The sequence below is a fragment of the Hyperolius riggenbachi genome, chromosome 10 (assembly GCF_040937935.1).
Source record: "Hyperolius riggenbachi isolate aHypRig1 chromosome 10, aHypRig1.pri, whole genome shotgun sequence".
Lineage (NCBI taxonomy): Eukaryota > Metazoa > Chordata > Amphibia > Anura > Hyperoliidae > Hyperolius > Hyperolius riggenbachi.
In genome coordinates, this window is record NC_090655.1 from 32486038 (window position 1) to 32558126 (window position 72089).

Below are 72089 nucleotides of genomic sequence, written 5' to 3' on the forward strand. Positions count from 1 at the left end.
TAGGAAACCAGGAGAGTTGAAAATCATAGCAAGGTGAGAGTAGGGGCACATGCCCCTAATCAGGTCGGCGCCCAGAGGCTAGGGCCTCTTCAGCCTATGCCTCGGCCCAGCCTTGAGCACGTAGCTTGGGCAGCACTCCTTTAAAGGGAACTAGAGAGGAAGGACAGTAAAAAAATAGGAAAAGCTTTTATACATACCTGGGGCTTCCTCCAGCCCCATAAGTCTGGATCGCTCCCACGCCGCCATCCTCCGCTTCCTCTATCGCCGGTACCGGGTCCCGTCACTTCCGGCGGACGCGACCAATTTTTCGCATGCACAGGGGCTCCCTCCATACCCTTACGCATGCGGTTGCGTAGTAGGGCGCCGCACTCGTAAGGATAAGGAGAGAGCACCAGTGATGCGGAAAATTGGCAGCGTGCTTACGCCGACAAGCCAAAAGTATGGGACCCAGTACCGGTGGATACAGGCAGCGGAGGACGGAGGTGTGGGAGCGATCCAGGCTTATGGGGCTGGAGGTAGTGCTGGGCGTAATGGAAAAAACTACGCTTACGGATCATTACGCGTAATTTTACGCTTTCACGCATTACGGAATTACGCTTACGGCGTAGACATTTATCTACGGTTCATGTCTGTAATTACGCATGGCCCTTACGCAAGTACGCGTAAGAATATCGTAATGCAGGTTGTTACGTTATTGCCTTACGCGTAGTTTCCTACTAGCAATTAATGCGTAAGGCAATGCTCCCAAGCGGAAAAGTTGACGCATGGATCAATGTTAGGTAGCCGCCGACTTTAAGGGTTAATAGCAAAGCCCCCTTAATTGCTGAGAGCCTCAAATTTGGAGAATATATTAAGGAGATCAGAAGGAATAAGAGGGGAACATTTTTTTTTTCAAAAAGACCTTATAGTTTTTGAGAAAATCGATTTTAAAGTTTCAAAGGAAAAATATATACATTTAAAAACCCACCGACTTTAATGGTTAATAGCAAAGCCTGCTTAAATTTTAGGAACACCAAATTCCCAGGGTATATTAACCACTTGAGGACCTAGGGCTTTCTACCCCTTAAGGACCGGCCACTTTTTTTCCATTCAGACCACTGCAGCTTTCACGGTTTATTGCTCGCTCATACAACCTACCACCTAAATGAATTTTGGCTCCTTTTCTTGTCACTAATAAAGCTTTCTTTTGATGCTATTTGATTGCTCCTGCGATTTTTACTTTTTATTATATTCAGCAAAAAAGACATGAATTTTGGCAAAAAAATGATTTTTTTAACTTTCTGTGCTGACATTTTTCAAATAAAGTAAAATTTCTGTATACATGCAGCGCGAAAAATGTGGACAAACATGTTTTTGATAAAAAAAAACCCATTCAGTGTATATTTATTGGTTTGGGTAAAAGTTATAGCGTTTACAAACTATGGTGCCAAAAGTGAATTTTCCCATTTTCAAGCATCTCTGACTTTTCTGACCCCCTGTCATGTTTCATGAGGGGCTAGAATTCCAGGATAGTATAAATACCCCCCAAATGACCCCATTTTGGAAAGAAGACATCCCAAAGTATTCACTGAGAGGCATAGTGAGTTCATAGAAGATATTATTTTTTGTCACAAGTAAGCGGAAAATGACACTTTGTGAGAAAAAAAAAAAAAAAAAAAGTTTCCATTTCTTCTAACTTGCGACAAAAAAAAAATGAAATCTGCCACGGACTCACCATGCCCCTCTCTGAATACCTTGAAGGGTCTACTTTCCAAAATGGGATCATTTGTGGGGTGTGTTTACTGTCCTGACATTTTGGGGGGTGCTAAATTGTAAGCACCCCTGTAAAGCCTAAAGGTGCTCATTGGACTTTGGACCCCTTAGCGCAGTTAGGCTGCAAAAAAGTGCCACACATGTGGTATTGCCGTACTCAGGAGAAGTAGTATAATGTGTTTTGGGGTGTACTTTTACACATACCCATGCTGGGTGGGAGAAATATCTCTGTAAATGACAATTTGTTAATTTTTTTTACACACAATTGTCCATTTACAGAGATATTTCTCCCACTCAGCATGGGTATGTGTAAAAATACACCACAAAACACATTATACTACTTCTCCTGAGTACGGCGATACCACATGTGTGGCACTTTTTTGCACCCTAACTGCGCTAAAGGGCCCAAAGTCCAATGAGTACCTTTAGGATTTCACAGGTCATTTTGAGAAATTTCGTTTCAAGACTACTCCTCACGGTTTAGGGCCCCTAAAATGCCAGGGCAGTATAGGAACCCCACAAATTACCCCATTTTAGAAAGAAGACACCCCAAGGTATTCCGTTAGTAGTATGGTGAGTTCATAGAAGATTTTATTTTTTGTCACAAGTTAGCGGAAAATGACACTTTGTGAAAAAACACAATTAAAATCAATTTCCGCTAACTTTTGACAAAAAATAAAATCTTCTATGAACTCACCATACTCCTAACGGAATACCTTGGGGTGTCTTCTTTCTAAAATGGGGTCATTTGTGGGGTTCCTATACTGCCCTGGCATTTTAGGGGCCCTAAACCGTGAGGAGTAGTCTTGAAACGAAATTTCTCAAAATGACCTGTGAAATCCTAAAGGTACTCATTGGACTTTGGGCCCTTTAGCGCAGTTAGGGTGCAAAAAAGTGCCACACATGTGGTATCGCCATACTCGGGAGAAGTAGTACAATGTGTTTTGGGGTGTATTTTTACACATACCCATGCTGGGTGGGAGAAATACCTCTGTAAATGGACAATTGTGTGTAAAAAAATCAAAAGATTGTCATTTACAGAGGTATTTCTCCCACCCAGCATGGGTATGTGTAAAAATACACCCCAAAACACATTGTACTACTTCTCCCGAGTACGGCGATACCACATGTGTGGCACTTTTTTGCACCCTAACTGCACTAAGGGGCCCAAAGTCCAATGAGTACCTTTAGGATTTCACAGGTCATTTTTGTTTCAAGACTACTCCTCACGGTTTAGGGCCCCTAAAATGCCAGGGCAGTATAGGAACCCCACTAATGACCCCATTTTAGAAAGAAGACACCCCAAGGTATTCCGTTAGGAGTATGGTGAGTTCATAGAAGTTTTTATTTTTTTGTCACAAGTTAGCGGAAATTGATTTTAATAGTTTTTTTTCACAAAGTGTCATTTTCCGCTAACTTGTGACAAAAAATAAAATCTTCTATGAACTCACCATACTCCGTACGGAATACCTTTGGGTGTCTTCTTTCTAGAATGGGGTCATTTGTGGGGTTCCTATACTGCCCTGGCATTTTAGGGGCCCTAAACCGTGAGGAGTAGTCTTGAAACCAAATGTCGCAAAATGACCTGTGAAATCCTAAAGGTACTCATTGGACTTTGGGCCCCTTAGCGTACTTAGGGTGTAAAAAAGTGCCACACATGTGGTACCGCTGTACTCAGGAGAAGTAGTATAATGCGTTTTGGGGTGTATTTTTACACATACCCATGCTAAGTGGGAGAAATATCTCTGTAAATGACAATTGTTTGATTTTTTTACACACAATTGTCCATTTACATAGAAATTTCTCCCACCCAGCATGGGTATGTGTAAAAATACACCCCAAAACACATTATACTACTTTTCCTGAGTACGGCGGTACCACATGTGTGACACTTTTTTGCAGCCTAGGTGCGCTAAGGGGCCCAACGTCCTATTCACAGGTCATTTTGAAGCATTTGTTTTCTAGACTACTCCTCGCGGTTTAGGGCCCCTAAAATGCCAGGGCAGTATAGGAACCCCACAAGTGACCCCATTTTAGAAAGAAGACACCCCAAGGTATTCTGTTAGGTGTATGGTGAGTTCATAGAAGATTTTATTTTTTGTCACAAGTTAGTGAAAAATGACACTTTGTGAAAAAAAAACAATAAAAATTAATTTCCGCTAACTTCTGACAAAAAATTAAATCTTCTATGAACTCGTCATACACCTAACATAATACCTTGGGGTGTCTTTTTTTTCTAAAATGGGGTCACTTGTGGGGTTCCTATACCGCCCTGGCATTTTACAGGCCCAAAACCGTGAGTAGTCTGGAAACCAAATGTCTCAAAATGACTGTTCAGGGGTATAAGCATCTGCAAATTTTGATGACAGGTGGTCTATGAGGGGGCGAATTTTGTGGAACCGGTCATAAGCAGGGTGGCCTTTTAGATGACAGGTTGTATTGGGCCTGATCTGATGGATAGGAGTGCTAGGGGGGTGACAGGAGGTGATTGATGGGTGTCTCAGGGGGTGGTTAGAGGGGAAAATAGATGCAATCCATGCACTGGGGAGGTGATCGGAAGGGGGTCTGAGGGTTTGGCCGAGTGATCAGGAGCCCACACGGGGCAAATTGGGGCCTGATCTGATGGGTAGGTGTGCTAGGGGGTGACAGGAGGTGATTGATGGGTGTCTCAAGGTGTGATTAGAGGGGGGAATAGATGCAAGCAATGCACTGGCGAGGTGATCAGGGCTGGGGTCTGAGGGCATTCTGAGGGTGTGGGCGGGTGATTGAGTGCCCTAATGGCAGATAGGGGTCTAATCTGATAGGTAGCAGTGACGGGGTGATTGATGGGTAATTAGTGGGTGTTTAGGGTAGAGAATAGATGGAAACACTGCGCTTGGGTGGTGATCTGATGTCGGATCTGCGGGCGATCTATTGGTGTGGGTGGGTGATCAGTTTGCCCGCAAGGGGCAGGTTAGGGGCTGATTGATGGGTGGCAGTGACAGCGGGTGATTGATGGGTGGCAGTGACAGGGGGTGATTGATGGGTGGCAGTGACAGGGGGTGATTGATGGGTGATTGATAGGTGATTGACAGGTAATCAGTGGGTTATTACAGGGGAGAACAGATGTAAATATTGCACTGGCGAATTGATAAGGGGGGGTCTGAGGGCAATCTGAGCGTGTAGGCGGGCGATTGGGTGCCCGCAAGGGGCAGATTAGGGTCTGATCTGATAGGTAACAGTGACAGGTGGTGATAGGGAGTGATTGATGGGTGATTGATGGGTAATTAGTGGGTGTTTAGAGGAGAGAATAGACGGAAACACTGCGCTTGGGTGGTGATCTGATGTCGGATCTGCGGGCGATCTATTGGTGTGGGTGGGTGATCAGATTGCCCGCAAGGGGCAGGTTAGGGGCTGATTGTTGGGTGGCAGTGACAGGGGGTGATTGATGGGTGATAGGTGATTGGCAGGTGATTGACAGGTGATCAGTGGGTTATTACAGGGAAGGACAGATGTAATTAATGCACTGGCGAATTGATAAGGGGGGGGGGGGGTCTGAGGGCAATCTGAGCGTGTGGGCGGGTGATTGGGTGCCCGCAAGGGGCAGATTAGGGTCTGATCTGATAGGTAACAGTGACAGGTGGTGATAGGGGGTGATTGATGGGTAATTAGTGGGTGTTTAGAGAAGATAACAGATGTAAACGATACATTTGGGAGGTAATCTGACGGCGGGTTTGCGGGCGATCTAATGGTGTGGGTGGGTGATCAGATTGCCCGCAAGGGGCAGGTTAGGGGCTGATTGATGGGTGGCAGTGACAGGGGGTGACAGGGGGTGATTGATGGGTGATAGGTGATTGGCAGGTGATTGACAGGTGATCAGTGGGTTATTACAGGGAAGAACAGATGTAATTAATGCACTGGTGAATTGATAAGGGGGGGTCAGAGGGCAATCTGAGCGTGTGGGCGGGTGATTGGGTGCCCGCAAGGGGCAGATTAGGGTCTGATCTGATAGGTAAAAGTGACAAGTGGTGATAGGGGGTGATTGATGGGTGATTGATGGGTAATTAGTGGGTGTTTAGAGGAGAGAATAGATGTAAACAATGGATTTGGGAGGTGATCTGATGTCGGATCTGTGGGCGATCTATTGGTGTGGGGGGGTGATCAGATTGCCCGCAAGGGGCAGGTTAGGGGCTGATTGATGGGTGGCAGTGACAGGGGGTGATTGACGGGTGATTGATGGGTGATTGACGGGTGATTGACAGGTGATTGACAGGTGATCAGGGGGATAGATGCATACAGTAAACAGGGGGGGGTGGTCTGGGGGGGGGGTCTGGGGAGAATCTGAGGGGTGGGGGGTGATCAGGAGGGGGCAGGGAGCAGGGGGGGGATAAAAAAAAAATAGCGTTGACAGATAGTGACAGGGAGTGATTGATGGGTGATTAGGGGGGTGATTGGGTGCAAACAGGGGTCTGGGGGGTGGGCAGGGGGGGGGTCTGATGGGTGCTGTGGGCGATCTGGGGCAGGGGGGGGAGAAATCAGTGTGCTTGGGTGCAGACTAGGGTGGCTGCAGCCTGCCCTGGTGGTCCCTTGGACACTGGGACCACCAGGGCAGGAGGCAGCCTGTATAATACACTTTGTAAACATTACAAAGTGTATTATACACTTTGTATGCGGCGATCGCGGGGTTAACATCCCGCCGGCGCTTCCGTATAGCCGGCGGGATGTTGCGGCGAGCGAGCGGTGACAGGCGCCGGCGGAGGATCGCGTCACGGATGACGCGATCGCTCCGCCCATGCCCTTAAATGGACCGCCGCCTCTGTGGGTGAGCCGGTCCTTAAGGGCTCCACTTCCCGGCCGCCGCTGTGCGTTAGGCGGTCGGGAAGTGGTTAAGGGGATCAGTGGGAATAAGAGGAAAAATTTTTTTTTTCAAAAAGACCTTATAGTTTTTGAGAAAATCGATTTTTAAGTTTCAAGGGCAAAAATGTCTTTTGAATGCAGAAAATGTCAGTTTTTTTTGCACAGGTAACAGGTGTATTATTTTTATAGATTCCCCCAAGTGGGAAGAGTTTTACTTACTTCGTTCTGAGTGTGGGAAATATAAAAAAAACAACGACGTGGGGTCCCCCCTCCCAGACCTCTTTAACCCCTTGTCCCCCATGCAGGTTGGGATAGCCAGAATGCGGAGCACCGGCCGCAAGGGGCTCCGCACCCTGACTATACCAGCCCGCATGGTCCATGGATTTGGGGGTTTTGGAAGGGGAGGGGCAGCCAAGCTTTCCCCTCCCCCTCCGAGCCCTTGTCCAATCCAAGGACAAGGGGCTCTTCTCCACCTCAGATGGGCGGTGGAGGTGGAGGCCGCGATTTCCTGGGGGGGGGTTCATGGTGGCATCTGGGAGTCCCCTTTAAAAAGGGGTCCCCCAGATGCCCACCCCCCCTCCCAGGAGAAATGAGTATAGGGGTACTTGTACCTCTTACCCATTTCCTTTAAGAGTTAAAAGTAAATAAACACACACACACTTAGAAAAAGTATTTTAATTGAACAAAAAACATAACCACGAAAAAAGTCCTTTAATATTCTTAATGTAACTTTGTTACATTGTAACTACGCCGCACCCGACGTCACTTGCCGCTCAGCCGGCGCATACACTTACGCGTCCTTGCAGGACGCTAAGTCCCCGCCGGCCACCCCGCCCACATCTGTCACCCACATGTCACCCACATGTGGGTGACATGTGGGTGACATGTGGGAGAGGCGGGAAGGGCAGCGGGAGCTGGCGGGGACTTAGCGTCCTGCACGGACCCGACAGAGCTCTGAGCTATATAGCTCAAAGCTCTCTAAGCATCTTTGAATTTGGGCTCCAAGGAGCCCCATTGGTCCTTAGCAGACCAATGGGGTTCCTTCTGATTTAAAGGAACCCCATTGGTCTGCTAAGGACCAATGGGGCTCCTTAATATATTCTCCAAATTTGAGGCTCTTAGCACTTAAGGGGGCTTTGCTATTAACCCTTAAAGTCGGCGGCTTTTTTATATTATACGGGAGCGTAATATTACGCGATTACGGCAGACTGTGTAATTTCAATAGGAGTGTACGGTCTTACGCGTAATTTGTTACGCGTAATAACGTAACCTATGGTCTACGCGTAATTAATTACGTGTAATACCGTAACCTTACACGTAACGCTTACGGTGCATTTGTAGTGAATTACGATGCGTAATTACGCTAATGCGTAATTTCGGCCCAGCACTGGCTGGAGGAAGCCCCAGGTATTTATAAAAGCTTTTCCCTTCTTCAGCTCTGGTTCTCTTTAAAGGACTTCCGAGGTGAGTAAATAAAATGTAGCTTTACTTACCTGGGGTTTCTTCCAGCTCCTAGACGTCATTTGTGTCCCTCCCTGCAGCTCCGGTCTCCTCTTGGGTCCCATGGGCTGCCTCTGAAGGATCGTAGACCCTTAATGGGTCGGTGTCTTCTGCGCATGTGTGGGCGTGCGCATCCCCGTGCAAGAGCACGCCCACGTCACCGGGAGCGTACTGCACTGGCATGTTTGTGCACGGTGTGGGCGCATTTCAGTGCGTGCGCAGAAGACACCAACCTGTTGGGGGTCAGCGATCCTTCAGAGTCTGCCCATGGGACCCAGGAGAAGACCAGAGCTACAGGGAGGGACACAAGTGACTTCTAGGTGCTGGAAGGGACACAAGTGACGACTTCTTAAAGGACAACTGAAGTGAGAAAAATATGGAGGCTTTTATCTTATAGTTGCTTGGCTGTCCTACTAATCATTCTTTTTGCAGTAATGTCTGAACACCACCAGAAACAAGCATGCAGCTAATCTTGTCAGATCCGACAATCATGTCAGAAACACCTGATCTGCTGCATGCTTGTTCAGGGTCTATGGATAAGATTAGAAGGCAGATCAGGACAGCCAGGCAATCTGCATTGTTTAAAAGGAAATACATACGGCAGCCTCCATATACCTCACTTCAGGTGTCCTTTAAATTCTACCAAGCAAGATAGTTAGCAGTTGTGTTAGTTCCTGCACAGTTTTATCATTTCTGGTTCTGTGCATTTATAGTAGATGTTGCTACGGAAACACTACTTTTGTTATCCTTGGTAGGCAATTTATCGTTTGGAGGTGCTGCTTTGTCAATTAATTCAAATCTCTCAAACTCCACTTCATTTTTCTAAGGATTTTTACCACATGCTTTGAGCTGCTGTTACTATATCTCGCTTTATATAAAAGGTGCAGTTCTAATTTCTCTACATAAATGCTACCATGCCAACCTTCTAAATTACTGCAGCATTAAGGTCAGCAAAAAGATATAGACAGGTATGTACACATGTGATAACCATCAGCTGAAACGGCCGACAACTGTTCTACCCAATGATTGTTGTGTGTACCGCGGCCACTGATCAGTCTTGCTTTAGTCTCATTAAAGTCCATGAGAATCAAAACAAAAAACAAAAACAGCCAGATACTTACCTAAGGAGAGGGTAGGCTCTGGGTCCTATTGAGCCTTCCCTCTCCCGGTCTCTGTTCCAGCACTGGCTCCCTGAGAGCAGTATTCGACCAATTTGGTCCAATACTGCTCTCTCTGCCACCGAAGGGCAGCTTCGGAAGTCTTCAGGAGCCATAGTGCTCCCAAAGACAGGACGCTTCCATACAGCGCATGTGCCAGCCCCCTCTCTAGCGTGTCCGCAGTATGGAGCTGCCTGTCTTCAGCAGGACTCTGCTCTTGAAGACTTCCAAAGTCTCTCACGCGGGGGATTCAAACGGGAGAGCCAGCGCTTAACGGAGGGGACCAGGAGAGGAGTAGGCTCTATAGGACCCAGAGCCTTCCCTCTCCTTCGGTATCTGGCTGATTTTTTATAATTTTTTTTTTATAGATTCCCAATTACCTTAAAGGACACACAAAACCACGGGATATCAACCTGTGTATCTACAATGTGTATGTAGTGCTCGTCTCACCTTTCTATAGATATATCAAACAATTTGGTAAACCAAAGGGAGCTCATAGCAAAAGAATATAAATTTATCAATACACATAGCAATGAATGACAGTACATGCAGACCTGCCAACAATATAAAAACACCCTCCCTCCACCCCCCCTTGCCTCCTCCCAACAGCGCTAGCATCCAAGGTCCATGGTCGGGTCGCATACGGCTACACTCGTCGCACCCCGCAACCTACGGAGGAGAGAGCTGCCACACCACGAGTCCCGTCTGGGAAGTGAGGAATTGTATGGCAGCCGGGACCCCGAGGCTGCACACGTGAGTGGACCAATACTACTGCTTATAGCTGGCTTGAAACTGCTTTGACGCTGGGGAGGTTTGACACTGTCAGTGTCAGTAATGGCTGCGTAAGTGTCTAACACAGAGGCGTGCCTGCATGCACACGGGGGGAATCTGAAGATGCTGGAATCTCTAGTATATAGGAAGTGCACTCCTATTAGGGACACATGCTATTTACCCCATTGATCTGGCTTGGTTTTAGGGAGGGTGTTTTTATATTGTTGACAGGTCTGCATGTACTGTCATTCATTGCTATGTGTATTAATAAATTTATATTCTTTTGCTATGAGCTCCCTTTGGTTTACCAAATTGTTTGATATACTTTAAAGGACAACCGGGGCATAGCAATAGGGGATGCAGAGGTAGCGACCGCATCGGGGCCCCTGGGCCAGGGGGGCCCTCCCTCAACTGCTGTATTAGCTCTCTATTAGTCCTGTGCTCATAATAATCACTTCTATACATGCTTTGAATAGTGGAAATCCTTAAAGGGGAACTGAAGTAAGAGGTATACGGAGGCTGCCATATTTTTTTTCCTTTTAATCAATACCAGTTGCCTGGCAGCCCTGCTGGTCTATTTCTCTGCAGTAGTATCTGAATAACACCAGAAACAAGCATGCAGCTAGTCTTGTCAGATCAGACTTTAAAGTCTGAAACACCTGATCTGCTGCATGCTTGTTCAGGGGCTATGGCTAATAGTATTAGAGGCAGAGGATCAGCAGGGCTGCCAGGCAACTGGTATTGCTTAAAAGGAAATAAACATGGCAGCCTCCATATACCTCTCTCTTCAGCTCCCCTTTAAAGTGTTCCCCATCCCCTTCCTGCACCTCTGACACTGTGGTTGCCATTGGCTGGTTTTGGTGCTCCACATATATTGTTATGTATAGAGTGCTTAGGGGGCCCTAATGTAAAGTAATGTAATACCTGAATTACCTGTGCGCGGGCTGTAGACTATACGCCACAGTCAGGTGCTACACGATGCGCACCGAGAGCCCTGCCTTGTTATTCTGTAAGTAGCGAATTAACTCTTAGACACATTGGGCTTGATTCACAAAAGAGTGCTAACTGTTAGCACGGGCGTTTTCGTGCAAATTTTTGCGTTTGCGCGCAATGGCAAGTTTTTGCACCCAATTGACCATTTTCGTGCGCAAACTCGAATTTTCATGCAAAATCGTTATCGTCATATGGAGTTGTCATCACTGAGGTAAACAACCTCTTTTTTCATTTTACTCGTTTTAAACTTTATTTTATACATTTGTGGGGGCCTCTTACCTCTTGTTGCATTACATGCAGGCAAATGGCAGCATCTTATGTCTTGTCTAATGAAATCAGCTGCCATGTTCAGATACAACTTCATAGGTGGGCACGAATGTTCATGCAGAGCGCTAGCAAGTGCCCAGTCGGTGAACGGGAGCAGCTGGCAGGCAGTGCCTACATCAAGCTCACTCTGTGCTGTGCTGCCTCCCTAATACTCACAGACTACTTGCACTGGGGGAAGCCATCTATGTTGGGGTGGGGGGGGAGCCATCTATGTTGGGGGGGGGGGGGGAGCCTTTGGCTACCTGATTGTGTGAAGGGGTTTCTCTGACAGTAAGGAAATTAAAAGTGATTCTGCAGCTGCCCTATACTTTACAGTGGAGCACAATCACTCCAAAAATGCTGCAGGCTCTGCAATTGCAGGAATCCCAATCGCTACTGTGGGATCATCTCCATTGACTTTCATTAACCTAGCATTGTAGGACTCACTGGCCACTCCAAAATGCTGCTGAAACAGCTGTGAGGTGAGAAGGATGCAGTTATCAAAGCAGCAGGAACAGCCATACTTTCCCAGGAAAAAAAACACATATATAAGTAAATACTTGTTCTACTTACATATGTATTGTACACGTTTTGATTTCAGTTAATTTTATACAGTAAACAAAGAGAAAGCTGTTTCAGGCATTTTCCATCTTTACTGCCTCTGAATGAAGCCAATCCTGATATTTCCTGCCTTAAGCCCAATCTACACGATAGGATTATTTGTGCGATTCGATTACGATTCTATTTACGATCCAATTAAATCCGACATGTCCGATCGGGATTCGATTCAATTCGATTTGCCAATGGCAAATCGAATTGAATCAAATTCCGATCTGACATGTCGGATTTAATCGGATCGTAGGTGGCAGGTGGGCCCCCATGTCAGATTTCTACTACCTACTGTAAGGGCCCTTTTCCACTAGCAATCGCTAGCGTTCGTGCTAAACGCTAGCGATTGCTGGATCGCAAAGTGCAGGAAACTTCCCAACGATTGCGTTCACGATTTTGCTATGCAATGCACTGCATAGCAAAATCGTGGTAAAGATCGCTCCGCGGCGCGATCGCGTTTGATTAAAAAACTAATCGCGGTAGTGGAAATTTCCTACCGTGATTCCCATGTTAAAATGCAAACCGCAGCGATTTAAAAATCACTAGCGGTTTGCGATTCAGCATCGCAATCGCCGCTAGTGGAAAAGGGCCCTAAGTGACAGCAACATAGGAGAGAAGTCATTTAGGGCTGATTTTACTCTGGAAGAACTATGGTATGTACTTGTATGTTGTACATGTCTTTTAAATATTACGGTTTTCGCCACAGTGGTCATCTCTGACCCCTTCCCTGTTTATTACCAGCCTTCCAGCCACACTCGCTTGTATTATTTGACAAGCCTGGCATCATGCAGAGCGGGGGAATGTGTGGCCCATCAGAGTGAAGGCGGATGATGGAGAGCCGTATGCAGCCGGCAGATTGCAGGAAATGGCTCTCAGGTTGCTTCTAATTCAGCAAATGATAGATCTGCCTGCTTACTTTATCTAGAAACACTGTGTGCACTTTACAGTATTACAGGTTAGCGGCCGGAGATGAGAGCCTTGTTGATCCGTAAAATCACAACACTCGGGGGCGAGAGCTGCAAGAGCTTGCAATCTAAGTGACATTTCCGAGTCACAAAATACAGGCTTGTGAGATTAGTATACTATAAAGCGGGGATAATGGGCAGCATGGCAGTAGCCCGTAACAGCCAATCAGCACGGTGAGCGAAGGTGAATTCAGATTACGCTGGCTTGCTGCACTTCAGATATCCCTCCTATTGTTTCTATGCTTTATTTAAAGGGGGCTGCAGTGTGTTACTATGGAGGACACAACCTGAGTGATTAGAGCATTTATCCAGAAGTGTTTTTTTTAGTGGACCTAAACTTTTGCACGGGAAAGAAGGAAAACAGAGAAATGCACTCTGTATATGTTGAGAGTTTAGCCTGTCTAATTCCCCCTCATCTGTGATTTATCAACAGTGTAATTTGATCTCTCCGCTGTTTCAACTGGCTGCCATGGCAGAACCGCTAATTGGTAAACGCAGGATTTTAACCCTATGTCTGCTTCCATGAAAGCAGGAAGTAGACACTGCAGACATTTCAGGATTTGTCAGCTTTAACAAAAAAAAATTCTTTAAAAAGTTATTATGCTGTTGATTATCTTTTAGATTATAGAGGAAGTTCTGAGTTCAAGTCCGCTTTTCAGACCTGCACAATTTCTGCATTTACAGTGCTGTTCCTCAGCCTTCAGCTTGTGGTGATGTGTATTACACAATCGGTCTCAACATCTGTACCAATTAGCAAATCAGATGAAATCAGAGTTGTAAAGCCTGTAAACACTTCTCCATTGAGGTCAACAGGGATCGCCACCCAATCCCTCGGCCGACATCGGTGGGCCAACACAGTACAGACACATTGATAGCTTAACATTGCACTCTACTGCGAGAAAGGTAAAAAGGGCGCCACCTATTTGGGCGCTGCCAAAGGCCATAATGTGAATCATGGCTATAGCAGTGAGTGATCAGTCAATAATTTGGGCGCTGGCAAAAGACTGAGGGGGGTGACAGAGGGAAGGCAGAGTGGCGCCAATGTGACATCACTTGGTAGGCAGAGTGACGCAGGGCCGTCACCAGACATTTTGGGGCCCCTCACACATCATCAGACCTGCCCTCCCCCTCCCTGGGCCCACCTACTGGTTGCTGTGCCTGCCCACTAGCCACCCCACCCCCGTGTCCGTGCGTGAAGTGCACTGCGGCTAAAAATGTGCATGGCTCCGACACAGAAAGCAGCATGCACAGGGTGATGCGGCAAAAAGTGGGCGTGGCCACGGCATGTTGTGGGTGGAGCCAAATACTAGCAAAATACAGGTAGTCCCCAGTTAACAAATGAGATAGGGACTTGTAGGTCCGTTCTTATCCTTTATCCATTCTCTTTTTTCCCCCTCTTTTCTTCCTGTGCCTCTCTTGTCCCCCTCTGTCTCACCTCAGTTTGTGCCTCTTGTGTCCCTCTGTGTGATCTCATGTTCCTGTCATCTCTTTTCTCCCTATGCCTCTTTTGTCCATCTCTGTTCCACCTGTGCTTCTTTTATGCCCCTGTGTTACCTCTTGTCCCCTTCTGTCTCAGCTCGTCCCCCTGCCCTAGCCAGGTATAGGTGCCCCCAGAATAGGTATCCAGGCATAGGTGCCCCCAGTATAAATAGCCAGCTATAGGTGGTGCCCCAGTATAGGTAGAGTGGTGTAGGTAGCCTGGTATAGCTGGTGCCCCAGTATAGGCCAGCAAGATACAGGTGCCCCAGTATAGATATTCAACTATAGGTGGTGCCCTGGTATAGTTTCCCCCAGTATAGGTAGCCTGGTATGGCTGGTGCACCAGTATAGGTTAGCCAGATACAGGTGCCCCCAGTATAGGCAGCAAGCTATAGGCACTCCAGTATAAGTAGGCAAGTATAGGTAGTGCCCCAGTATAGGTAGCCTGTAGCCAGGTATAGGTGGTGCCCCAGTCTAGGTAGCCAGGTATAGGTGGTGCCCCAGTATAGGTAGCTAGGTATAGGTGGTTCCAGCCCCAGTATAGGTAGCCAGGTATAGGTGGTGGCCAAGTATAGGTAGCCTCAGGGGCGTAGGAATAGGCCCTGCAGCCCCTGCGCCCGCGGGGGGGGGGCCCGGCCCCCCCCTGGGGCCCGCTCGGGGCCGTTTTGTGGGTGCTGGAGGGGTGGCAGCATGAGGGGAAAGCCTTGCCCACAGTCGGCGGGGAGAGGGGTAGTTCCCCCCTCTCCCTCACCTCGGGGCTCTCCCCTCTGCGCTCCCCTCCAGCTCGTAAGTGTGTGGGGCTGTGGTGGGCAGCGGCGGGCAGATACATACCTGCTTCCGTGCGTTCCATCGGAGACTTCTCCCTCTAGCGGCTGACGTCACTTCCGGAAGTGACGTCAGCCGCTAGAGGGAGAACTCTCCGATGGAACGCACGGAAGCAGGTATCTATCTGCCCGCCGCTGCCCGCTGCCCACCACAGCCCCACACACTTACGAGCTGGAGGGGAGCGCAGAGGGGAGAGCCCCGAGGTGAGGGAGAGGGGGGAACTACCCCTCTCCCCGCCGACTGTGGGCAAGGCTTTCCCCTCATGCTGCCACCCCTCCAGCACCCACAAAACGGCCGCGAGCGGGCCCCAGGGGGGGGGGGGGGGAGGGGGGGCCCGCTCTGAAAATCTGCAGGGGGGGCCCGGTGGGGCCTAGTTACGCCCCTGGGTAGCCTGGAGCCATATAGGCTCCAGGCTACCTATAGGTGGTATAGGTGGTGCCCCATTATAGAATGGGGGCGTTACTTTACTACCTCCATGGACTCTGGGCTAAGATGTAATACAGCTTCCAGCTGGTTGCTGGCTTGAGAATGATGCTGTTTTTATAGTAATTTGGGCTCCGACAGCATCCAAATTACTGACCGAGCGCTGGCACTGCTATAGCCGTAATTCACATTATGGCGTATGGCGACGCCTGGTGTGCCCAGATTTCTAGCGCTGCTTTTGCATGTCTTGATGCAGCCTCCTGGCTGCTGGCTACAAGCACCATTTGGGTGCAATTAACCTCCCTGGCGGTAAACCCCAAGCTATGCTCCGGCTAGCCGCTGGGAGCTCAATGTAGAGCAATGGAGCGCAGCGGGCGTTTTTACTCACCTCCCAGGGGATCCGGACACAGGCAGCCATTCTAATTCCTTTCCACAGAGGCTCTAAATCACTCTGGTGAGATCGCCATCCGTGATCTCACTACAGAGTTACTGCTCCACATGGAGGACAGAGGGGAAATTGCAGAGCTGGAGCCCAGGGGGGTAAGTAAATGCTGGGGCTGCTGCAGTCATTCTGGCGGCATGATTTTTTTCTGGCTTTAGGGTCTGAAACGGTCGGAAGAGACCCTGAAGCTTGGAAATCATACCGCCAGGGAGGTTTATATGCAGCTGAACAGTCGCACATAGATGTGGCTCCATGGGGGGGAGGAAGGGGGGGGGGCTCTATCACCCGTACTGAGCACTAGCAAGCACCCAGATGTTGCACAGAAGCAGTGCGTAATCAACTGCCAACAGTGCAGCCAACAAATACTCATTCACATTATACTGATAGGCCATGGCAGTAGAGTTGCTGTTACCATGTTTTTGACAGACCAGCAATGAACTATCTACTGCCAGAGAAGGATTTGTGAGGGCTAACTTTTAGAGGTAAAGCAAAGTACAGTCACCATATGGTTAGCATGGTCAAGGAGACGCACATTGAAGTTGATGTAAAGTTTTATGCAAATATATGCAACTTTAAGATGCACCAATCATGTGCTGCTACTGCAGCATTCAATTTGTCCATTTTAAAGCTGCATACATTTACATTAAATTAGCATAAATTTGCATCAACTTGGGATAATTTGCATCTTATTGACTATCCCTACCATAAAGTACAAAAAATGTTCAAATGTTGCTATCCGTGTCTTTTTAAATCATTACTGGTTATAACTGAAACCATTTAGGCTGTGGTCTCTCTTCAGCCAATCCACAGTGTTTTGCCATTGACAATAAATGCACGTGGAATTGCATATAAAGATAGTCTATGGTGCTGCTGCTTTTCCGCATGAGATTCCGCATACTGTTAGAAAAGAAACCACCTGCATTATTTTCCCACACAACGCATGCGGCTTTCAACAGAAATCAAGGGCTCCTGTAAAAATAAAATGCTATTAAAAACGCTCTGCTAATCACACAATTGTGCGGCAATACGTCTGCAAGGAATTGTCTATAATTCCCGCACATACAAGTGTGATTCCTCCCTGAGCCATGTTTAATTTCAGAGGAACTCCGGTGAAAATAATGTAATAAAAAAAGTGCTTCATTTTTACAATCATTATATATAAATGATTTAGTCATTGTGTTCCCATTGTAAAATCTTTCAAATCCCTGATTTACTGATGGACGCCAACTGAAGCCTCCCACCTGAATGCTAATGGCTGCTAGATGTGGTATGGCAGGTAAAGGGTGTATGACTGATCCTGATTGGCTGACGAGCACCTGCTGACCACTTTTAAATGTAGCTGGATGCATGTACTTCTGTGTTCTATTGCTTGTGTGTGTTGAATTTAGCATTCAGTATGGAGGCAGTGTTGGTGGGTTTTCTGGATGTGAGAGGTCCAGAGCCTGGGTGTGAGAGGTCCAGGCCCACCTGCACTCCCCTCCAGGTATCACGTGTTGGCCTTGGGGCCCCGGCCAGTGAGAGAGGTCCGGGGCCCCTGGCCATCGTGTGAACCAATCGTGTGTTTTTAAACGTTTTCTTTAAGCTCTAGGACATGGCGGACAGGTGAGCGGTTAGGGAGGGACCCCTGTGGGAGGGATGCCTGCACGGGACGGTCCTGCTAGCGAAGCAATCTTGCGATGGCGTCCAACTGAAGCCTCCCACCTGAATGCTAATGGCTGCTAGATGTGGTATGGCAGGTAAGGGGAAACAGCTGTAAACAGCTATTTCCCACAATGCAACAAGGTTCACAGACACTAAACTGCTAGGAGTACCATGGTCCTCAGAGTTTCTTGTGGGAGGGGTTTCACCACAATATCAGTCATACAGCGCCGCCTGATGGTCTGGTTTCTGAAAAGGAATAGATTTCTCATGTAAAAGGGGGTATCAGCTACTGATTGAGATAAAGTTCAATTCTTGGTCTGAGTTTCTCTTTAAGGTCCACTGTCGCAAAAATCTTAATACAGATAAGAAGTACTTTTCTTCCAGAGTAAAATGAGCCATAAATTACTTTTCTCCTATGTTGCTGTCACTTACAGTCAGTAGGTAGTAGAAATCTGACAGAACCGACAAGTTTTGGACTAGCCCCTCTCCTCGTGGGAGATTCTCAGGGTTTTCTTTATTTTCAAAAGCACTTAATGAATGGCAGTTGCTCCGTCCAACTGCCAAAAAGTGTGCAGTGAGTAGGGAGGCTGGGCACTGTCTCTGTATAAATCTTTTTTAGTGAGTGTCTTTATAAAAAATAAAGGCCATGCTGAGAACTCCTATAGAGAGATGGACTAGCACTAACCTGTCGGTAATGCCAGATCTCTACTACTTACTGTAAGTGACAGCATCATTGGAGAAAAGTAATTTATAGCACATTTCATTCTGGAAGAAACGTACTTATTTGTATGTGTATATTTTAAATTTTAAGATTTTCGTGACTGTTTTTTTTTTTAGCAACAGGTTCCTTTTTCGAAAACTTCCAGGAAGGAGAATGAACAGTAGGAATTGTAGTTTTAAAGGACAACTGAAGTGAGGGGGATAGGGAGGCTGCTATATTTGTTTCTATCTAGGAGGCCTCGCCTCCTACTCCTAAGCTTCCAAAAGCGCCATATTTTCCTCTGTTGGGTGAATAAGTATTTTTGAAGTCTATGAAAGACCCTGGCCTTGCTAGTCTGGACTTTTTCCCATGAAATTCCAGGGGTTATTAATCTCAAATAGAACTTTGAACCTGAACGGGTTACTATTCATGTGGCTTACCGCGGTATTTTTACGTCAGTGTAGGGAATGTGAGCTATCCGCACCGTACTTGATTATCGAGGATATGCTCAGCTGTATAAAATAAATTCTCCCATTTTTACTCACTTTTCCAATGCAGATAGAAGATCCTTTTTACATATACGTGCGTTCTGTGCATGTAGAGGTTATACACAATGGTGTTAATGTAGCCCTTTAAAAATCCCCTCATATTCTGAAGATGAACTTGAGAATGCATAAAACATACAAAATCATTCTTACATTTCACAAGACTTTTATAGAATAGAAACGTTTGTCATTTACTGCAAAAAAATCAATAGAAAGTTTGTTTTTAGAGTCTTTTCTGTGACCTTGGATAAGATGTACCGGTACTTACCATGTCTGAAGATGTGAAAGGAGCTTACCCTTCCGTCTGTACGCTGAACAAAGCATGTAAAAATAAATCAGTTTATTGTTAAAAAGAAAAAAAAATTCTGAAAAAAAATTCCTTTTCCTCTTGCTCGTTTATTGTGAAACTTTCATAAAAAAATAAATCCATTGCTGCTGAAACCTCATACAAACAGCACATGTCTTCATTATGTGATACTAATACAAATTATTTTCCTGTTACAGTCAGGTTTTGAATTTTCACAATTTTTAAATTGCACTTTAAAGCACCGCTATTGCGAAAAATGGTAATATTTTGCATACATACATTACAATCATGCCGCCCCCTCAACAAAACTTTGATGGGACTGCCTTAAAGTGGATCCAATAAACTTTTACTCATTGCATAATTGTGTTCCTTTCATATAGTTTATAGGGCATTCCTCAAGCCAAATACTTTTTTGTTTTCGTTTTAATACTCCAATTCCCTATAAACTAAACAAGCCACGCCCACAGGTTTTCAGAGTGCCTTGGCATTTTCAGACAGTAGCAAGGGCTTATGGGAGCTCAGTCTGGGCAGGAGGAGGGGGAGGTGTTACTAGCCAGAGATTTCAAAAGCAGAGGGGTGGAGGGGGAATTAGGTTTTCACAGGCTGAGGGCTAGAGATGCAGATCAGCTTGCCTGTGTGTAATGTTTACAAACAACATGGCTGCTGTCATTGTATCACAGGAAGAAATAATCATAAACTGTTGAAGCTGTTTGCAGCTAAATTTTCTGTCTAAACTTTAGATAAGATATACAGACAAGTTACTTGTTATAGTTAATTTTTTTATTTTCATTTTGGATCTGCACCCTTTCCCTTACCTACCACTGGTGACCCTTTCAGCCTGGGGGTCCATTTTACAATAATCATAAGTGTGGCCATCCTAATGTTCACGGCCATAACATGTGTAGCCAACAAACACCTGATCTGAAGGATGGAGCGGTTAATCAGAGGAGGTGAAGTAGTAGTTGGGACCCCCTTACAGCTCTGGGCCCCCTTCGGCAGCAGGCACTGCTTCTCTGCAGTTACATCCCTGATACCTTTCATTTAAAAATGTATGTTAACAATCCTCACGGTAATATTTTTGGAACCAATGCTCGGTCACTGTGATTTTTTTAACCTTTCCCCTCTCCAAAGGATTTGAGAATAAGGAGTGGTAATGTAAAACTTCTTTTGTTCTTATTTGTGTATTTGACTCAAAACATGCTATTTATCTTCTAGTATCGCTGTAACTGTATTCACTGTTTATACACTTTTATGTTGTATTACTGTTGTTCTTCTTTAAAAAATTCTTCAATAAAAAAGATTGAAACAAACAAAAAAAAAGTACATTAAATGCACTATAAATTATTTTTTTCCCAGTGACGTAGTGGTTAGCACTCTCGCCTTATAGCGCTGGGTCCCTGGTTCAAATTCCCCCTTGGGCACTATCTGTATGGAGATTGTATGCTCTTCCTGTGGGTTTCCTCTGGGCACTCTGGTTTCCTCCCACATCCCAAAAATATACAGATAACTGGCTTCCCCTGAATTGGCCCTAGACTACGATACATACACTACATAATACACATATAGACATAGGACTATGGTAGGGATTAGATTGTGAGATCCTCTGACAGTGAAAAGACTTCCGAGGCAAAATCTATAATCTATTTTTTACTCACCTCAGGCTCCTCCCAGCCATCTCAGTCCCTTGCCGCAGCCCGGTCCTCTTTGGTGTCCCCAGTGGCCAGCCGCAATGATCGCGACCCGCCGCCGGGTTTGGCTCTTCTGTGCCTGCATGGGCACAACTACTGCACAGGCGCAGTACGTGCCAGACGACGTGGGGGCGCGCAGGCGCAGAAGAGCTGACCCCGCCAGGGCCGGGGCGAGGAACTGAGACGGCTGCGAGGGGCTGGAGGAAGCCCCAGGTGAGTAAAAAAAAATTATAGATTTCCCCTCAGAAGTCCTTTAAGTGACAATATACTCTGTACAGCACTGATGAAGATGTTAGCGCTATATACTGTAAATAATAATAACATTTCCTATGTTGGTGTTGCTTGGTAGTAAAAAAAAAAAATGTGACAGGATTTGGACTAGGTCATCTCATCATGGGGATTCTCAGTATTCCCTTTATTCTTCACAAAACATAAGGGAAGACACAGAGAGCCCAGTATAGTGTAGTATGTACTGTAAGTTAAGTATGGAAAGTAAGTATAGGAGGGTTGTACTCACAAAGGTTACCTTCCAGGTAACCACTATAAAGGCAGGTGAGGAGATTAGACCTGTCCCCACTCAAGATTAAGAAGTTGCTCTCTGTAGATCGGGGAAAAAGGAAGAATTCCCCTCCCCCAGGGGTGGAAACTGCAATAAGTAGTACAGAGGCGCCAACAGGGTAAAAACAATATTTCTTTAAAATGGATAAAATGAAGTAGGTAGCGGTGGACTTACCCCTCCAAAACCGACACAAAAATTGCCGGTTTAATTACATACCCCGAACAAGGTGCAACGCGTTTCGCACAGAGGCTCCAGGCTGCGTACCGGACCACATTGGTGATTTGCTCCTATTTATTGCCTGGGGAAGTGGGATATACCCGCGAAACGCGTTGCACCTTGTTCGGAGTATGTAGTTAAACTGATTTTTGCTTCAAACTGCAATTTTTTATGTCCGTTTTGGAGGGGTAAGTCCACCGCTACCTACTTCATTTTATCTATTTTAAAGAAATATTGTTTTTACCCTGTTGGCACCTCTGTACTACTATTGCAATTCTTCACAAATTGACTCCCTGGAAAAGATCTGTACCAATGTGCCTACTCGCTTACACACTATAATCAGTTCGACTGAGCTGCTCTCATTAAGTGCTTCTGTAAATAAATACATCAGAATTCCCCATGAAGAGATTGACTAGTCCAAATCCTGTCAGATGTTCACTACCTACTGTATGCGAGAGCAACTTGGGAGAAAGTAATTTATAGCACATTTCTTTGAGAAATTATGTATGTATTTTAAATTCAACCATTTTTTCATGACAGTGGTTCTTTAACCTCCCTGGCAGTATGATTATTTCCAGATTTAGGGTCTAAAAGCTTTCAGACCCTAAAACCGCAAAATAACTATGCCACCAGAAAGCCTGCAGCAGCCCCTGCACTTCCCTCCCTGGGATCCCGTGCTGAAGTTCTCCCTCCATACTCTGGGTGGTGCTGTATCCCTTTAGGGAGATCACCGGCTGTCATGACAAGTGGCGATCTCACCAGGGGTATGCAGAGCCTGGGAGGACAGGAAGAAGAATGGCTGCCACTGTCTGGATCCCCAGGAAGGTGAGTAAAACGCCCACTGCGCGCCATGCTCTGCATAGACCTCGCGGCGGTCACCACAAGTCTGGCTCGGGGTTACCGCTCTGAGCTGCGGATTTCAAACTCCTAGCCTGACTCGGGGTTACCGCTAAGGAGGTTAAAAAGCTTTGAATCTGTACTCCCTGCAGTATGGACTGATCAGAACGTACAGTATCTTCCTGCATGAGCAATTATCTGCAGAAAGCAGGAACCCTTGTTTCTTCTTTCTACACCAGAGTTATGCCAGTGATTGAACAGAACTGGTTCTTCTATTAGACAGTTTGTTAGGAACTCTGTGGAATGACTGCTATGCACTTAAAAAAAGTAAAAAAGTTGTGTACAACATTTAAGGCCACAGCTAAAATCCCTTTTGTTAACTTGCCCCATTTCCACATGCCAGGAATGCAATGTGCAGCGGATGTGTGGCTGCTGGCAGGGCCGGCCCGCCCATGAGGCGGGGTGAGGCAGGTTCCTCAGGCGGCAGGAAGTGGAGGGGCGGCACCAGATGACGTGGCTGTGATAGCGGGGGTGGGAGCCAGAGCCGCGGTGAGGGCAGCCCGACCTCTCCCTCCCTCTCCCCGGGCCGCTCTCCATGCTCCCCCCTCGGACTGTAGGCAGCAGAGTTAGCGCGCAGGGAAGCGCTGCTGTACACAGCTGTTACTCACCTCCCTGGATCCGATCGCCGCTCCCGCCCTGATGGTCTCCTCTCTGCCTAGCCGGCTGATACACACGCGGCTGCTTCCTGTGTAAACAGGAAGCAGCGTGTGTATCAGCAGCGGCTACATTGCAGAGAGGAGACCAGCAGGGCGGGAGCGGCGATCGGATCCAGGGAGGTGAGTAACAGCTGTGTACAGCAGCGCTTCCCTGCGCGCTAACTCTGCTGCCTACAGTCCGAGGGGGGAGCATGGAGAGTGGCCCGGGGAGAGGGAGGGAGAGGTCGGGCTGCCCTCACCGCGGCTCTGGCTCCCCCCTCCGCCATTATGAGGGAGCACCTACCTACTTAACCTATACTGGGCAAGCTACCTATCTATCCTATACTGGGGGGCACCTACCTAATCTAACCTATACTGGGGGAAGCTACCTAACTATCCTATACTGGGGGGCACCTACCTAATCTAACCTGTACTGGGGGCAGCTACCTATCTATCCTATACTGGGGAGCACCTACCTAATCTAACCTGTACTGGGGGCAGCTACCTATCTATCCTATACTGGGGGGCACCTACCTAATCTAACCTATACAGGGGGCCAGCTACCTATCTATCCTATACTGGGGGCAGCTACCTATCTAACCTATACTGGGGGGCAGCTACCTATCTAACCTATACTGGGGGGCAGCTACCTATCTAACCTATGCTGGGGGGCAGCTACCTATCTAACCTATACTGGGGGGAAGCTACCTATCTAACCTATACTGGGGGGCAGCTACCTATCTAACCTACACTGGGGGGCAGTTACCTATCTAACCTATGCTGGGGGGCAGCTACCTAACTATCCTATACTGGGGGGCACCTACCTAACTATCCTATACTGGGGGGCAGCTACCTATCTATCCTATACTGGGGGGCACCTACCTAATCTAACCTGTACTGGGGGGCACCTACCTAATCTAACCTGTACTGGGGGCAGCTACCTATCTATCCTATACTGGGGGGCACCTACCTAATCTAACCTGTACTGGGGGGCAGCTACCGATCTAACCTATACTGGGGGGCAGCTACCTATCTAACCTATGCTGGGGGGCAGCTACCTGTCTAACCTATGCTGGGGGCAGCTACCTATCTAATCTATACTGGGGGCACCTACCTAATCTAACCTGTACTGGGGGCACCTACCTAATCTAACCTATACTGAAGGGCAGCAACCTAATGTAACCTATACTGGGGGGAAGCTACCTATCTAACCTATACTGGGGGCACTTATCTAACCTGTATTGGGGGCACCTACCTACCTAGCTAGCCTATACAGGTGGCAACTATACTGGCTACCTATACTGGGGGCACCTACCTAACTAACCTATACTGGGGGTACCTACCTATCTAACCTATGCTGGGGGCAACTATACTGGCTACCTATATTGGAGGCACCTACCTAGCTAACCTGTACTGGGGGCACCTACTTATCTAACTTATACCGGGGCGGGGGGGGGGGTGCCTGCCTATCTAACATATACTGGGGGCAACTATACTGGCTACCTATACTGGAGGCAACTACCTGGCTAACCTATACTGGGGGCAACTTTACTGGCTCACCCATGCCTGGCCACCTATACTCGGGGGGGACCTATAGCTGGCTACCTATACCGGGGGGGGGGCGCAATTTTTACACCCTCGCCCTGGGTGCATTTTAGCCTAGAAACTGCACTGTTGCCGCCGGCCTCCGAGTCCGACGACTCCGAGCTCTGCAGCCTCTCCTGTCTCCTCCAAGGCTGCACGCTGGTGACGCTGCCTAGTGCCTAAGCCTGCTGATTTGATGGCGGCGGCTGCCGCCCGCTCTGCTGCCCAGGCTGCGGCTGATTGTCATGGTCAGTCACTGAGCAGCGAGCGCCGCCGACGTGACCGTGACGATGATGATGATGAGGCTGGCTGGCTGCCGCCGGCCGCCGCTCACTGGCCCAGCGCGAGATCCCTCAGATCCAAGATGGAGCATGCCCGCCGCAGACCGCAGCCGTCTGTCCCCTGCCAGTGCAGGATGCATGCTGGATGCGGATGCCCGCCCTTCGCCGCTGCCAGACCCGGAGGGAGACCCAATCCCTGGTGAGTCAGTCACTCACTTTGCTGCGTCACTCAGGCTTTCCTTCACGGACACGGTCGGTTGTGTGGGGGATGTAATGTTATGGAGAAATATGGGGGGGGCGCCTTTACGATCTTTGCCTCAGGCAGCAGAAAGTCCAGGACCGGCCCTGGCTGCTGGTGGGGATTCACCATTGTTAAAGTAGAACTCCAGAGTCCTGTATTCATCCTGAATTTTTCCCTCAGCTGAATGATGTACTTTCATCAAAGAGGCACTGTAGTGACATTCTGTATGTAGTCAAGTAAGGATACACACTTCTGTTAATTATCCTGGTTTCAGCATCAGAAACACTTCCTATATCTATATATGGCTGTATATTGGTGTGTACTGTAGCCCCCACCATCACATTAAAGTGGACCCAAATTAAAAATACAAGATTTTGGAAATAAAATCTATTTTCTAAATTATAATAATAAATAGCAGCCTTTTTTCATCTGCATGATGACAAATATAAAATATTTTAAATTTACTGGAGGAACCCCTCCCTTCCTTTCATATTGCCGGGACAGAATCCGGTAAACTGATGGAGTAGGTGGTGTCCAGCAAAGGAGGAATTGCTAATGGCTGCCACCTGTATAACCCTTGTTATGAAAAGAGAAGGGTGAAAAGCATGCACTGAAATGCTCATAGGCTTGAAGGAGTGTTTATTTATCTTTGTATGTGTCAGTAGTGCAACTAAGTATTTTGAATTAAAAAAAAAAATGTTTGGTTTGGGTCTGCTTTAATGTCACAGACTGGGCCACTTGACTTGTGGGCCACAAACGGTCCTTAAAGGACAACTGAAGTGAGAAGAATATGGAGGCTGCCATATTTATTTCCTTTTAAAGGGACTCCGAGCTCATCTAAAAAATAAAAGTTGTACTCACCCGGGGCTTTTTCCAGCCCAGTGCTGGTCGGGAGGTCCCACGACGGTGTCCTGGCTCCTCTACTACTCCCTGCTCCGGAATGGCTGACCGGCCGCAGCCCGGGCCACACTCGGCCGAGTGTCGGGCTGCTCCTTCCGCGTATGACGCGGCTGACGTCACACTCCGGCCGCCTCGCGTCATCACGGCGGCCGGCGTGAAAGTACTGCGCATGCACTGGGCTGGAAAAAGCCCCGGGTGAGTACAACTTTTATTTTTTTAGATGAGCTCGGAGCCCCTTTAAACACCACCAGTTACCTGGCAGCCTTGCTAATCTATTTGGCTGCAGTAGTGTCTGAATCACACCAGAAACAAGCATGCAGCTAATCTTGTCAGATCTAGCAACAATGTCAGAAACACCTGATCTACTGCATGTTTGCTCAGGGTCTATGGCTGAAAGTGTGAGAGGCAGAGGATCAGCAGGTCTGCCAGGCAACTGGTATTGCTTAAAAGGAAATAAATATGGCAGCCTCCATAGCACTCTACTCCCTTTAGTTATTTAAATTTGACAGGGCCGATCCAGTATGGTATGTCGTCCCCCCCCCAGGCAGTACTGTCAATCAAATGTACCCGCAGTATAAAGCAGCCCCCTTCCACAAGTATAGGTAGTCATATGGGCCCCAGTAAAAGGTAGGTCCCTAACAAGCATAGGTAGCCAGTAGAGAGGATCAATGAGATGCAAATATTTCTGAGTTCATGCAGAATTATGTACATTTTATGCAACTATATGTAGCTTGAAAATGGACCAATCAAGTCCCACCCAGGTTTAGATTGGTCTGTTTTCAAGCTGCATATATTTGCATAAAAATTTACATCATTCTGCATGAACTTAGAAATATTCGCATCTCATGGATCATACCTAGTAGCCAGATGTGCCCCCAGTATTAGGTAGGTCTCTCCCCAGCACAAGATAGCCAGGTGTGCCCCTTATATTATATTATATTAGGTAGGTCCCTCCCCCAGTATAGATAGACAGGCTTCTCCCCAGGTTTTTTTTCTGACCAGGGAGTCAAACTCATGAGCTCATGCTACAAAGGCAGAGGCAATACCTCTGAATAATCTCAGCTTACCAGCTTCTCCCCAGATGTGTCCCCCATCTCCCAGTATTAGTCAGACTCCTTTCCCAGTATAGGTAGCAGATATGCCCCCAGTATTAGGAAAGTCTAGTATCAGGGCCCGTTTCCACTAGTGCGGTGTTATTTCTTTGCGGAAACCGCATAAACTAATTTTCATGCAAATTCGTATGCGTTTTTGTGCATTTAAGTTAAAAATCGCACACAAATGGCTATATGTAGCGATTCATGAGCGATTTGCCAGTGCTTCAATACCCTACATTGAAGCACAAACGCTCCCAAAATGCTGCATATCCTGTGATTGGGATTTTGCTAATCGCAATCGCCACTGTGGAATTTTTTACATGTACACTGGCAGAGCGTTTAAGGAAATCGCTAGCGATGTAAAGCGTTCCCTAAAGCATTCTAATGGGTTCCCACATGCTTAAAGGAGAACTGAAGTGAGAAGAATATGGAGGCTGCCATATTTATTTCCTTTTAAATAATACCAGTTGCCTGGCAGCCCTGCTGATCTATTTGGCTGCAGTAGTGTCTAAACACCAGAAACAAACATGCAGCAAATCTGGTCGGATCTGATAATGTCAGAAACACCTGATCTGCTGCATGCTTGTTCAGGGTCTATGGCTAAAAGTATTAGAGGCAAATGATAAGCAGGTTAGCAGAGCAACTGGTATTTCTTAAAAAGCAGCCTCCATATACCTCTCTCTTTAGTTTTCCTTTAAGGTTTTGACAAATGTAGCGTTTTCACATATAAAGAAATTCCTTTGAGGGTTTCTACCATTTAGTCTTTCATTTAAGAAGGTAGGATTGTTTGGAAAATTCCTTGTACTGAGCGTCTGCAACGTTTTTTGGGGGGGTGGGGGCAGAACGAGCCCAGTGATTTAATGTGGGCATCTTGTTCCCATGCAGCTAGCAGGTGCAGAAACACAGGGTTTCTACATACACAGTGATGCTTCAAGGTCATTTTTAATGAGATCAAGATACAAAAAAGCTTGTGTAGAACGGATATTTGTTATATCAAATTTCCATCAAACGTTTAGCTTTTCTTTAAAAGACACCTGCAGTGAGGAGATATGGAGGCTGATGTCCTCACTCTCCTGGGCAGTAAGACACTTTCTGCTTCTAGTGCTGCCCCCTACAGCCTGATGCCCTGGGCCTAGACTTTTTGACGCCTGAGGCAAACTTTGAAGAAATCGCCCCCCCCCCAAGCTGTGGGTGTAAGGAGCCGCCGAGCTGGAGGGGATAGCGGGCAGGAAGGGGGTATTGGCCTAGCGGCGGGGAGGGGGTCGGACCCCCCCTCCCTCACCTGGGTCCCCCGTCCTCCGCTCCCCTCCAGCTTTAAAAAGTTAAGTTGCCGCAGCTATTGTAAGAGGCACGGGCGGGGATCACTCACCTTTTCCGCGTTCCAACGTGCGCTCCACTGACGTCACTTCCTGTAGCGCCGTCCACTTACAATACAGTGGGCGGCGTAGCAGGAAGTGACGTCAGTGTAGCGCGGGCTGCAACGCGGAAAAGGTGAGTGATCCCCGCCTGTGCCTCTTACAATAGCGGCGGCAACTTAACTCTTCAAAGCTGGAGGGGAGCGGAGGAGGGGGGTCCGACCCCCCTCCCCGCCGCTAGGCCCAATACCCCTTCCTGCCCGCTATCTCCTCCAGCTCGGGCGGCCCCCCCACACCCACGGACGGGCGGGTGCCGCCCCCCAGAAGTGCCGCCTGAGGCAAAAGTTTCACCCCGCCTCATGGGCGGGCCGGCCCTGCCTGAATCACATGATTCAGGCTGCTTCATGGTAGGGCCGGCCCTGATCGGGGGGTTGAAAATAACGAAGATCGGACGTGCTTGGGCATCAGGGGTTGGGATCCAACATGCCTGAGCAGAATAGATGGGCAGCCGTTGTACACAAAATGGTTATCGATCATTTGATTTTAACCACTTCAGCCTACAGTGTTGTTCACCTTATGCATCCGAGCAACTTTCACCTCCCATTCATTCGCCTATAACTATCACTACTTATCACACTGAAATGATCTATATCTTGTTTTTTCCGCCGCCATTTAGGCTTTCTTTGGGTAGTACATTTTGCTAAGAATTATTTTATTTTAAATGCATTATCAGGAAGCTTAAGAAAGAAATGGAAAAAAACGATTATTTCTCAGTTTTTGGCCATTATAGTTTGAAATTAATACGTGCTACCGTAATTAAAACTCATGTATTTTATTTGCCCATTTGTCCCAGTTATTACACCATTTAAATGATGTCCCTATCACAATTTATGGCGCCAATATTTTTGGGGGACATAAAGGTGCATTTTTTCAATTTGCGTCCATCACTATTTACAAGCTTATAATTTAAAAAAAAATATAGTAATATACTCTCTTGGCATGCATATTCAAAAAGTTCAGACCCTTAGGTAACCATTTATGGTTTTTTTTTAATTGTAATTTAATTAAAATTTTATTTGGGTAATTTTTGGTGTGGGAGGTAAACAGTTAATTTTAAGTGTAACACAATGTATATTTAATAGAAAATGTAGGTGTAGTTTTACTATTTGGCCACAAGATGGCCACAGTCAAAAAGTCCTGGAAACGAACAATCTCACTTCCAGGAACTACAAAGAGGACGGGAAACTTTTTTTCGCAGGTTTTTCTTCCGGGAACTTAGATCGATGAATAGGAACAATGCTCCCATTCATTGATCTCAGGGCTAACGGAAGGCAGCGGGAGCTTGTGCAATCGCGCGCCCAGCCCCGCTGCAGCAGCACAGTCTATCTGGATGTATATATCCATCCAGATAGATTTAAGTGGTTAAATACTATGAACAAATTGTGTAGGTAAACTATCATACTACATGGAGGTGCTAAAACTAGTCAGTGATTGGCCAATCATAATTGAAAGTGTGTACAGGCTTAAGAACCCCAGGTTGAAATCTCAAGCCTGGTACACACCAATTTTGATTGATTAACCAATCGCTAGACTTCATTTTCTAAACTTTCTGTAAGTCTGTTATATTCTGATATGACCTGGATGAGGCTTCCAAACACTTTCCATCTATTAGAGTATTTTTATTTTTTACAAAATCCATCTCAAATTTTCTGAATCGGGTATGATCTCTAGAGTTCTCCAAACGTGCTAAATTAAGATCTATTAAATTATTGTTATTTAGTATTTATAAAGCGCCAACATCTTCCGCAGCGCTGTACAGAGTATATAGTCTTGTCACTAACTGTCCCTCAGAGAAGTTCACAATCTAATCCCTACCATAGCCATATGTATGTATGTATGTATATGTATTGTAGTCTAGGGCCAATTTTAGGCAGGAGCCAATTAACTTATCTGTATGTTTTTGGGATATGGAAGGAAACCGGAGTGCCAGGAGGAAACCCACGCAGTCACGGGGAGAATATACAAACTCCTTGCAGATGTTGACCTGGCTGGGATACGAACCGGGGACCCAGCACTAACCACTACGCCACCGTGCTGCCCATTTTTTTGGGCAGCACGGTGGCCTAGCGGTATATTTTAAATATAAAACCATTTTAAATATATTAAATATATATGCATTTAAAACGTTATGAACATTTAAATTACCGTGACTTCATGTTCTGGGCTTCACTCTTTATTTGATTTTAGAATTACTTTGAACCAATTTAAAAACATTAGTTAGGAATAATTGACAGACACTGAAAATGGGCTGCTGAGATTGGACAAATTGATTTTAAACTTTTGATTAGGATTTGGTGTTGTCAAATTTGATAGAATCTTAATCAGGCAACGGGAGAGGAGGAAAGAAAAAAGCTTGTTTGCTTAGATTCCAGAGCCCATATGCAATTCAATTTTTCCTTAAGTTTTCTCCTATGAGATATTTTTCATCTTATTTTGAATAACTTTTCAGCACTCTGCAAGTGCAGAAGTACCACAAGATAGGTGGCAAAGTACTATTAAAATAATTGTAATCTTTGTTTGCTTTCTGGTGATTTAAAAGGCATTTTATTGACAAAATTGAAAATATGAATTGGGAGGAAACTCAAGAGAAAAAGTTAAATTGCATATAGGCCCAGGAGTATTATTCAATTCACTTTTTCTATTTAGTTTTCTCCTAGGAGGTAATTTGTATCTGTTTCAAATAACTGGTCAGTATTCTACTGTTGAAAAAGTGCCAAAAAGTGAGTGAAGTACTGTATTTATATTTATATATGAATTTATAAGAAATGTATAAAAGTATATTCTTGCTTGCTGGTGGCTTCAAATGCCAATTGTTAGTCATGGACAGGGTAGGAGGCGCCCGGTGAACGTAGTGGTATATCTTACCGGCGCCCGGACTTCTAGCAGTATCTGCAATAAGGCATTGTCACTGACCTGAGGAAGCGGTTTTTACCGTGAAACGCGTTGTCTTGATGCAAAATAAATAGAATCCTAAAAATCAACAAAATTCCGTTTGTATATTTCCCGAGAGGGGACCTCTAGAAGGTAGGACCACATCATTTTTGTTAAATGCTGTATCTACCATATAGAGTAAGATATACCACTACGTTCACCGGGCGCCTCCTACCCTGTCCATAAATCTAAAAAAACCCTAGTCCCTAGGGGAAGATCCACATCGGGAACCTTCCGGTAGATCGATTTTTCGGAGTAGCGACCAGGAACAAAGGCCGAGTGGGGACGGTACTTCCCCACAGGCGCGCACGAGTGGTTGCCTCACCCAGCAACCCACTCTTGTGAGTATAGAATCTACTGTCTATAACTATCCCGGTACCAATTAACGTACTACACCAGATTGGGCTCCCGGACCCCCTGTGCTTTCTCTTCCACTACCTCTACAATTGTTAGTCATATACTATGTCTGAGTTTGCTCTAATTTTCTTTCCCCTGGCGGGAGATCTCTACCCTATATCCGTTTCTTCATAATTTTACATAACATACGTAATATATGTTTCTATACTAAATATACGGAATATACCAAGCTATTGTTAAATTAACAATGGTGCCGATTTGTTTTTCTGTTTTTGATATTCTTTAACATTTACCGAAGCTTTATTGCGCTTATGGATGATGTAACAATGTTAACTTATTTACCTGCTTCAATAAAGTTTGGTTGGAAAAAAAATGGCAATTGCTAAGGTGTGAAAAGATATCACTTAGGATAAAATGGGAATTGAATAAGGGCCCTGGTGCCTTCCCAGACTCCTTTGCAACATTGGCGTCTCCATATATCCACAGGGATCGCCCCCTCTTTTTTTCGAAGTACTATTATGATGCTTTTCTACTCCTAAACATTAAAGGGAACCTAAACTGAGGAGGAGATGGATTTTTACTTTTAAAATAATACCAGTTGCCTGACTCTCCTGCTGATCCTGTGTGTCTAATACTTTCAGCCACAGCCCCTCAACAAGCATGCAGATCAGATGCTCTGACTGAAGTCAGACTGGATTAGCTGCATGCTTGTTTCAGGTCTGTGATTCTGCCACTACTGCAGCCAAAGAGATCAGCAGGACTGCCAGGCAACTGGTATTGTTTTAAAGGAAACACCCACATCCCTCTCAGTTAAGGTTCCCTTTAAACTAAGCTTGCTGCTTTTTTTGTGCAAATTTGTTTCCTTATGGTTTCTACAAAATCCCCGGCTTCCATTTTTCGGCCTGTCCATTCTGCTGGTCTGAGAGTTGCCAAATTCAAGTCTATCGTATTTGTCACATGGAACACAATGTTCATCTCTGAAACTAAAATCCTGGAAAGGGTAAATGATGGCTCTGGGGGCAGGAAGCACCTTGGGTACTTGGGGGAACCGAAAGAGTTAAAACTGGGTTCTAGAAACAAAAAAAGAAAAAGGACAAAAAAAAAAAAGTAGAATCAGCATTGACTTTGTGTTGAGGGAATTTGCTGCCCTCCCGCCCAGAATGGAGGAAGAGGTCCAGATTGAAGGAGGCCGGAGAGCCTGTCGGACTCCCACCCTGGGCTGTCTGTGTCTTAATACGGCTTCTATTAGATAATTAGCATCGTTCAGGCCTTTCTTCTCTCCCCACATTCCTTATAAAGCCATGAATGAGCAGGTCTGTAAGGAGGGGCCTTCGAAAGGTGACAAGGACCCATCCAAGCTGTGTGCTCTGAAACGAGCCATTGTGGCCTAATCAATGCCTTTATTGGATTACAGCGAGTTCTGTGTTGAGATGCTCTAGTGGGATAATAGGCAACTTTCTGGGTGTGCACAGATGGGGCGGCTGCACTTTCCCCGGCACTCCTGAGTTTTCGGCAGCCTGCCTGGACAGGCGAGGACCCCCGGCAGCCCCCAGGAGAGAGAGAGTTTCCCAAGGAGCGCAGGAGGACCAGAGATGGGTGGACACAAGTGCTGAAAATTGCTCCGCACTCTCCAGGAGCAGCAGAGGAAGAGGAGGAGGAGGTGGTGGAGGATGATTGGGGGGTCCTGAAGGGCAGAGCGGGCGATTATACCCATGGGCTGACAATCGACGGGGAATCTTCTCGCACAAAAGCAAAGTTGTTGTTTGTTTGTGTCATTCCTGGAGACGGTGATTGACTCCAGCGGACCAATCACTTGTGTGTGAGCGCGGCTCTGGATAACCTGCGCCTGATTGGGGACAGGCTCGGGGAAGCGTCCATTTGTGATCTAATATATTAGCCAAACAATTTAGTGTATTCATGAGGTAACCTCATAGTGGAGGCTTGAAAATTACCCGTAATCAATGGCTGCATCTAGTCAGCGACCTCTGTGTGATGAGTACGTGTAATAAGAAGGTATGAGAGCTTTTTACTGCCTTTCCTCACTCTGTGATCACCACCAGCACAAGACACAAGAGCCTGCGTATACCTCAGGAGCCTGATCTTTTCAGGAAGCTGCAGACCCCCTGACCAGCGCAGAGAGACCCTTGCCTAAGGGAAACCTCTCTGGGGACCCTGCACCCAAACTGATACCAGCCTATGCCCGAGTCCTACTTGGGGAACCTGCACTCAAACCAATACCAGGAACCACCCACAGTTAAAAACTTGACATCTTCCACCCATATTGATACTAGGATAGCCCACCGTCCATCCTTGGGAAACCGTCCCCCCTACATACCAGGATACACCACGGTTCAAACTGGGAAGCCTGTGCCTAAACTCTTACCAGGAGACTCCACTGCCAAGGGCACAAGTTGGAGACCCTTTTTCCTAATCAATATCAGGATAGCCCATTGTTCAACGTGCCACCTGGGGACCTTGTGACCAGATTAGGTACCCCATTGTCTGGAGTAGCAGCTGGGGACCATCTCTGCCTGACACTGCAGGGTTTTCCGCTCTATATATGTTTGAGAAAACACGCAGCATGGACATTAGGTGCAACCCTGGCACAGAGGAGCCCCGGAACAAGCCTGGGCACAAGGAGGTCAAAGATGCCAGGGACAGCCAGGGCAGCATTGCCGATTCTTACCTGAAGGAGCAACAAGGCACCTACCCAACTCCTGGAGCCTCCGACACATGCACAAAGACCAAGAACAGTGGAGGAAGTGATCCAGACTATTGCCGGAGGATTCTCGTCCGAGGTAATTTGATAACCTCTGCCTCCTATCTCTTCACCAACACCATCTTACATGTCTCAGTGCCAGCCTGCCTCCATCTTCTCACCTTCTTCTGCCTACATGTCATAATATCACATACCCGTTTCTGGTCTCACATACCAAGCGCTGCATCTCAGTGCCAGGCTCTGTATATAACTCATAACAACCTCTGTACCCCAATACTAACCAGAATGCCCTATACCAGCTTCAGAACACCAATATTAGATAAAGCATCCACATTTAACCAAATGTTCTTATCCTTGCCTAATTATTCCAATAGGTCAGCCACTGTTTCTACAAGACAACTTTTAGTTCTTGCATGAAAAGCATCCATGTACCAGTTGCTGAAGCCATGCCATATGCCAGTTGCTGTAGCCACGCCAGTCCCCATTGCCATTATTCTACCATCTGTGACAGCTCAACAATTCCTTGCGTTATGCTACCTTCCCCATGCCAGTCCTAAACCCCTGGATTCCAGCTTCCTTACCCACCGTACAAATCTCCGACTTTGATAAAGCAGCCACGCCAGTCTCCGACCACTACATGCCAGCCTACCTACCATCACTATAACAAGCTGCCCAGTGGCCAAACATGCCAGTCTCCCATCCTTGCATGCCAACCTACCTACCCATAATATAAGTCTCCAAATTACTTCTTTATGCGGTCCTGACTCCTCAGTCTCTGTCCTCACATACCAGCCTCTAGTGCCATACTATACCTGGATGTCCCTGTATCCCCCCCTTCAGTGTCAGCCTTTGTCACATCACATGCCAGCCTCCTACCTACCAAAGCAGCCTTAAAATACTTTCATGCAGCCATCATACTCACTTCTACCCTTTTATACCAATCATGCCAGCCTCATATTTTGATCTCAACCAGCCTGCATTGTGACTGTATCATGCCATCCCTGCATACCACTATCCCTAGTCACTATGGCAGATCCAGATATCACTGCAGCTGGGTGTCCTTCCATGCCAATCTCCACATACCAGACTTCTTACAGACCACAGCAGCCTCTCTAGTCACTAAGTCTAGTGCCTGCTGATCCCTACTCACCCTCCAGCCTGCCCAGCGCCATAGCAGCCTCAGATGTAGCAGCTCTGCCCTCACTTGTCACCATACCCGTCAGTAAGAGAATTATATCACGCTGCCCGAGTCTACTAGGTTCCTATAACCTCCCATACCCACAATACCAACCTCATGTGCCCCAGTATTATGCCAGTTTCAGACGGATGCCTCCCTCCAGTCATGCCAGCCAGCATACCCATCAAATCCTGTACCCGGGCATACTGCTGCCCGATCCCACCTGCCCCATTCCTCAGCCTGGGGAGACCTGACTCCGCCATCTTCATGGCAGCCCATATGCCCATCCAGAAGATGGGCACCTACACGCCCTGGCAGCAGTGCCCCATCTCCTCCTGGTCTAGAGCAAGGTCTTCAATAGTCCCGAAGTGAGGAACCGTCAGACCCCGAAACTTCGGCTCCAGCTCTTCACACAAAGTCCTCGCAGCTCAATCAGACGCAAAGGGACAAAGCTCGGCCGCATGCTGGACCATCGTTTGCCAGCCGGCTCCTGTCTGCGGAATACAGCAGCGATGCCGAACCGCTGTCCCCGATTGTAAAATATTGAGCGATTAGTAATATTAATGTATGTAGATTAGTTTCTGCTCACCTCACACTCTCATATCACCACCACAGTCATAATAAAAATGATAACTTTTTAGTTTTCCCATAACAAATTATTTCTAATATCCCCATAACAGTCGTAATATTCCTGAAAATTACATTACTACTATAATGTACGTCTGATATATTCCACAGCGCTGAACGGAGATCACTTCGCTGATCCATTCCAATCAGTCTCTGCAGCTCAGGAGTTTACACTCTAATGTCCATACCACAGTCACACACGTATCATACATTTATTTAGCTCTGAGTCTCTGACATATTCCCCAGCGCTGCACAGTGCCCTATTCCCATCAGCCTCCGGATTAGAGAAACTAACACTAATGTTTACACTATATTTTCAACATTACTGCAGTCAAAGGTCCTTTTATTATTTCTTGTTAGAGAGAGAACAAAAGTGAATAATCTCGCATAGATCATGTTGGTTGTAACACTACAGATCTTTAGGGAGTCCTCCTGGCCATTCCCAGATTTTATTTACATATTATCTGCCAGCACCTCGGTGCAGCGAGTTCTATTTCGTCTTCATGTGTTTAATTATTCTTAACACCACCCTGTAAAATAATAATGCAAAACTAATAATTCGTTATATCACACGGCTTGTAGCTCGCAAAAGTCTGGTAGAGACGTAATACGAGCATGAAAGAAAATAATAAAAATCAGGGAACACAAACAATGCAAGCCAAAATATTTTGTGTGTGTGTAATATATATATATATATATATATATATATATATATATATATATATATATATATATATATATATATATATATATTTTATATGTTTTTGATTTATTGCAATAGAATACAAAACTCAAATGTCGTGGTGCGATAGATTTATTGGGTGCGATAAAGGTGTATGATTGCATAATATGTGAGTGTGTGCCGGGATTGAGTGATGGGCACACTAGGGGGACAGATGGGGCTTCCACGGAAATAACCCCCCCTCAGTCTGCAGATCTGAGTTTGGATCTGAGTTTGGAATAGAATAGAATTGTGATTAATCTTCATTTTAATTAACTTCTTTTATATAAATAATGCAAGCTGTGTATAGAAAACCAGAAAGCACAGTGCAGAAATATATGAGATGCCCCAGGAGGCAAGGACCCCAGAAATTTATTTGGGGTCTGAGGGGCAGAGAATTCAAGTCCCACATTGGTGAGGGGACCCCCCCCCCGAGAAACTCGGTAGCCCCGAGCTGTTTCGTGACCGCAGGGGGAGATAAAGAAAGCTCCTAAATTGTTGATAGGTTGTTGCGATAGGTTTAGGGTTCTCAATCAAACAGTTGAGGAATCCAAAAAGTAGTTTCTGACCCTCCTGGGCTCTGTCTGATGCTCTACACCTTCAGTAAAAAGGTGACCTTTCTGTGCCCCCACAGATGCCAAGGGCTCCATCCGAGAGATCATCCTTCCGAAGGGGCTGGACTTGGACCGGCCCAAGCGGACACGAACATCCTTCACTGCAGAGCAGCTCTACAGGCTGGAGATGGAGTTCCAGAGGTGCCAGTATGTGGTGGGAAGAGAGAGGACTGAACTGGCCCGACAGCTCAACCTGTCAGAGACACAGGTATAGTGCCTGGCTTCACCGGAGCCCTTCCAGGCTCACTTGTACCTCCACCATATTACATAGTGTTTCACATTTCACACTGTACAGAGTCCCCACCTAACACTGCCAACTCTGTACAGTGCCCCACATCACACTGACTACACCACACTGTACAGTGCCTCACCTCACACCCCTACATTACACTGTACAGTGCCCCCACCTCACACTGACTACACCACACTGTACAGTGCCCCCACATCACACTGACTACACCACACTGTACAGTGCCCCCACCTCACACTGACTACACCACACTGTACAGTGCCCCACCTCACACTGACTACACCACACTGTACAGTGCCCCACCTCACACTGACTACATCACACTGTACAGTGCCCCACCTCACACACTGGCTAAACCACACTGTACAGTGCCTCACCTCACACCCCTACATTACACTGTACAGTGCCCCACCTCACACACCAACATTACACTGTACAGTGCCCCCACCTCACACCCCTACATTACACTGTACAGTGCCCCACCTCACACTGACTACACCACACTGTACAGTGCCTCACCTCACACCCCTACATTACACTGTACAGTGCCCCACCTCACACACCAACATTACACTGTACAGTGCCCCCACCTCACACCCCTACATTACACTGTACAGTGCCCCACCTCACACTGACTACACCACACTGTACAGTGCCCCACCTCACACTGACTACACCACACTGTACAGTGCCTCACCTCACACCCCTACATTACACTGTACAGTGCCCCACCTCACACACCAACATTACACTGTACAGTGCCCCCACCTCACACCCCTACATTACACTGTACAGTGCCCCACCTCACACTGACTACACCACACTGTACAGTGCCTCACCTCACACCCCTACATTACACTGTACAGTGCCCCACCTCACACTGACTACACCACACTGTACAGTGCCCCACCTCACACTGACTACACCACACTGTACAGTGCCCCACCTCACACTGACTACACCACACTGTACAGTGCCCCACCTCACACTGACTACACCACACTGTACAGTGCCTCACCTCACACCCCTACATTACACTGTACAGTGCCCCACCTCACACACCAACATTACACTGTACAGTGCCCCCACCTCACACCCCTACATTACACTGTACAGTGCCCCACCTCACACTGACTACACCACACTGTACAGTGCCTCACCTCACACCCCTACATTACACTGTACAGTGCCCCACCTCACACTGACTACACCACACTGTACAGTGCCCCACCTCACACTGACTACACCACACTGTACAGTGCCCCACCTCACACTGACTACACCACACTGTACAGTGCCTCACCTCACACCCCTACATTACACTGTACAGTGCCCCACCTCACACTGACTACACCACACTGTACAGTGCCCCACCTCACACTGACTACACCACACTGTACAGTGCCTCACCTCACACCCCTACATTACACTGTACAGTGCCTCACCAGACCTCACACCTACATTACATTGTACAGTGCCTCATCTCACACCTACATTACACTGTACAGTGCCCCACCTGACCTCACATTGTGCAGTGCCTCACTTCACAACTACATTACACTGTACAGTGCCCCACCTGACCTCACACACCTACATTACACTGTACAGTGCCCCACCGCACACACCCCTACATTACACTGTACAGTGCCCCACCTCGCATGCCTACATTACACTGTACAGTGCCCCACCTGACCTCACACACCTACACACTGTACAGTGCCCCACCTCGCATGCCTACATTACACTGTACGTTGCGCCCACCCCACACCCCTACATTACACTGTACAGTGCCTCACCTGACCTCACACACCTACATAACACTGTACAGTGCCCCACCTGACCTCACACCTACATTACACTGTACAGTGCCCCACCTGACCTCACACCTACATTACACTGTACAGTGCCCCCACCTCTTACACCTACATTACACTGTACAGTGCCCCACCTGACCTCACACCTACATTACACTGTACAGTGCCCCCACCTCACACACCTACATTACACTTTACAGTGCCCCACCTGACCTCACACACCTACATTACACTGTACAGTGCCCTACCTCATACCTACATTACACTGTACAGTGCCCCACCTGACCTCACACACCTACATTACACTGTACAGTACCCCACCTCATACCTACATTACACTGTACAGTCCCCTCACCTCACACTGACTACAGGACTCACTCTAAATCTTTTCTTCACCTTATCAACTCTGCTGTCTGCACTCTCAGTCTTCACTTGAACTCACCATTTGCTCACCATTTTATGTACTTACAGTCCTATCATCACATACAGTGTACAGTTTGTCCTGATCTAGTGCTGCAGAATCCAGAGACCATTTAGATAATTTCCTTTATTTTCTTACATTACTACATCTGTATGTTAGATCATTGCTGTATACATCCCTTTGCTCATTGATATTCAGTTGCTGTTAAACTCCAGCACCCTACAGTGTTTTCTACATTTTTGTGTGTAAGGATTAGTCTTCAACAAAATCTATAAAATCGACCAAAAATTCTTTGGTTGCACTGGTTAAAGAGAAAGGTTAGGCTTCTAAGGCTGCGTACACATGTAAGATAAAAATCTTTGGGAACCAGGAATCAATCTGCTGTGTAGGTATGGCAGAGAGATTTGATTAATGGATAGTTCTAACGATTAGTGTACACATGCAAACGAACACTTCATGCAATTGACCCAAGAAATGCTTTCATAGACATTTTACTTCACACTTGCGCTGTACACACGAGGGTTAAGAAATATCTGATGCTCTCATACACATCTAAAGGTGGCCACTAATGATCCAATTTCTAGCAAAAAAAATCGTTAAAGCGATCATAATTCTTATCGGAAGAAAAATCGTTCACTACACCATCAACGAACCAATCTTTGTTTCCTATTTATCACAACCAATAAGAAAAAACACATTTTGATTTGATGAAAATCCAATCGGACAACTATTTTTATAATTGTTCGTAATCGATTGTGCCCATCAACTGAGATTATTTACAACCAATCCGATCAGAATTTCTGATCGCTTGAAAGATATTTCGCTAGAATTTGGACAGTTAGTGTACACTTTACACTGAACGATTCTTCATATGAATGGTCAGAAATGAGAAATGATCAGTTGGGACCACCAACAGACACAAATCTAACCAATCAGATCAGATTATTAAATATTAAGATTAATGAAATCGATCCAATTTTCGGATCAATCCCATTATTCTGATCAGGTTGGTTTGGAGATTTTTGTTCGTTAGTGGTCCCAATTGAGCACTTTCCATGTTTAATATGAATAATTGTTCATAACGTTGTTCATCAAATTGTACTGTTAGTGGCCACCTTTATACATCTTATGGAAAGGAATTGCCAGAAAGCATTTGCCAGGATGAATTTGACACTTTGAAAGACAAACGTCTCATCTTTTAAGGTCATCAGGTAAATATTTTACAAAGAATATCTGCAATCTAAGGTTGAGCATTAGTTTAAAACGATTTTTCTCTCACTTGTGTGTGCATCTTAAACAAATTAAATGAAGTTAAAAAGTTAATTCAATTTTTGAGTCCTAAATTATATCTGTACAGTATACCTGATCATGTATTATTTTCGGCTCCCAACAAGGGGAGATGTGCAATTTGTTTCTTAAAAGCCTGAAGTGTAAGCAATATGGAGGCTGCCATATTTATTTCCTTTTAAACAATACCAGTTGCCTGGCAATCCAGCAATCCTGAACAAGCATGCAGATCAGAAGCTTGACTGAAGTTTTACTAGATTAGCTGCATGCTTGTTTCAGGTGTGCGATTCAAACATGTATGCACTGCAGCCACAATAGATCAGCAGGGCTGCCAGGCATCTGGAAATAAATATGGCCGCTTCCATATAGCTGTCCCTTTAAGTTCCCTTTAAAAGCGCCTGCAGCCTGTAATTTTACAATATTGTGCACAACCCACTATCCGGACACATTCCTGGGGAATCCCCACAACTCTACCAAATACATTTGAAAATCGATAAGAATATTAAGTATTAGTTATATAAAGTTATATATTTATATAGTTTTAGTGAATGATAATATTACACTAATCTCTATGACCTTCCAGCACTTATTTCAAACTCAATCCTCGTATTGTTGCTTTGATTGTTTTTCGCCTTTGATAAGAGATCCACTTTATGCACAAAAGATCAGATGCTGCTATGTATGCTATAGAAATCACCCCGGATAGCAGCTGTTTCCCTATGCGATGTTATTCTTCAGGAATTGTATGGTGAAACAAAATAATACCACACATCTGAGATATTATATATAAGCACACACATCTGAGATATTATATACTATACATTATATATGACTAATATATTAGTGATTCTACAAGCTGGCATATTGTTCCAGATTTTTGTTTGGGACGCTGTGATATTTAAATATTTTGCTTTTATTTAGCGAGACAAAAATTGATATATCTAAAGAGTAAAAACGTTATATACTATGTACATAGGCAGAATGCACATGCAAATGTATAGATACAATTATATATTCTGCATCTTTTAAGTGATATATTTGCCGCAAAATGAAGATATAAATACATAATAACAATATTGCTTGATTAATAATTACAAATCGGATCATGATAATAACTAATAATAATAATAACAATAATAAATAACAATAATAAATAACTATTATTTAAGAGAAGGATTATAAGATCATTTATCAGACGCGGTACCGTTAATTTTGACGAATATACTTTTTGTATATGAACGTTCCCTTTATTACATAGTATAAGTCAAACAACGATACACGTTGCAGCAGAACGTATTTTTAGCTGTGCTTGATCTATATACTGTAGTGGGGGACCGGCTCTATGTACCGATTATCTGATGGTTCTTGCGATCAACATCGGACTGGATTTCTTGAGGAAACTAATTTTATAATTTATACGAATCATTCTTTAACACAAGAGGGAGCCGTGCTTTGTGCAGAAATGTGTATCTGTCCACTCCAAGAATTTCCTCATTTCTGCTTGTGCACTCACACATCTAAGCGCATAGAAGAAGAGGTCGGGCAGTGAGGAATTGTGCGTTACTGATCGCTCTCTGCAGAGATCAGGCTGAGCTATGTACAACAGGAAGCCCGATCTCCTCTGACTGTTCGACTTCCCGAAGTTACAGAACAATCGCGCTAAACTCCCCCCGCCCCCCAAACCACCACTTTGAACGTTTTTACATGGGGAGATCCCGAGGACGGAAAACGTGATCTGACTGCACAGGTGTAAAGCTCCATCTGCACAATACAATTTTTTGTGCAATTCGATCAGATCGAATTGCTCGATTAAATCAGACATGTCCGATCGTGATTGGATTGGTAGCATAATCGATTTGCCATTGTTTTGCAATGACAGTCAACCACACTATCGAATCGAATCTCAATCGGACATGTCGGATTTAATCGATCAATCCAATTCGATACCACCGAATTGCACAAAAAATTGTATCGTGTAGATGGGGCTTTAGGCGCCATGCACATCCAATTTTAATCTGCAGATGATTGGCCACATTTACCACTGTCATGTACTAGTATGAGTGGCAACAGGTTTTCAATACTATGAACAGACTGTAGGTATGCTCATACTACATGGAAGGGGTAAAATTGGCCAGTCATCTACAGATAAAAATTGGATGTCTGGACAGAACTGGGAATGCGATGTAATTTCCTTTCCGATGGAAGGCTAATCTGACGGGAAGTTGAATCGTGCGTAAATGCCTAAATTGCTACCGATCGATAGGGATGGCTTTTCTCATGATAACTTTGCAAAATCGATTCCTTTGTTGATCAGTAACAGATCAGACAGGTCGGAAATAATCATCCAATTCCCGTCCATCCGACCGGATGCTGCATCGCGTGTTCCCAACATAATTGATTGCCTGACTGTTAGATCTGATCACATTGTCTGTTCTGCCTGCTCTCTATTGCAGGGAACTACATCTACCTGATCAATTTAGATCAGGGATGTCAAACTCAAATACAAAGTGGGCCGAAATTGTACACTGGGACCAAGTCACGGGCCAATCTCAATGTCTACTGGTCACCTGCCTCTCTTATTAAGTTCTCTAGAGGTGTCTAATGCCCCCCCCCCACCCCCTATACAGTTCCCTGGTGTCTAGAGGCCCCCACCCTCAATACAGTTTCCTAGTGTTTAGTGCTTTCCTTCTACCTGCCCCATATGACTTCCCTGGTGATCTCGGGCTTCACCTCCAATGTAGCGTCCCTGGTGGTCTAGAGTGGGCCAAACATAATGCAAAGCGGGGAAACCACTTGAGGGCCAAATTTAATGGCCCTGAATTTGGCCCACGAACTGGAGTTTGACAGTTGTATATCACGCGGCTTGGCGGCTGATCGACCATCCGATTGCATTATTATAATTTGATGAAAATTGGTGCCACCAAGTGCATGACTGATCGACGATGCAACCCATTTCGGGCTGAAATTGGTTGTATTAACCCTCCTGGCGGTCTATTAAAAACCGCCAGGGGGCAGCGCAGCAGTTTTTAAATTTTTTTTCTTTAAATCATGTAGCGAGGATAGGGCTCGCTACATGATAGCCGCTGTGCAGCGGCATCCCCCCCACCCTCTTTGATCGCCTCCGGCGATCTGCGATCAGGAAATCCCGTTCAAAGAACGGGGTTTCCTGGAGGGCTTCCCCTGTCGCCATGGCGAAGGGCGGGATGAAGTAATCGATGTCGTGATGTCATCGGGAGTCCCGCCAGGAAGGTAGGCTATACACTGGTCGATTTCAGCCATCAATCGATGGCCGATTTGACCGCTCTGATTGAATTGGCTACAAATTTATGCAGCAGGAAGCATGATTGATTGGCCTCTCGCTCTCCAGCCGATTTCAATTGATCTGCTCGATTGGTCCGGATGGAAATTCTAGGTCGATTTGGCAGCAAATTGGTGGCCCATAGATTTGCATTGGATCGAATGGTGCAATACTACATTTCGATCGATTTTTTTTTTTATAGATTTCATTCTGAAATCTATGGGAAATCTGTTCCTAGTGTGTGGCACACATCAGATTCGACCTGACATGCATCTGATGGTTGAGTCTGCTGCAAATCTATAAGTGTATGGCCACCTTTACAATCTAAAGCCCAATCTACACGATATGATTCTTTGTGCGATTCGATTACAATTCTATTTACGATCCGATAAAATCCGACATGTCCGATCAGGATTCGATTCAATTCGATTTGCCATTGCAAAACAATCGGATCATACATGGAATCGTAATCGAATCGCACAAAGAATCGTATCGTGTAGATGGGGCTTGAAGGATTGTAGTAGAATAGGATGAGGAAAGTGATATGAACATTTATTTGGTCATATTTTGGTCCTGATGTGCTGAAGCTCTAGGCTGGAGGTAACAGGTGATCCTGGCCTGACATGTTTAGGCTCACAGAGGGCGTGGCATTCCCTGTAAATCTGGATCAGTTGTGGTAAGCAGAACTCACACTTCTGTGCCATCTGCAATAATCCTGGGCAGGTGGATACGTTCCCTCTATAGCCTATGGTGGCAACACATCCGCCCTGGGCTCCAGCAAGCAAAGTAGACGGTTTCGCCGCACAGCGTTTAGCGCCGAAATTACACACCGCTGTTGAAGTAATGTTATACTGCACAGGGCGTGTAAGGGTAATGCTACGTACAGGGGCGTAACTAGGCCCCACCGGGCCCCCCTGCAGATTTTCTGAGCGGCCCCCCCCCCCCGGGGCCCGCTCGCGGCCGTTTTGTGGGTGCTGGAGGGGTGGCAGCATGAGGGGAAAGCCTTGCCCACAGTCGGCGGGGAGAGGGGTAGTTCCCCCCTCTCCCTCACCTCGGGGCTCTCCCCTCTGCGCTCCCCTCCAGCTCGTAAGTGTCTGTGGGGCTGTGGTGGGCAGCGAGCGGCGGGCAGATACATACCTGCTTCCGTGCGTTCCATCGGAGACTTCTCCCTCTAGCGGCTGACGTCACTTCCGGAAGTGACGTCAGCCGCTAGAGGGAGAAGTCTCCGATGGAACGCACGGAAGCAGGTATGTATCTGCCCGCCGCTCGCTGCCCACCACAGCCCCACAGACACTTACGAGCTGGAGGGGAGCGCAGAGGGGAGAGCCCCGAGGTGAGGGAGAGGGGGGAACTACCCCTCTCCCCGCCGACTGTGGGCAAGGCTTTCCCCTCATGCTGCCACCCCTCCAGCACCCACAAAACGGCCCCGAGTGGGCCCCAGGGGGGGGGGGGCGGGCCCCCCCGCGGGCGCAGGGGCTGCAGGGCCTATTCCTACGCCCCTGGCTACGTACACACATGCGACAACGATCGTTCGTTGTGAACGACGAACGAACTTTTAATTGATGAAAGAACGACCTAAGTAAAGTTAGTTTTTAAATGTGTGTAACGATCTGATCGTTAGAACGAACGTTACATCACGTAAAGCAACTATTGCGCTTGCGCATAAAAATGAGAAGTTCCATGGAGAAATAGCGAAATGCGCATGTCAAGCCTAGTACGAACGATCGTTTCCAACGATGTACTACTTTTGCAAACGATCGTCGTTAGAAAAAATCCGCCAAGCTAGATCGTTCGTTTTTAACGATCTAGCTCATCCGTCGTTAGACTTAATGATCGTTGGTTGCTTTTTTTTAAACGATCGTTGTTTGAAACGATCGGGGAACGATCGTTTCGAACGACTATAGTCGCATGTGTGTACGCACCTTAAGTCGGGGTTCCAGACCAGCAATCGCCGGGCCCCGAATAAAATCTCCCTCCAAGTTGCAACGACTAGTTGGAAGGGGAACAGTATTTTACACCACCGGGGATTTGAGCAGCAGCAGGGTGAGCTGTCATTTGTCTCACTGGCGGCCTACATATACATACGGCCAGCCAGACCACAGTGTACCATAAAAGCGGTCACTGCACTGTCCACTCCTGCTGGCCGCACATGCATGCTCCGGCTGCAGATGGGAACCAAGTCGAAAGCATTAAAGCGAATACATGATATATTTTTACTCATTGCATAACCGTGCCCCTTACATATAGTTTATAGGGCATTCCTCAAGCCAAACACTTTTTTTTTGTTTTAATAGCCTAATTCCCTAACTAATCAAGCCTCACCCACCGCGCTCCTTCCGAGCCTAGGAATTCTGAGTCCCATGTAGCAAGCGATCATGGGAGGTCAGCCTGGGGAGGAGGAGGCTTTTCCTGAAGGAGGAGGAGGAGGCGTTACCAGCCAGAGATTTCAGAGGCAAGGAGGAGGAGAGAGGTGTGGAGTTTTCACAGGCTGAGGGATGGAAATGCAGAGCAGGTTGGCTGTGTAATGATGACGAGCAGAATATGGCTGCTCTCATTGTATCACAGGAAGAAATAATCACAGGGGCTTAGCAATAGCAATAGAAGTCATAGCAGGTGCTATGGGGTCCTGGAGCATAGGAGGCCCAGTGGGTACTTGATGTATTTACCATTAAATTTATTGTGTTTCTCCACCCTCTGACTGTCTCAGTGTCCATGAACTATGTGCAGTGTAGATTGTACGAGAATGTAATTTGCCCAATTAACTATTATCCATAGGGTAGGTGGCAGTGCTTAAGATTACCTTCACTTGAGGGCCCCCTGAAAGTTTTGCTATGGGGCCCCATGAGCCCAAGCTACGCCACTGAATAATCATAAACTGTTAAAGCTGTTTGCAGCTAGATTTGCTGTGTAAACTATCTAAACTTAAAGAGAATCTGTACTCTAAACTTTTTACAGCAAGAAGCATACCATTCTATTCATTATGTTCTCCTGGGACCCTCTGTGCTGTTTCTGCCACTCTCTGCTGCAAACCTGGCTTGTAATTGCCAGTTTTAGGCAATGTTTACAAACAAACTAACCAGCTTGTGATAGGCTCACATAAGCAGAGTGTGTGAGTCATACAGAGCCTGCAAGGGGCCTGGAGGGTGTGTGTATAGCTTCTACCAATCACAAGCAGCCCTGCACATTCCACACATTCCAGCCTAAAGCCTCATCTACACGTGTAGATGAGGCGGCGATACGGCGGCTCGATTAGCCGCCGGATCGCCTCTTCCGCGTCCCCGCTCGCTGCGCCGGAATCAATACCCGCTCGATTCCCGCTCGTCCCCGCGCCGCGCCGCATATCTTCCGCTCGATTCCCTGGCATTGTCCCCTCGTGGGGAGCAAGCAGGGAATCGGCGGTGGGGAGTGGGGAGATCCGTCCTGTCGGATCTTATCAATCGAGATTGATAAGGAACATCGCGGCCGCATCTACGTGTGTAGATGCGGCTTTAGCCCGACTGTGCCGACAGAAGAAAACAGATTAGATCATATAACAGAGATAACACAGCCACTGTGCAATTAGGAAAAGCTGCAGTAAGCCAGAGCACATTAGAACAGGCAAAGGAACTTATAGGATAGAAGAACTAAGGCTGAACATTTTGTTACAGAGTCTCTTTAAGATATATAGACAAAAAAACTTGTTATAGTTAATTTTTCATCTCGGATCCACTTTAAGTCCATGAATAGTATATGCTTCACTGTTACTCTTAACATGTGCGTTTCACAATAAAACCGCATGCAGTGCGTTTGGATGCCGCGTGCCATTATACCGCCCTGCTCCCGCCGCACTGTGCACACTGCATAGAGGTTGCATTGCGATGTTCCACATTATAATGCTGCTGTTACATCACATTGCTCCACTGTGACCATAGCCCCCCCCCCCCCCCCCATGAAAAGGTCTGTTTGTAGGTTCGTAAGCACGTAACTGAAATGGTACAACCACTAATTCACGCAGCCCACACTATGATCCAGTAAGACCCAGGTGAAGTCTTCTTACCTGGTAAAAGTTTTTAATATGCACAGGGTCAGGTTACTTTATTTCGTTGAACTTTTGCACCTTTTTGAAGGTTTGGGTATCTGTTTCTGCATCTCACCTGTCATTACTTGGTGTCTCAGCAGGTATTGGTTTAGCTATCTTTACATCTCATTGGTTTGTCTCAGTGGGGGATGTTTTGTTATCTATCCATATCTCACATGGGGTTTTCCATGTCTCACCATATGATGGTTTGGTTGTCTATCTCATACAGGGTTATCTGGTTTCTCAGTGGGTGATGTTTGGTTGTCTGTCTCACATGGGGTTATCTGGTGTCTTGGCAGGTGAAGGTTTGGTTTCAGAACCGCAGGACGAAGCAGAAAAAGGACCAGGGGAAGGACTCTGAGCTGCGGTCGGTGGTCTCAGAAACAGCAGCAACCTGTAGCGTCCTCCGGCTCCTGGAACAAGGCCGTCTCCTGTCTCCGCCTGGCTTGCCTGGACTATTGCCAGCTTGTGCTGCAAGTGCGCTGCGGGCTCCAAGCAGTTCTGGAGCCTCATCCATCCCAGAAGTCACTAGTGCCCCTCACCAGCCTGGACTGCACACCTCCTCTACAGGTCACAGCATCTTCGGCATGCCTGTGCCATCGCTACTGGGCACTGTGGCCAACCGGCTATCCTCCAACCCACTGACCATGGCAGGGAACCTTCAGGAACTGTCCGCCAGGTACCTCAGCTCCTCTGCTTTCGAGCCCTACTCTAGAAATTCCTCCAAGGAGGCTCTAGAAAAGAAGTCTTTGGACTGACCATGTCTTTGTCAAGTGGGGCAGCACTCTGAAGAAGGAAAAAAAAAAACAGGCATGTGCACTACTGACTCCCTTCCCCACAACGCTTACCATGCCCCAATCTCGCTGTGGAGGCTCTCTACTCACAAAATGTAAAGACACTGTGTCCCTAAAATGTGGATGTGCCATATACACCCAAACCCACAATTTCTCAAATTTATAGGAGTTGTTCCTCAGAATATTTAGCAACTGCACCCCTAACCAATCCTATCTCCAGATCTGGAGTCATAAACCCAAACACACTGCACCCTATGTGAAGGCAATATACTCCTAATGCCATAATCTCTTCACCACTGAGGAAGCATTCATAAAATCCCACCATATGATCAAGTGTTGTCTTGCCCCATTTTGAAGGTATCATACCTCCCATCTCACAACCCCTCCCCTACAGTGTAGGCATTTTAACCCAAAAGGTGTAGACCCTACACTGCAAATATCACATTTTTCTCTCCCAGGCACCAAACATCTCCATGATTCCAAAATGTGGACTCTCAGTTGTACCATGCCTTCAAAATACAGGAGCTAAGTCTACCATCTGGCTAGAGATGAAGCTGCTATACTTGTAATCTGGTATGAAGGCACTGTGACCTATTCTGCTGACCAACACCCCCTCCCCACCATTAATGTCCAGCTTCCTCCAAGAAGTGGGAAGCACTGTCCACATTTTGTTAAATACCAGCCTACTATGGGGTTCAAAGGCTGCTCATCTCTAAGACCTGGACAACTAACTCTGGTGTCCATTAAGCCCAACTTTATATAAAAAGGTTTAGGTTTGAAATGTGGAAAAGGTTAGAACCTAAACATTTGTATTATCGTTGTTTGTGTTACCACCTGGGAGAAATGAATTCACCTTCTGTCTTGACGGGAAGGAAGTCTCCCCATCTGGAACAGAGACAGCAATAAATACTCATTTAAAAAAACAAAAACAAAAAAACAGAAGCGTTAAAATATCCCATTTTGCTGGTAGTGCCCGTTTTGGGGATATGGATATCAAGTCTCTGGGAAAGGAATGTGGAAATAATTCTAACCTCATTCACACGGAATATATATATTCTCTGACGTAGGCTGTGAATAAAAAGAATTCCACAAAGTGTTAAATAGCAATATCCATGCGGTTATATCAGTTATTTTTCATTTTCAAACAGAAAAAGGTTTTCTTTCATTTAAAATATGCTTTGCAAGACCATATTTCTTTCCCTGATAAGTGTCTTGGCTCTCAGCTTAAATACCCTGGCCAGGTGGTGTTTCTTAATCCTTTTGATGCGCTAACAAATGTAACAGTTTTTCAAGATGCGGTCTATTGTTCCTCAAGGTGACAAATTTGAATCTTTCAGCCAAACTTTTTTCTCTTGTCATCTGTATGATTAAAGGGAACCTAAACTGAGAGGGATATGGATGTTTCCTTTTAAACAATACCAGTTGCCTGGCAGTCCGCTTCTGAACAATTGTTCAATATTTAAAAATTAAAAAAAAAAAAATCAAAACAAAATGACCTAAAGGTGGCCACAATGCAATAAAGCGTTAAATATTTTTACCGATAAAATTATAAGTTGTATAGAAAACTTGATTTTTTTCAAATACATTTATCAGCTGTGGTGGAAAATTCTAATGAAGAAAAATGATGACGAAAATTGAATGTGTAGGCTAGATTAATTTCTTAATTTATAGACCCAAGCTATTTTTTGTGTGTTTTTTTCAATTAAAGAGAGTCTGAAGCGAGAATAGATCTCGCTTCAGACCTCATAGCTAGCAGGGGCATGCGTGCCCCTGCTAAAACGCCGCTATAGCGTGGCTTAACGGGGGTCCCTGTCCCCCCAAACCCCCTCCGTGCAACGGGGGAGCGCTTCCTGGTTGGGGCAGGGCTAACCGCCGCAGCCCTGCCCCTTGCGCGTCTGTCAGACGCGTATCTCCGCCTCTCCCCCGCCCCTCTCAGTCTTCCTTCACTGAGAGGGGCGGGGGAGAGGCGGCGATGCGCGTCTGATAGACGCGACTGGAGGCAGGGCTGCAGCCGTTAGCCCTGCCTCCAGGAAGACAATTCCCACGACCATCTTTTGCGGGGGGTGGGTTGGGGGTGAAGGGACCCCCGTTTAGCCGCGGGATAGCGGCGTTTTAGCAGGGGCACACGTGCCCCTGCTATATATAAGACCTGAAGCGAGATTTAGTCTCGCTTCAGTGTCTCTTTAAGGGAAATATTAAATACACGCTTGTTATTGGTCAATTTTCAAATGTTACAATAATTCTCAAATCAATTTTTCTTAAACAATTATACTTTGTGTGGTCACCTTTACAAGGGTTCAGTTTTTTTCCTGGCTGTGAGATCACTTTTTTTTTTAATGTATATTAGATGTAATGACTATCTCAGAGTATTGGACCCTTATGCTACGTACACACATGCGACAACGATCGTTTGAACGAACTTTTAATTGATGAAAGAACGACCTAAGTAAAGTTAGTTTTTAAATGTGTGTAACGATCTGATCGTTAGAACGAACGTTACATCACGTAAAGCAACTATTGCGCTTGCGCATAAAAGTGAAAAGTTCCATGGAGAAATAGTGAAATGCATATGTCAAGCCTAGTACGAACGACCGTTTCCAACGATTTACTACTTTTGCAAACGATCGTCGTTGGAAAAAATCCACCAAGCTAGATCGTTCGTTTTTAACGATCTAGCTCGTCCGTCGTTAGACTTAATGATCGTTGGTTGCTTTTTTTTAAATGATCGTCATTTGAAACGATCGGGGAACGATCGTTTCAAACGACTATAGTCGCATGTGTGTACGCACCTTTAGGCTTGGAACCCACCCACTAGCAGCCCTTTTCTGAGCACTTTGGGATGTGAAAAGCTCTTGCTAATGTAATGCTATGGGGGTCTGATCCCACTTGAGCGATGTGATGTTATAAAAATCCCCCATAGCATTGCATTAGCAAGAGCTTTACAAATCACTAGCAGTTAGAAAAGGCTGCTAGTGGGTTTGAGCCCTTAAAATAATCCCACTCCATAGACCTACAGTTATTGGAGCCCCAAAACACCACACCTCATATAGCAATTTTAGCAAATTACTGCTTAAAGGAGAGTCCCAACTAATGTCATTGGATTAGCCACCAGGAATCAATTATGACATCTGTAGTTCATACCTATTTTTTTCTTTGGTCTTTCAAAAAATATCCATTGCAAAAAGTTTGAACATTCTTTGGGTGTTCTGTCTGTATGCTAGCCATGCACAAATCAATGTTCTATAGATTGAATTAGGCAATGAAAAGTAGCACAATCGCAGTACCTCACAATGCAACTAATGATTACATTAAAATCAATTGAGAGGTCTAAAAACTTCTTATATAATTTTACAGTTAACCAAAATTTTCTAATCTTACCTGCTGAGGTTTTTATTTATTATTTTATACAGTATTTGGCTGACTGAAGTCAGAAATGTGGAATTTATTTTTGGTCAAATTATATATTAAGTCTAAATAACAGTAACCCTAACATAAGATGCTTTAACAGTATTCTGACTTATAGAACCACTATTGAAAAATAAAATAAATTAAAATATATTAGTACTTCAAGAGTAAAATGTATTATAAATTGCTTTTCTCCTATGTCACCGTCACTTACAGTAGGCAGTAAAAATCTGACAGGTTTTGGACTAGCTCATCGCCTTACGGGGAATTCTCAGTATTTTATTATTTAGAAAAGCTATGGAAAATATATAAGTATGCCGGTTATCCTCCCTGCTTGCTTGCAAGCTATTCTGGCAGTTTGACTGAGCAACTGCCCTTTAGGTAAGTGCTTTTGAAAATAAAGGAAACCCCAAGAATCCACCATGTGCAGGTCAACTAGTCCTAAACCTGTCAGATTTTTTTTAATATTTTTATAATTGCTATTAGAACTTGCCTTAATCAGTTTTTGGTTTAATTGAGTCTTAAAAAGGAACCTGAAATGAGAGAATAAAGAAGCTGCTATATTCATTTTGTGCATGCAAATCAGGTCCTCTAACTCAAGTCTGACTAGATTAGCCGCATGCTTGTTTCAGGTGTGTGAATCAGACACTACTACAGCCAAAGATCAGCAGTACTGCCAGGCAACAGGTAGTGTTTAAAAGGAAATTAGCATGGCAGCCTCCATATTTCACTTCTGGTTCCCTTTAAAGAACAAGTGACACCCATGCTAACCTAGTAATAAAAAACACATATATAAGTAGATAAATACTAGTTCTACTTACATAACAGATGTATTGTGCTATCCACGTAATGATTCCTGTGAATTTTATAAAGGAAAAGCAGAAAATCCTATAGCAGGCAGTGGCCATTTTGCCAAGCTAATGCTGACATCATATCCTCCCTGACTCTTGTTTCCCCCCTCCCTTCTCTTGCTTATTGTGTATTCATTAGCTGCCCTCCTCCCAGAGTTTTTTTTTATTTACACATCCAATCACTGAGTCACCTCAGCCTTGCTTGTAAACACAAGTAATCAGCTAGGCAGGGAAATAAATGGAAGAGGAGGAATATATTATAGATAAAAAGAACTCCCAGCATTCACAAGAACTCCCAGCATTCAACCTTTTGGCACTGTTTGGCACTAGGGCCAGTGCTCCTAAAGTATGTGTTAACTCCAAACCTTAACAGCAGAAAAAGTTTTGAATGCAGGATTAGCATCTTTATCACTTAATACACTCAGACCAGTTGCTGTTGAAATTTGATTTTTATGGTGACAATACCGCTTTAAGTAATATTTCAAAACAGATTACTTTATAAAGAAATGGAAAAATGGGGGTGTTAAAAATAGCTTACAGAATTAAACTATACATGCAAAAAGCTTAGATAAGGGGCCCTTCACCCTCATATATAACATCTTTATGCACTGTCCTTTTTACTGGAACAAAATATTGTACTCTGTATAGGTCTGAAACACCGCCTTTTCACAGTGGTACTGCTGAGTCTGATTTAAAAGTTTTAATACGATAATGCAGTTATGTAAAAATGTGATGCTCTTACAAAAAAAAAAATCACAATGTTGTATGGTCCATCTGCCAGCCACACTAACCGAAAGCCTTTTAGTGTTGGCGGCCCTGGCTTCCTTTTGGTGCTTGTTCATTCTTGATATAGACCCTCACACACAAAGTACACTGGAGGTGAGAAAGATTGGCCCTTGAACGCGTTTCACAAGGCATTACGCTTTGTCAGAGGCCAATGGCTTCGGATGAAGCTGGGGGACCGGTGTAATGGCAGCCAGGCCAGTGTTTGTCACCCCCCAGTGTACTTTGTATTACTGAAGAATTCCCTTAAAATTTTGGCTTCTTTGCATTACTGGTGCCCAGCTCTATACTTCTGGATCTGCAGATTTATGGAACCTTTATACTGTGAAGCATAGTACAGCCTTAACTGTTTGCCAGTAGCATTCAGTGCCAGCTGTCATTATTGACCCTACTGCTTTCAACATCAGTTCCCACATTAGCCAAGATAATAGCATCTTTACACTTGACCTCAGTGGAGTGGCCCATTTCGCCCCTACGGTTTTGTACCAGGGAAACAAATGTCAAAACAACTTCACTGAGTGTTGCCAAAGAGCCACATAGTACATATTACTGGGGATCAGTCTGAAGGAACTTGACCGCATATTCTGCCTGTTTTTTTTTTTTTCGTTTTTCTGTCCCGGATTATGGAAGGTAGTGTTTTACGATATGATGTCACACCAGCGATTTGTCACTAGTACTTGAATGTGTCTTCGGGCGCCATACACACGACGACCTGTATTTGGATCCTCTGACCCTGGCGCTCGAGCCTAGCTTGTTCCTGTGCCGGACAGGATGTTACTGAAGGCCACGCCTACATAAAGGAAGGACAGCCCAGCACGACGCTATCAACCTTATCTAATATTTATGTCAAGGAAATATGAACTGGACTATGGAAAACATGTCAATGACCGAAAGTGACCGCCTGTCTTATTTTATTTTTGTTCTGGATGTCCAGAGTTTGTTTTGTGCTCTTGTTGTGCGAGTGAGTTTGACATCTCTAAATATATATATGAAAGGAAATATATATATGATAAGAAATTTTAATGTATTTTTCACATTCTATTTAAACAGCAAATTAATTATTATTTGATATGTGAGAAGGTTTGTTTTTTTTTCCGTGTGGGACGTTTTCATGTGTTTTGAGATCCGCAATTAAATGGATGAAAGGCGTTACAGGCGAATGATCTACTTTGTGTCTGCATTTTCTTTCTTGGTATGGGGGTCATCCGACCAGCCCGAGCCCAACCTCATAAAAGGGTAAAAGCAGCTTGGCTGAAAATCACTGAGATGTAACGTTTGACCGACCAGCAATAAAATATACTGATCATTTTAGTGATATTTAACCTCCTTAGCTGTAATCCCGAGTCAGGCTCGGGCTGGAAATCCACAGCGCAGAGCAGTAACCCCCGAGCAGGATCCATGGGAGGTGTGTAATGTGCAGGGCTGCCGCATATCTTTCTAGTGGGAGGATTTTTAGGGTCTAAACGCGTGTGATAAAATTGCACCGCATTCAGACACTAAAATCCAGAAATAACGCCATGGAGGTTAACCACTTCAGTCTTCAGTCGTTTTTCACCTTATGCATCTGAGCAAATTTTATCTCCCATTCATTCACCAATAACTATCACTACTTATTGTGACGTATGCGCAGTCACCCACCAATTTCTGTTCCCTTTGCTGCAGTTTACCATAAAGCCTCAGACCCTGAGGGAACCCTGAAGGCAGTCAGAACTGCAGGCAAAGTAAACTTTTGGATTGGTTGGTGAGTCCACACATAGTCCAATTTCGATTGTATATACAATCGATACAATCTGTGCTCTCATATAGAGGCCAGGTCGCTGCCACCAATCCGCAATAAAAACGTGCGAATGCGCTAATTCTAACTAGCTAAATCCTGTAGGAAAAAGGGTTAATTTGACAATCTTTCTAGAGAAAGCAAAGCTAACAATATTTAATATCAAAACAGTTATGGTTACATGTCTCTCTGAAGATGTGAATTCTTTTGGCGGAGATTTGTTTCAGAACAGCACTTAGACGAACGATTTTTAAATCGTTTATTTAAAGAAATAATGCAGAACAAAATATAGCAATAGACACAAATGGATACAGAAATAATAAGGGTTCAATATGAAAATAATAGCTGATTATAGTCTGAGCCGTTTGTCAAGTTACCGTGTCCTTTGCAATAATACGTCCCACAGAAGATATGAAGATATGTAGTCCAATTCTGGAAAGTTCTGTGGAATGGGTATTAATCCTTTTATCATCCAGCCCAAATCCGTGATGGTACAGGATGGCTGGGGTCTCTCTCTCCAGGCTGAGTGTCAGTCGGTTTTAACCCTTTCCCTGCCAGAGGGTGTGGATGGTAACAAGAGAGGTTGCTCCACCCTTAACAATCTGACCTCAGGCTGCTGAAGTCCGTCCCTATTGTCTGAGGGACAGAATTGGCAGTTTCTCCAAGTATGCCATAACTCAGCGGATATCTGACATATCATATAAAACCCAACATTTTACATTCCGTCATCATGCGCTGAACCAATCGATATCAAACTCGCTTGGAGTGCCACCTTCCCTGCCTATGTAATCTATATCTCAGGCTGGGAGATGACTAGGTGATCGATTAATGTCTCAGAAGGTGTGCTGCGCTGGTCGCTTGGCGCACTGTGAGTTGTGGACCGCTGGGCCCAAACGGTTCTGCAATAACCATCGAATTATGGACTACTATGAAATGAGATATCAAAAGCTCATTAAGCCAGGGACGTGTCTCTGGGTATTCTCAGGACAGGCAGGAATGTGGTGCTTAATTACTTTATGAGCGTATCTGTTCCTCTCCTTATCTTTAAAACTAGAATGAGAGAAACTTCCTGGAGAATCTTTATTGCCCCCCTTATAGATAACCTTTTTCCTGTGTGGATGGTCTGGTTTTTAGGGTGAATGGCTTCTCACAGTAAGTACAACACAAACACTCCCTCACATCCCCCAGGGCAGGGGTGGTGAGATGGAAGAGCACCGAGTTTCTAAAAGCCAGGCATATGAATTAAAGGGGCTCTCCAGATCATAGTTTGGGCGCATTTACATGGGCTTGCCGCAATGGCGTTCGCAAAATCGTGACACTTATCACAATTAATTGATCTATATCTTATTTTTCCCGACACCAATTAGCCTTTCTTTGGGTGGACATTTAGCTAAGAATTTTTTTCTAAATGCATTTAAACAGGAATATTAAGAAAAAAATTGAAAAAAAAATCATTTTTCTCAGTTTTTCGGCCATTATAGCTTTAAAATAATACATGCTACCATAATTAAAACCCACACATTTTATTTGTCCATTTGTCTCGGTTATTACACCATTTAAATGATGTCCCTATCACAATGTGTGGCGCCAATATTTTATTTGGAAATAAAGGAATTTTTCCCTTTAGGGGCTAATTGGACCATGTCTTGTAAGGCCCCGTTCACACTTGCGGTTTTGCAAAAACCGCACCGGATGTCCGGACCGCACCGGAGCCGGATCGGACCTGAACCGTACGGTTCCTGTCCGGATCCGGTCCGGATCCGGTCCGGTTGCATACGGTTTCCGTGCGGTATGAACACGGTTCCGGTCCGGATCCGGATTCTTAAAGAGATAACAACCTGTATAAATACCTGGGGTTCTGGGAGGTCAGCAGAAGCTCTGGGGTCATTGTTGGAGACAGCTGGACGTGTGGAGACCATCCTTGGATACAGAGACAGCAGTTGGGACCATGGATCCAGTCATTTTTTACGCTTATTACCTGGGAATTCTCTCCTTCCTGTTGTTTACCTACTACTATGTGGGGAGAAGGCGTGCTCCTCGCAGGAGATGGTGGGTGCACCCTCTACTAGCCAGGAGGCAGAGGAAGGGAGAGTTCCAGGCCCTCTACCGGGACCTCAGACGACACCCACAGAAGTTCTACAGCTACACTCGGATGTCTATTCCCCTGTAAGTATATAGGCCTAAATACACCAACCCCCACCATTCCTAAACACCCCACCCTCACCCCCACAACACCTCATCCCTGTATACCTAGCTAAACACACCACCCTGACCCCCACACCCCTGTATACCTAGCTATACAGTACACCCCCACCCTCCACAACACTCCCAAACCTCTGTAAACACACCTCCCCCATCCTCCACCCAACACCTTGTCCCACAACATACTTTACAGCTTCTTCCTTTCCATCTCCTGACAGGTTTGATACCCTTTTGGAGATGGTGAAGGATGACCTTAGGAAGAAGGATACCACGTTCAGGAGAGCAGTCACACCACAAGAACAACTACTCATCACACTGAGGTATGTAAAAACAAATTTTTTTATTGCAAAAACAACCACTTTCCAACATGGAAACATTCTTCCAACATGGAAGACAAAAAAATAACATATCTATGGTATAGCCCGGTCAGTTTTAAGGAACACCAACCACCAACTTTGTGCTGGAAGAGTTGTAGGGCATAGCTGCCCAAGTGTCTTTCGGGGACACCAGGCCCTAATAAATTGAAGTGCTTCAAAAACCTAACCACTGGCACAGGACCCTCTGAGCCATGGATGAAGGACACAGGTCAGTGAAAAGGCTAGGCCTCTCACCGACCAGTGTAGGTGTCCTTCATCCATGGTTTCAAGGGTCTTGTGCAAGTGGTTAGGAACAAGAAAAAAGTGAGGAGCAAGAGGAACCGATGGCAGAGGTGCATGACTACAGGTGCAGTGCAACAGGCACAAGGTTGTGACCCAGGTAGTGTCTTTCGGGGACACCAGGCCCTAAAATTGAAGTGCTTCAAAAACCTAACCACTGGCACATGACCCTCTGAGCCATGGATGAAGGACACAGGTCAGTGAAAAGGCTAGGCCTCTCACCGACCAGTCAAGGTGTCCTTCATCCATGGCTCCAAGGGTCTTGTGCAAGTGGTTAGGAACAAGAACAAAGTGAGGAGCAAGAGGAACCGATGGCAGAGGAGCAGGACTACAGGTGCAGTGCAACAGGCACAAGGTTGTGACCCAGGTAGTGTCTTTCGGGGACACCAGGCCCTAAAATTGAAGTGCTTTAAAAACCTAACCACTGGCACAGGACCCTCTGAGCCATGGGTGAAGGACACAGGTCAGTGAAAAGGCTAGGCCTCTCACCGACCAGTCAAGGTGTCCTTCATCCATGGTTCAAAGGGTCTTGTGCAAGTGGTTAGGAACAAGAACAAAGTGAGGAGCAAGAGGAACCGATGGCAGAGGTGCATGACTACAGGTGCAGTGCAACAGGCACAAGGTTGTGACCCAGGTAGTGTCTTTCGGGGACACCAGGCCCTAAAATTGAAGTGCTTCAAAAACCTAACCACTGGCACATGACCCTCTGAGCCATGGATGAAGGACACAGGTCAGTGAAAAGGCTAGGCCTCTCACCGACCAGTCAAGGTGTCCTTCATCCATGGTTCAAAGGGTCTTGTGCAAGTGGTTAGGAACAAGAACAAAGTGAGGAGCAAGAGGAACCGATGGCAGAGGTGCATGACTACAGGTGCAGTGCAACAGGCACAAGGTTGTGACCCAGGTAGTGTCTTTCGGGGACACCAGGCCCTAAAATTGAAGTGCTTTAAAAACCTAACCACTGGCACATGACCCTCTGAGCCATGGATGAAGGACACAGGTCAGTGAAAAGGCTAGGCCTCTCACCGACCAGTGTAGGTGTCCTTCATCCATGGTTTTAAGGGTCTTGTGCAAGTGGTTAGGAACAAGAAAAAAGTGAGGAGCAAGAGGAACCGATGGCAGAGGTGCATGACTACAGGTGCAGTGCAACAGGCACAAGGTTGTGACCAAGGTAGTGTCTTTCGGGGACACCAGGCCCTAAAATTGAAGTGCTTCAAAAACCTAACCACTGGCACATGACCCTCTGAGCCATGGATGAAGGACACAGGTCAGTGAAAAGGCTAGGCCTCTCACCGACCAGTCAAGGTGTCCTTCATCCATGGCTCCAAGGGTCTTGTGCAAGTGGTTAGGAACAAGAACAAAGTGAGGAGCAAGAGGAACCGATGGCAGAGGAGCAGGACTACAGGTGCAGTGCAACAGGCACAAGGTTGTGACCCAGGTAGTGTCTTTCGGGGACACCAGGCCCTAAAATTGAAGTGCTTTAAAAACCTAACCACTGGCACAGGACCCTCTGAGCCATGGATGAAGGACACAGGTCAGTGAAAAGGCTAGGCCTCTCACCGACCAGTCAAGGTGTCCTTCATCCATGGTTCAAAGGGTCTTGTGCAAGTGGTTAGGAACAAGAACAAAGTGAGGAGCAAGAGGAACCGATGGCAGAGGAGCAGGACTACAGGTGCAGTGCAACAGGCACAAGGTTGTGACCAAGGTAGTGTCTTTCGGGGACACCAGGCCCTAAAATTGAAGTGCTTCAAAAACCTAACCACTGGCACATGACCCTCTGAGCCATGGATGAAGGACACAGGTCAGTGAAAAGGCTAGGCCTCTCACCGACCAGTGAAGGTGTCCTTCACCCATGGCTCCAAGGGTCTTGTGCAAGTGATTAGGATCAACAAAGTAAGGAACAAGAGGAATCAAAGGCACAGGAGCAGGACTACAGGTGCAGTGCAACAGGCACAAGGTTGTGACCCAGGTAGTGTCTTTCGGGGACACCAGGCCCTAAATTATTAGTGCTTCTAAAACCTAACCACTGGCACAGGACCCTCTGAGCCATGGATGAAGGACACAGGTCAGTGAAAAGGCTAGGCCTCTCACCGACCAGTGAAGGTGTCCTTCACCCATGGCTCCAAGGGTCTTGTGCAAGTGATTAGGATCAACAAAGTAAGGAACAAGAGGAATCAAAGGCACAGGTGCAGGACTACAGGTGCAGTGCAACAGGCACAAGGTTGTGACCCAGGTAGTGTCTTTCGGGGACACCAGGCCCTAAAGTTCAAGTCCAGCAAAACCAAAAGTTAAAAAGCCCTGTGATGGTATCCTTCCTCCGAGGATCGGAGGTATTCAGAGGAGCATGTCCAGGAACAATTTGACTTTTTTTTTCAAATTGTATCGGCACCACTACTAGAAAAGGTGGGAGTTGCTGCCTGGAAATCTGGACTCTCTTGGGTGCTGGTCGTGGATGAGCTGGACCCTGACAGCGGTGGCCCATATTGACTGCCTCTGTAGCCGGTGTACATCTGTGATGATTGCCAGGTGGGCACCGCTGTTGGTTGTGGGGGTCTAAAAATTGGTGGTTGCAATAATGGCGTGTCCATGTGCTGTTTAATCACCTCCAGCAAATTGGAATGGCACGCCATCAGGTTTTGGGAAGGCACCTTTTCCAGATATGGTATTAGAGACATCACAGTGTGAAAACACGGGTGTGCCTGCAATTTCAGTAGTTCCTTGCTTTGTTGATGCATTTGCTGCATCATGTTCTGCAGCTGGCCCACCGACTGATGATGCTGCGCACGCAGTTGGTCGATTTCTCCTCTGTGCATCTCATGAATCATTTTAAGCTCGTCCCTGTAGTGCCCATGTACAGCGTCGAGCTCACATTGCAGTGAAGTGATGTGGGACTTGTACTGCTCCATGATATGGCCCCTGTCCTCATCTTGCAACTGCCGGGTTATGAGAGTTTGGTGGCTCTGAAGAATCCCGAGAAGTCCGGAGACAGCCCCGGACATCTCGGACTCTGTCTCTCTCCTTGTTGGGGGGAGGGTACCTCGACGCCTCACTGGTGTGGTGGTCCTCACTGGTGGTGTGGCAGCATCTTCCCGTCCTCTGGCCTGTGTCGGGGTTGCCCTGCGCGCTGGTTGTGCTGCAGTCTCTCGGTGCTCCTCACTTTGTTCTTGTTCCCCTGGAGCTTCCATAGCGGTCGATTGTGGAGGTTCAGCTTCTTCCACACTCGGTCCTGCAACCTCAACATCCAAGCTCTCTTCTGCCAAGTCATCATCAAAGGAGAGAGTTGGGATTAAGGACTCCCTCCTCGGGGCGTGTCTGCAGCCTGTCTATGTCAGACGTGTAGTTGCAGAGCTCCACATCCAGACCTTCAAAGCGGCACCCACAGCGAACATTTTGGCACTAAAAAGCTCCGTGAGATGGAGGAATCCCCGATGATCCTGGAAGCGACCTTCAAGCGGAAAATGGGGAACCCCAAACCGCAAAAACTGCCGGAGATATTTGCAGGCATCCAAGCCCGCACAGCAAGTAAAGATGGCACCGGCACCCGCCCCCCTTCAGCTCCTCTCATTACTACTGCGGCTGATGGCTTACCCGTAGCCCAGAAAGGGGACTCCACGCCAGACACAGCTTCTCCCTCTTCTCGCAGCCCAGTAAAGTCACGCCAAAGGACGGAGTCTGCTACGGATCAGGTAGGACAAGATCTCCTCACACACTCAGCAGCGGCAGTAGCAGCAGCAGCAGCCACCACGCCCATAGAACAGTTCCAGGCCACAGATCAAACGCTGACACAGGCCTGCATGAAAGATATGCTCCTGGCTCTTAAAGTTTCCCTCGCACTGGAATTTACAACCATTACAAATCATTTACAACAGTCTTTATCCACACTGGGAGACAGGGTTGCCAACAATGAGGAAATCATTGCAGCACTCACTACAGAGCATAATAAAACGGTTGACTGCATTGACGAAACACAGTCTGACATCTCATGGCTGAAAACAAAAGCGGCAGATTTAGAAGACCGCAATCGTCGTTGTAATTTAAAGTTTAGGGGGATTGAAGAAGCCATCACCCCACCGCAGCTCAGAGAATATATCACCAAGCTCACTAAGGCAGCTCTGCCCCAGCTAGCTGACATTGAAGCAGCGTTAGAGAGAGTGCATAGGTTACCAAAGCCAACCAATCTACCTAATACAATACCTAGAGATGTGATCTGCTGCTTTCAATTTTATACCACTAAAGAGAGCCTGTTACAAGTCACACGAGTTAAAGGGTCTCTTCCTGATCCGTTCAGCCACATCACCTTATACTCTGACCTTTCCCAAGCAACTCTTGCCAAACGAAAGGAACTCCAGCCGATTACAAAAATCCTCCGTGAGCACAAAATCCTATACCGCTGGGGTTTCCCCACCAAGCTCCTGATCTCAAACGGCGGGAAAACCATACCGATAGTGACCAACGCAGATGGTCATAAGTTGCTGCAATCCTTGAACCTACCATTACCAGAACCAGCAAAAAAACCCTCCCGATCCGGGGAACCCTCCAAAATCCCCCAAACATGGCAAACCATCTCCTAAGAGGTCTGGGAACACAATAAGAGCGTTCTCATTTAAAGCGCTCAGCTGGCCGCTCACTTAAGACTAACAATGGTCCAGCTATGGCCCCCACCAGGAGACTTTTGTTACAGTCTAAGTCAAATAAAAACAGCTTTAATTACCTACAGGAACTACAGTCTCGTTGTACTCTCCCTAGCCATCTCAAGCGATCTACCCCCCCTCGTACCTCACCCTACTCCCAAGCCGAGATTCTACATTCTTCAAATTTTATCGTCCTTTCTTGTAAAGCAAGCTCCTCATCACTACATACCTAAAGGATGGCCCTAAAGATCACATCAATTAACGCCAGAGGATTAAACAACCCAGTAAAGAGACATTCGTTATGGAAAGAGGTCCTATCCCTCAACACAGACCTTTTATTCGTCCAAGAGACCCACCTTCTAGATACCCACTCATCCCTTTGCCACCATCCCTCCTACTCTCAAATTTACTTTAATAATTTTAGTAAAAAAAAGAGGGGAGTTCTAATAGCATTTCACAACAACTTAGCAGTAAATATCCTTTCCACAGAAAAAGACCCCCAAGGCCGCTATCTACTACTAATCGGAACTATCAACAACGTGGAAGTTACCCTCCTCAACCTCTATGCTCCAAACACAGGTCAACACAAATTTATTAGAAAACTGATTCTTAAGGTCAAAGCCGTACAAAAAGGTTCCCTTATAATAGGCGGAGACTTCAACGCCATCGCAGACCAGCTACTTGATTCCTCCAACCCTCACTCGAGATCTCCCAATTCTTTAGCTAAGCTCCTCCATAAAGAAGACCTATATGACCCCTGGAGAGCCACGCATAGCTCAGAAAAAGACTTCACCTTTTTCTCCCACGTCCATAACAGCTACTCAAGGATTGATTTCTTCCTAATAGACCGTCACTCCTTACAAGCGGTCCGGAAAACAGAAATCCACACCATCTCTTGGTCGGACCATGCCCCAATCACTCTGGAACTGATCCTCTCACCATATATCAAAAAACCCTCCCTGTGGAGACTGAATTCTGCGATTCTCACCACAAACAATAACGCCAAATTCATTGCGGACCATATCAATGAGTTTTTTGCTTTCAATGATACGGGGGAAGTTAGAGGGAGCACTGTTTGGCAAGCTCACAAAGCCTACATCAGAGGCCTACTCATAAAACTAAGCTCAACAGCAAAACGAGCTAAAGCCGCCAAATTAACAGACATCCTTTCCAAACTAAAGACCTTAGAGACAGAAAATAAGATGAATCCCTCCCCTTCTCACACTAAAGAACTCTTCCTCCTCCGCCACCAGCTCAGAATGGAACTTACTGAAGAATACGAGTTCCATCTAGCTAGATTAAAATTCAACTACTATCACCAACACAACAAAGCCAGCCCCCTCCTTGCCAAATTACTCAAAAACAGACAAGCAAAGGCAAGAATACATAAACTAGTCCACCCTTTCACTAAGAAATCTCTATCCAATCCCCAAGATATAGCAAATGCCTTCAGTGATTTTTATAACGCCCTATACAACCTAAAAGACGACCCCGATACCCCCCAACCAAACCCATCAATCATAGAAAAATTTCTAGGCCAAATTAATCTTCCCTCAATCAACATACAACAAAAACGTAACCTTAACTCTCCAGTTTCTGTTTCTGAGGTCTTAAATACCATCAATAAATTGAAATTACATAAGTCACCAGGACCAGACGGCTTCTCGAATGAATATTTCAAAACCTTTGCGATCATACTAGCCCCTAAACTAACCTCCTTGTTTAATGAATTCATTTCCCAAGGTCAAATCCCCCAAGAATTCACAAAAGCAATCATTTCAGTAATCCCAAAACCAGGAAAGGATACCACTTCTCCCTCAAACTTCCGCCCGATATCTCTCTTAAACAGTGATTTGAAACTCTATTCTAAGATCATCGCGAATCGTTTGTTCTCCTTACTCCCGGAACTACTTGCCCTGGATCAGGTCGGATTTACATGCGGCAGACAAGCTGCCGACGGCCCCCGCAAGGTCATTAACATCTTACACACCATGGATTCCTGTCGAGGGCCCTCTCTTCTCCTAGCTTTGGATGCGGAGAAGGCCTTCGACAGGGTCCACTGGGGATTTTTAGAGCAAATCCTGATTAAATTTGGTCTCGAAGGTCCTATTCTTAAAGCTATTCTAGCTCTGTACCAAAATCCCTCTGCACAAGTAAATGTATCCGGTTGTATATCCAAACAATTTAAAATCACTAACGGAACTCGTCAGGGCTGCCCCCTCTCCCCCCTAATATTTGTTCTAGTGATGGAAGCTTTAGCCGAACACATAAGGTCAAACCCAAACATAAAAGGTATCCCCTTTCTCCACTCAGAACAGAAAATCAGCCTTTTTGCAGATGATGTCTTGCTATCAATAACTGACCCCCTCACTTCTATACCCCAAATCAATAAAACCCTCAGAGAGTTCTCGGAAGCCTCACTTTACAAAGTGAATGAAAATAAATCCCTATTAATGGGAATCAATATCTCCCCCCAACTCAAAACAAAAATCACAAACATCTCACCCTTCCCCTGGACTAAACGCACAATACCTTACCTAGGAGTAAATATCCCTCCTACTACTAGTGAATTATATACCCACAACTTCCCGCCACTACTAGAATCAATCAAAACTGATCTCTCCCATTTAGCCTCCTACGAATTCTCGCTCTCAGGTAAAATAGCGGCCTACAAAATGTCAGTATTCCCAAAAATTCTATATTTCTTCAGAACCCTCCCTATCCCAATCCACTATAAATTCTTTCACAACCTCCGCAAAATAGTCCTACAATATCTGTGGAAAAACAGGAAACACAGGATATCTTATAACGCATTGATTGCCCCTACCACGCTAGGAGGCTTCGGTCTTCCAGATCCTTATCAATATCACATTGCCTCCATAATAGACATGTCCAAATTTTGGTTACCACATTTTCCCAAAAAAACTTGGGTCTCGTTAGAAAAGGAGCAATCAAACATTCCCCTACATGACCACCTAAACCTCATTTGGGCATCTCAACCCACACCTAAATCCTCGCACCCATCCATTCAAGCTACATCATTGGCCTGGAAAACCTTAATCAAATCATACAAAATAGGCTCCGAGGCAACTCCTGCGAAAATCCCCATATCAGCTCTTAAATCTATGTTCCCCCAGATCAATATACAAACATGGACGAAGGCAGGAATCCTTTTAATCAATGACCTCTTCTCCCAGTCATCTTTAGTCTCCTTCTCATTTTTAAAATGGAAGTATAAGCTAGAGGAAAAAGAATTTCTTCCCTACCATCAAATAGCTCACCTACATAATACAACACCCATCATTTTCAAATCTCTTCCCAAAAAACTCTGGGACCTAATCCTGCCCCACACTCCCCCTCATAAACCATCAGGAGGTATCTCTCCATGGTATAAGTTTATCAACTCCACCAACTCTTTCCCACTTCAGAATACAATCAAATATTGGGACCTCAACCCACAATCCACTTTGACTCTAGATATGATACACAACGCATTAGCAGACTTAAAATACCACTCAAAATGTATTACTCACTTAGAAACCACAAAAAAGCTTCTATACAATTGGTATCTCTCCCCTACCACCTTAGCTAAATTCTCCCCCCAGCACTCGCCTCTATGCTGGAGGTCTTGCAACCTCCAAGGTTCTTTATACCACATTATGTGGGATTGCCCATATATAAAACCCTTTTGGATGCACACATTCAAGATCATCTCCTTGTTAATAGGCCGAACAGTCACACCAAATCCCCTACTAGGACTCCTACTGGTGGGCCTCGACTCAATACAAAACCCCTTCAAAACATCGGTTACCCATATAATTTGTACAGCCCGACAACTCATATTATCCAATTGGAGAGACACCACTATACCTTCTGTCTCCCAACTACGCAACATGACAGATCACAACCTTAAGATGGAATCACTATTCCTCAGGCGCTACTTCCCAGGAAGGAATTTAGACCACCTATTAATCTCGTGGGATCAGATCCTCCCTCAGTTGTGATTACTACCTGAATAACGGTCCAGCCAAAGAAAAAAAAAAAAGATCCTCTAAGGCTCCTCTACAATAGCCCCTCAGAATCTTGGCTATCTCCTGCCCCTTCCCCCCCCCTAACCCCTCCCACCCCTGTCCCTCCACTCTGGCTGGGTAGATCTCTCACATAGCTGCCAATTGGGTCACTAACTCCTGGATCCAATTTGGAGCAGCTGAACCTCAAAGAGATGTACAATGACAATTAAGGAAGGTCATGACCTATGTAAGTTGAAGATAGTTCCAGGAGGACTTAGATACTGTACCCTCCACTGTAATCCAACTTCTCTGTTATAATCAGTTAATGTTTTATATTCAAGTATGCTTTTGACAATGCATTCCATGTTCGAGCTTATCTCGTTTATGTAGTTGTCTATATACGACTGTTACAGCCACTGTTATACGTTATACTTTATACTTATGCCTTAAAATTTCAATAAAAACTTATTGGAAAAAAAAAAAAAAAAAGGACTCCCTCCTCCTACTCCTCTCCTCGGGGCAATAGGTTACATCGGCGACGTCATCATCCACCAAGCTCTCCTCACTGCTGAACCTTGCCTCCTGGGTCGGTTCCTCTTGCTCCAAATTGTCTTCAGTCCTGTAGATAAAAACAATATTTATTGGTGTGCCAAACAGCATGTGGCGTCAATTCACAGAGCTAGCAAACACTAGCAATCACTTTATCAACCGTTTCTACCCAACATTTGATAAAGCTTGTGAGAAAAGTTCGCTAGCCATGGGAATTGAGGCCATAGCAATACATGGCCGAAGTCATGGTAAATGAGCTCTCAGTTCCTGCCCACAGTAGTGGTACTTACAGTCTAGGTTCCAGGCTTGCATTGATGAAAGACAATTGCTTGGCAAATTGGTAGTCTTTTTGTCGCCTTCCCCCGCCACTGCCACTTCGTTCGGCAAGTTTTTTCTTCCGTAGCCATTTCACGTATGCATCCCGTATATTGCGCCACCTTGTCTTGAACCTTTCTCCTGTAACGACATGAAAAATTGATTTCGATTATTTCTCTTGTAGGTACATCGCAACTGGACAAACATATACATCGCTACATGTCACATTTCGTATTGGGAAGAGCACGGTGGCAGGCATCGTCGTGAGGACTTCGAGGATCCTTTGGACGCGACTGAGGGCCAGATACATGCCTGTGCCGGACACCACGAAATGGGAGGAGATCGCCCAGGGCTTCTGGACCGAGTGCAAGTTTCCTAATTGTGTTGGCGCACTGGATGGGAAACACATCCGGATTCAGAAACCCGTGGGGAGTGGCAGCCATTATTTCAACTATAAAAAATACTTCAGCATTGTTCTAATGGCAGTGGCAGATGCGGACTACAAGTTTGTGTACGTGGATGTGGGGTCGTACGGTAGTTCCAATGACTCTGGAATTTTCCAGCGTACGACCCTTTGCCGGCTGATGGAGGAAGGCAGACTGCGTCTCCCCCGTGACAGACCCTGGCCTGGGACAAGGGCACCGGCCTACCCCTATGTGTTTGTGGGGGACGAGGCCTTCGCCCTGTCCGACCATGTAATGCGTCCGTACCCAGACAGGGGACTTGATGCCAGCCAGCTACACTTCAATGCTCGGTTGAGCCGTGCAAGGAGAATGGTGGAGTGCACATTTGGGATCCTGGTGTCAAAGTGGAGGGTGTTCCACACGCCCATGCTGCTGAAACCGGACAACGCAGTTGTCGTGGTGAAGGCAGCATGCATCCTCCACAACTTTGTGCGGCAGGAGGAAAGAGAGACTCCGGAACCCCCGAATGTGCTTCCACTAATGCCCCTGCGGAGGTATGCAACCAGGCCAAGGGTAGTGTCACTGCGGAACAGGGACCAACTGAGACTTTATTTTACCACACCACCAGGACGAGGGTGAATGTTTGGTTTTTAATATGTTTTGTTGAAATGTGTTTATTTTGGAGTTTCAAGTTTTTGAGTGATTTTAAATGTATTAATTTTTTACAATAAATTGATGTATAATAATTGGTCATTGTGTATGTTTTATGTGCACAGGTGGGGTACATCGCAGGTGGGTGGGATACATCACAGGTGGGTGGGATACATCACAGGTGGGTGGGATACATCACAGGTGGGGTACAGGTGGGTGGGATACATCACAGGTGGGGTACAGGTGGGTGGGATACATCACAGGTGGGGTACAGGTGGGTGGGATACATCACAGGTGGGGTACAGGTGGGTGGGATACATCACAGGTGGGGTACAGTTGGGTGGGATACATCACAGGTGGGTGGGATACATCACAGGTGGGATACATCACAGGTGGGGTACAGGTGGGTGGGATACATCACAGGTGGGGTACTGGTGGGTGGGATACATCACAGGTGGGGTACAGGTGGGTGGGATACATCACAGGTGGGTGGGATACATCACAGGTGGGATACATCACAGGTGGGGTACAGGTGGGTGGGATACATCACAGGTGGGGTACTGGTGGGTGGGATACATCACAGGTGTGATACATCACAGGTGGGGTACAGGTGGGTGTGATACATCACAGGTGGGTGGGATACAGCACAGGTGGGGTACAGGTGGGTGGGATACATCACAGGTGGGATACATCACAGGTGGGGTAGAGGTGGGTGGGATACATCACAGGTGGGGTACAGGTGGGTGGGATACATCACAGGTGGGGTACAGGTGGGTGGGATACATCACAGGTGGGGTACAGGTGGGTGGGATACATCACAGGTGGGTGGGATACATCACAGGTGGGATACATCACAGGTGGGGTACAGGTGGGTGGGATACATCACAGGTGGGGTACTGGTGGGTGGGATACATCACAGGTGGGGTACAGGTGGGTGTGATACATCACAGGTGGGTGGGATACAGCACAGGTGGGGTACAGGTGGGTGGGATACATCACAGGTGGGATACATCACAGGTGGGGTAGAGGTGGGTGGGATACATCACAGGTGGGGTACAGGTGGGTGGGATACATCACAGGTGGGGTACAGGTGGGTGGGATACATCACAGGTGGGTGGGATACAGCACAGGTGGGGTACATCACAGGTGGGGTACAGGTGGGTGGGATACATCACAGGTGGGGTACAGGTGGGTGGGGAACAGGTGGGTGGGCAACACGTGGGTGACACAAATCCATAGCAAAAGTGGAATACATCACAAGCTTAAACCACAAGCCCCCCCCAAAAACTTCTAGTCAACATACCCTCTGTGCCTTGCTGTCTCTTGCTCAAGTTCTCAAAGTCCTCCACATACAGCTTGGCAATTTTTTTCCACAGGCCTCTGCATTTTTTGATGTTGCTGTGGTCCGCATCCCCCTTGTCCCACAGGGCTGGTACCTGCTGCACCTGTAGGATGAGGTCTTCTGATGTGTAGGGCCTCACCCCCTCGCTATCAGACAGATCCTGCTCCATATTGCTGCCAAAGAGCTCCAGCATGAAGTCACTGCTGCTCCACTCTGTGAACGCTGGTGCCATGTGGTCCCCATCCAAAATGGCCACCATACCATAGAGTCAGCATAGGAAGTGTGGTACAACATCCGGTTTTTATAGCCAGTGTGTTGTGCGCTCTCCGGTTCTCATTGGTTTCCATTGGCCGGATGCAACATTCCGGCTCCGGTCCGGATACGTCAGCCGGACCAGCCGGACCAAAAAATAGCGCATGTTGGAACGGACGCCGGAGTCCGGATCCGGTCCGGCTCCGGTCCGGACGAAACGGACGCATGTGAACAGTCGCATAGACTTTCATTGCTATGCCGTGCGTCCGTTTCGTCCGGTCCGCATGCGGTCCGGCTCCGGCACGGCGATTCCGGATAGCAGCCGCTAATGTGAACCGGGCCTAAGGGTTTTTTCGCCTTCCTCTGGATCAACAGGGATATGTGAGGGAGCAGGCTGGTGTTGTACTTTATACTGGTTGAACTCGATGGACGTATGTCT

The 72089-nt window shown here is 46.1% G+C and overlaps 1 protein-coding gene across 1 annotated transcript; it reads left to right on the top strand.

The window, feature by feature from the left end:
* The first annotated feature begins 34609 nt into the window (after positions 1 to 34609).
* On the top strand, positions 34610 to 50576 carry VAX1 (ventral anterior homeobox 1). The gene is made up of 3 exons (XM_068255276.1): positions 34610 to 34847; positions 37928 to 38115; positions 49334 to 50576. The coding sequence occupies exons 1-3, from the start codon at positions 34610 to 34612 to the stop codon at positions 49790 to 49792; spliced, it is 885 nt and encodes a 294-aa protein (XP_068111377.1). The 3' UTR covers positions 49793 to 50576.
* Positions 50577 to 72089: the final 21513 nt, after the last annotated feature.

Bases quoted from the DNA above. Each gene is read 5' to 3' on its own strand.
- VAX1 (XM_068255276.1), top strand. From the start codon at position 34,610: ATGTTTGAGAAAACACGCAGCATGGACATTAGGTGCAACCCTGGCACA. The intron at 34,848-37,927 runs GTAATTTGATAA...GTGCCCCCACAG, and splicing joins CCGGAGGATTCTCGTCCGAG to ATGCCAAGGGCTCCATCCGA. The intron at 38,116-49,333 runs GTATAGTGCCTG...GTGTCTTGGCAG, and splicing joins TCAACCTGTCAGAGACACAG to GTGAAGGTTTGGTTTCAGAA.